A 72,089-nucleotide genomic window follows, 5' to 3' on the forward strand; every position below is an offset into this window, starting at 1 on the left:
TAAAACTTTCTTATACAAATTTACTTTCTTCTTCCGATACATAAATATTGTTTCCTTATAAATAAAAGAGATCCAACTTTTTATGCATTCGTTGCACTTCAGTTTTGCTTATTTTGTTGAATGTTTCAAAGGATGGATACCAGTGGAAGGAATCACGAGTACGTTCACGATTTCAATCGGGATTTTACGTTCGAAATTAGCGCCTTTGAGTATGCAATGAACTCCCGGACAGTAGACAATACGCATAACAACAACTTGCTTAAAAGTATAGTGCGCAAAACAAACGCGCACGAATCAGCAATATTAAGTCTGTTCAATTGAACCTAGTCGAAACGGGTCGAAACAAGTAGAAATGGATTGACAGTTTATCGCCTGTCTCTTTCCAATTGACTTCGACCGATTTCTACCAGGTCGAAACGAATCCTGCTGCCGAGCTGGATTGGTTTCGACTGATTTCAACTTGCTCCATTGAACAACGACCTGGCTAGTTTCGACCAAAACATTGGCTCGTTTAACATCTATCAGTTGACAGAAACCAGTTGAAACCGATTATTACCAACGGTTGAACGAAGCTATTGTTTTCAAAGAATAAAAAAAAATATGCCTCTATAAAAAAAACTATTTGCAGTTGCAGTGCAAATGCAGTTTTTATCAACTTTGGTGTGCTTTCTCAGCATATAATCGAATACTTTGAATAGTCCAACTTAAAATTCTGAGCATTTGTCATGTAAGTCATGTATCTTGCAACAAATTGACTGAATCAATTTCAACCATCATTCAACCAAGTAGGCTCACAACACAACAGAGTGAACAAATTGACGGTTTTTGAATAACCAGAAATAGGTATCATGGTTTTTGATTAAATGGTGTTTTCTTTAAAATTTTTGTTTTTTTCGCTCTGTACTCTTTTTGGCGTTGCAGGATATGGTAACCCAATACTATACTATACTATACTATACTTGTTTTTTGATTATCATTAAAATCATTTTAGGAAATAAAAATCGAATAGTTAGAACTTAATGAAACAGCTTTCTCTCATTTTGACAATACTAACCCATTCGAAAATGGCTTCAAGCGTTTACGCATTTATTTGAACTGACTGGGGGCAATGATGCAAGAACTACTCTACGTAGCCAGGAACCAACCATCAAGGTATGCATTCTCGCTAAAATACCGTCCATATTCCAACATTTTCCATAAAAGGAACATATGCGTAGACCTGCACGTTTGCACTCCAACAACATGCGCCATGTTTCACCCAAGCGAGCAATCATCGAACTAAAGGACTGTCTAGTAGCGGTACACTGGACCATATAGAGAACCCGGTAGCCGACAAACATAACATCCCCAACATAATAAAACCATCGGATTTGCTCTCCACAACGACGACGACGACGATGACGCCGGATCAGTTCCTCATACGCTACAGCAGCATCGCCATCATCATCATCACCGAAAAAGGGTGGGGGAGGATCGGAAAGATGCAATAGTCAGGCGGCGGCTCACCTTTTTATTCCTGTGTCGGCATAAATTCAATTGCATTAGCACTTTGCATTTTCGCACCCATGTTGTCTGGTACGGAACATCGGTCGTCGTTGTTGTTGCCATATCCATATCTTTTCATATCTCCCGATCGGAATTGGTAAGTGTGTGTGGGCTCTCCATTTGGCGATCCAAGCTCTGTTACTTTAAAGAGTTATTAATAATGAATTTATTAGGTATTACATAATTAGAAATTATGACCATTACGCCACATTTCTGGCTTCAGGGGGACCTTCTATGTTTTCTGCCAGCTGGACAGATAGTCAACCAGAAAGATATTCCTCGGTACGTAACCTACCCTCTGATGGGGGGAAAATGCTTCGAGTACGGAACCATTTAGAGAGGCAACAATTTCCGTTTATTTCGGATGCACATTTGTACAACGACGCATGGTGTTGAATGGCGATGATGTACAACATTGCATTTGGAATTGCGATATGTTGAACACATACATTCATTCATTGGGAGCTAACTGGGGGGACATTGGCCAATTTACAAAACACGATAAGAAAATTTACATATCACAAGCAGGGCCGTTCGTTTGGAAATTTTGCAACGGATCGCAGTTTTGGAATAACATTCCATAGCATCTATTCAGAAGAATCTAAATTATATCGTCTAGACTGGAGATAAATGCAATTTAGTGCGCGTGAATGAGCCAAATTAACACTCTTTAATCATGATTTTTCCTTTCAAACGAGACATCTTTTTAGATATCGATTTGAATGAACCTTACTTTTGACCAGACTTGTTTTTTCAATGTGGTATGATTCAGTCTGTTTCATCAGTAAAAGATATTTAAATTTTTTCTTCATTTAATTTATATATTTTGGCTCAAAGGCTATAAATACTATTATTTTATAAATTTTCTGAAAAATTCACAAAAGAATACGATTCTCAATACCTGATACTTAATACACATTGATCCCCAATCATCTACCAGAACGGACCATATGGTCCTGAATCAGTCATTCATTACCCATTTAACTGGGTTCCATTGGAAAAAGAAAAGAATCAACTCTTTGATCCTAACGAGTTGTAAATTGATCTTGGCTACCAACAAACTAAACCATCTTTCATTTCCTCGGAACCGAAAACTCGTCGACAGCCGTTCAAAGAAAGGTTTGGCCAAAGAAGCTCGAAAAAAAAATCCAATCCAATTTTCAAAATTAATAGATTCCGAGAAAACTGGGCGACACACTGCTCGAGAGACTGGTTAGAAAGGAAACATTTGTCCCAGGTTCCAATTCCCTGGGACAAGCAACAGTCCGCGAACAAAACAGAAATCGAAAATCGAAAAACACTCTCCTCCCGGACCAAAACCCAGAACCGAGAACCAGTTCATTTGTTAGTCGACGTTGAAGTTTGATGGAAGAAAGAAAGCATATCGAAAAGCAGTTATCGGTCCATCCGAATCTATCGATGAACAGATGACAGGGCGAATGATGGAAGGACGCTCAATGTCCGAGAAGTAAAAAAAAGGATGGATTTTGGGCTGTGTCGAAAGTTTTTAGGGTTTTTCGCATATACAAGGGAACCCAATTGTCTGGTCCCTATGATCCATATGTCAATGCATTTGTCGGGACTTCGAAACTCTTTGATTAACTGAAAAGGTTCAAATGGGTTTGTCACACCCACTTGTAAGCAAAAAAATTTAACCCTTAAGTTCTGAATAATAGCAGTTGATGAGGAAAATGATTTTACAAATGTCACAGTTTTATTTCACCGTCTGGGAATTTTTTTTAATTACCTACTTGTTCATAGAGTTTTTTGTTTTCTTTTATGTACGTTTGGAATATTTCTAAAATAGGCATTCGCTCCAAATAAAACATGGATCTGATTTGCCTGTGACGTCTTTCAAAATTACGTTTCTAAATTGATATTCAAGAGAACTTCACGTGCGTACTATTCAGAAGATTTTTCAAAGATTAAAAATTGAATAAGTTTTGTGAAAAAATATTATCTTCGTAGATTCAGATACAGGACTATTTAAAAAAAAATCAAAGTCGCGTTGATACTAATAATTGAAATCCCCAGTCACAGGTTTAGAGAACTTTTATTTTATTTTAAATATCGAATAATAAATTTGGAATGCAGATATGTAGAAGAAAGTTCTAAATTGTTGATTTAAATTCCATAAAATTAACGAAAAAAAATCAATAACGAATAAAAAAATTATCAATTTTCAACTTAAAAAAAAACGGCTATCAGTACACAAAAATCACTAGTTTCTGATTTTGTTATTGATTTTGTTATTCAATTCAAATGTAAAAAAAACAAATAAAAACCGAAAAGATTCCTGATACAATGACGGATAGTTTAAAAACCGATTCTGATCCAAAATTCAATAGAAAAAATAAAATTCATTTTTTGAAAAAGTCTTGAAAAAAATGAGAAAAAGCTAAATGTATCGTGTTCATTTATTTCATCTGATAATTTAAATAAATAAGAATAAGATGGCATAATTTATTCAAGATTTTCATGATTTTAGCATAATTGCTGTAAGTACCTATGTAATTATTTGTTTATAATTTATTTTTAAATCTTTTATATAGACTGTGTGTTATCTTGAATGAGGAAATCTACATTTCACTCGACACTTAAACTCTGCCTGGACCAAAATTTTAAACATCCTTGAAGTAAACACTTATTTGCCGAACGTTTGAGAAAAAAAGGTTTAAAAAATCATTGTTTCTTGAATTCAAGAATGAAAGTGTATTTATAATTTTCGGAACAGTCTATATTTTATTTTTTGTAATGAAAACTAAGCTTTTGACAGATATTATATTTTTGTGACCAGAAGTATCACTTAATTATTTGGATCGAAACGTAAGAGCCAAAATGCAACCTAAACTTTTGTTTGCCATAATTATTCCATCGTCCATTTGTTTCGCCACAGGAAAAAAAAAAGGTTGTGTCTTTGAAAATCAAATTATCACTTCAACTAACTACGCCAAACCTACAATAAATGGAATTAATTTTAACCCTATTGTGCCCAACCGCACTTTTAGATGGGGCTACATAAAACCAAAGCCAATCAGTATTTCACTTTACTTTTTGCTCAGAATCGTTCAAAATATGGAAAACTAACAATCCATACTTATCAAAACTGTTTGACAATCAGTTGTCAAAAACTTCAGCTTAGAGAAGCTTAAAAACTTTAGAAAACTGGAAATCGATCTTTTATTTAAAAAAAATCATAATTGTGAAAGCCAAAAAAATCCTTGGTCAATGATTTTTTTTATCATTTAAAAAAATATTGCCAGTGAGGCTAGAGAGTTAAGATTTGAGAGTTGTATTGATTTTTTGAGAAAAAATAACAGTCTAAGTTAGGAAGGAGAGTTGAAACACGACAGCAAATTGCAAAATATGCATAATATTTACTTTTCGTGTAGGTGAAAATATCTTGGTTATTTGTGGAAAAATTTAAGCTTAAACTACATAAAAATAAAGCTATGGGATAGTGTTGAAATTTTTTTCAAAATGTATTTAAAAAAACTGGTTAAAGTTTGTTAAATCTAATCCAAAAAAATATTAAGTCAAGTTCCTTGTGAAAAAATTAATGATTATCGTAGAACAAAAGTTGTTTTCAATCATAAAATTAAGCTTCGTGACTATTTTCAGCAAAATATTATTGATTTGTAGAGGTTTAAAAAACAATTCTTATTCTTACCGCGATTCTAAATCTACCCTGACCTTGACTTTGACAAGTTCTCAAACATGGATTCTCGTCCTGGACTTTGACTTTGCTGATGTTGCATTTAAAATTACATAGTGATCCTTCTTCTGGATATGGACTCTGACCTGATTCTTGATTCTGGGTCCATATCCTGGATCTTATATCATGATTCTGGTTTTTGGTACCAGATTCTTATTTTGAATTTTGAACAAGACCCTGAATTCTGACCTTGACTTCTACGGCAACATTATAATCATAGCCGCTAATAATAGACTTTTTTCCATGTGTATTTTATTAATTTAATAGTTGAAAATAATAATTGGTGGAAAAGTCAAAGGTGGATTGACTCCTGATTTCAAACCTTGATTCTCTCTCATGGATTCAAATCCCAATTCTTTATCCAGGATTTTTTAAGCTTATTCCGGAATCTTATTCCGGAGCATGATTTTGGTAAGCGTATCCTTATCAAGGTGGCGAAAAAAATTCTGTGTTTTGACGAAAAAAATATATGATTTTCTGTGATTTTACCCAAAAATTCTGTGACGGATTTCTGTGAAGCTTTTTCCATACATTTCATTCAAAAGTCATGTCAACATCCGTCTTTTTTACTTTTTACTAAAGAATAATCAATAAATATTACCATTTTAATCAAATTTTTCCAATTCAAAGATAAATATACAAAATTTATATTTACACGAAAAACTTAGTTTTGAAAAAACGTCTAGAATTTCAAAATTCTGTGAAATGTGTGAATATTCCAAAATTCTGTGTTCTGTGACACAGATTCTGTGACAAAAAATGACTCAAAATTCTATGAAATTATAAATTTTTCTGTGATTTTTGAAACCTTGATCCTTATGCCAGACTTGAGATCCATATCCAGAACGGCTATGTGATCTTTCTAGATTTTTTCACATTTTTGACATTATTCCAGACTTTTTATTAGGTTCCCAAATCTTCACGATTTTGGGAATTTCTGCCAAATGGTTCTAGATAATAAAATAAAGGGGGTGAACGTTTATTGAACGATTATTTAAAAAAAATGCTCATCAGAAAATGTAAGTAAATTATAGAAATTGATCATTAAATCGGACACAACCATAACTATGCAAGCTCAACGGGGCATATGATCTTATTTAGTAAAATGGTTTCAGACCATTGCCGAAGAAACAAGTGAGATATTTTCTCTTCACTCATAATTTTAAATTCTTAAAAAAAATTTGATGACGAGGCTGAATAATCTTAGGATTTTTGGGTGCCCAGCGTTTGCAAAGATTCCGAAGGAAAAGCGGCAAAAGCTCGATGCTAAATCCAAACGACTCGTTTTCGTGGGCTATGCTAACAACGGGTTCAGGCTTTAGAACGGGTCGAGTACATCCATTGAAATCCATCGAAACGTAGTCTTCGATGAAACCAGCATGATGGAGCCTGAACAAAACCACGTGGAGCCACTCCCATCATCCATCGAGAAGCCCGAGGTTTCAACAGAGCCAGAATCAACATTTGAGCGGTTAGCCAATGTTACAGAACAACAAAACACTGTCGAGCGGTTAGCCGAAGTGTCATCACCCGAACCCACATCCGAGCGGTTAGCCAATGTACCTGTTAATCCCATTCAAACTGTGAGCAACAGTGCAATTGAGGATGAACCCGGCGAAAGCGACTATGAAAGTAGTGCAGAATTCCCAGACGATGAGGACGACGATGATGTACAAAATTCCGTCGATCCGGAACCGGCGCTGAGACGAAGTCAGCGAACTCGAGGAGCTACTCAACGGTACATGGCCAACGTAGCCGCTGTTATTGATGAGGAGCTACCTCAAAACATCTACGATTTGAAGCGCCGAGACGACTGGGAATCCTGGAAGACCGCCATTGACGAGGAGATGGCTGCCTTAGCAGAAAACAAGACTTGGGAAGCGGTCAGCTTACCCACAGGTCATAGAAAACCCATTCTATCGAAGTGGGTGTTCACCATAAAAGATGACGGTCGCTACAAGGCACGATTGGTTGCAAAGGGTGTTCTCAGAGACCAGGACTGGACTACTGGGAAACCTTCGCTCCGGTGGCCAAGATGGAGAGTGTTCGCACAGTCTTGGCGTTGGCAAACGAACTCCACATGGTCGTTCATCAGATGGACGTCAAAACTGCATTTCTTAACGGAAATTTAGAAGTGGTTATCTTCATGCAGTGGCCAAATGACTAATCGGCAAATCGAAGGTGGTACGGATGCAGAAAAGCCTGTACGGCTTGAAACAAGCGGGTCGTGCTTGGAATCAGCGATTCGACGACGAGATACGAAAACTTGGTTTCGTTCCGTTGAAGAGTGACTGCTGCGTTTACCGATCCTGCAAGCGAGGACTCATTCTCATCCTGTACGTGGATGACATCCTGATTTCCGGCAAAGATTTATCAGAGGTTATCTGGATAAAAACCGAGCTTGGAAGGTTATTCCAAATGAAGGATCTGCTGGAGGTCAAGACTTTCTTGGGAATGACCATCAAGTGAGATTTCAGCAAGAGCATCACCGAGATTTCACAATCAGGATACGTCGAGAAGGTTTTGCAGCGATTTGGTATGGCCGATTGTAAACCCGTAGGCACGCCACTTGACACCAACGTTCGGTGGACAAAGCTGGACGATGGTGAAGTTATCACCGAACAGCCGTTCAAGGAATTGATCGGTTGTCTCCAATATCTGGCGACATCTTCAAGGCCAGATATCTGTGCAGCGGTTAGCGCACTGAGCAAATAGCAGGCCAGCCCGGCGGATAGGCACTGGCAAGGCCTGAAGCGTGTTCTGCGATACCTTCGAGGTACGACCGATACGGCGTTGGTATACCGCAGAAACGCGAAACCGGAAATACTCATCGGATATGCAGACGTAGATTTCGCTAACGATTCCGATGATCGAAGATCTGTATCGGGCTATGCGTACATGATCTTCGGGAATTTGATTTCGTGGTCAACGAAACGTCAGCAGATGGTCAGTCTCTCATCGACCGAAGCTGAGATTGGAGCGCTGTGCCATGCGGTGAAGGAAGGTTTGTGGCTAACAAACCTCTTGGATGAATTGGGTGTGGTTAGCACTCCTTTCACATTGATGGAGGACAACATCCCATGCATCCAGTACCTGCAGGAGGCGAGGACCCATCAGCGGATGAAACACTTGGATGTCAAGTACGCGTTCATCAGAGAGATCATAAGGAGCGGTCAGCTTTCTTTGCGATATATCTCAACTGAGGATCAGCCAGCTGATGCGTTCACGAAGGCGTTACCAAGGGCGAGGCATGCGAAGCTGTTCAGCACTCTCAATTTGCGAATTGAGGGGAGGTGTTGATACTTACGTTTTTCCGGACTCAAAATCCTGGCGGCCACGTTCGGACGAAACCAAAACCGATTATTTTGGTTTCGTCCTCTTTCGTCAATTCGCATATTGAGAACAATAGCGGTTGACAGTTAATGATGGTCAATGATGATGACAACAATATAAATGTTGTCATCATGCACGCTAAACTCAGCCAACACAGCAAGTGGTTATGAGTTACCCTGCAGTGTTGGAAGTTTATTCTGGGTGGTTAGCCCAGAATACGATGGTATTTAAGGAATGATTCTGAGTTGAGAATCACCTAGGTTAAGCGACAAGATTGTTATCGCTATAGGTCAAAGTTAGCTTATAAGGACTTGACGAACAGAAATGAATAAATGGTATCTCATTTCCAAACCGATTCCCTGTTGCTAAATCATTGAATTCAACAATATAAAATAGACTTTTTCAATGAGGAATTCAAGAGATCACAACTGACTGCTAATCTATTCAATAAAAAAATTTCAGTTTTTAATCAAAATAATTTGTACATACAATTCAGCTGAAAATCACAAAATTTTGTTTTATAAAAAAAAAATATTTTTTTTATATTTAAAACAAATTTTCATAGTATTTTGTAATGATTTTTTTTTTGAAAAATGATTGCTGATAAAGCAGTTCGTAGGTAACTGTTCTTCATCTTAAAAATCTGCACAAAATTCTACATTACTAATATTGCAGTTTTTCAAAATATTATGATAGCAACAACCGGATTTGAATCGAAAGATTTAATTTGTGTTCCTTGATGGTTAAAATCTTTGAATTTGCTCAAATTTTTAGAAGATTAAGCTTATCTGATTAGAGCCTAGAAAAAGTGGAGCATTCCAGAAATATTCTGGTGCGAATTCGAGCCGGAAAATTATAAACATTTTTTTTCAACACGGATAAACTGATCATTTGATTTCAAATTTCCATTTCATTAACCGGGAAACATTCGGGAAAATTTGGGCACAATCTGTGTATCATTAAAGGAAATGACAAGGAAATCATAAAAAAAATCACTATAAATTAAAATCAGTACAAATTTTTTACTAAATATCTGAGTAGGGTTCAGGTAAAACGGTGCAATCTTGAATGCTTTGAATGGGACCGTGTTAGGAAAGACTTTATAAAAGTTTCAGCAAAATCCAACAATTTCGAAGAGAAAGATATTTTAAACTTTTAAAGGGTATAACTCCGTAATCAGACCACTAATCTATTTGACACTCCTTGCTTAATACGCTTTATTTCTCAACCGATTTTAACAATATTTATAGTTTTGTAAAGTATCACAGTGTTCATGCAATAAAACTACTGGAATCAGTATGAAAAAAACCATTCCTGTGAATATAATTTTATTACGAAAATCTCGTGTTAATATACTCAAAACCCAGTGCAAAATTGAATCAAAATCTTTGAAAATCTACGAAATGGTAAATTGACAAACAAGTTAAATAAAAAACAGCTAATTTTGGAAATTTTTCAAAAATTCTGTGTTTCGTATTTTGACAATTTAAAAATGCTGTAATGTGATAAACTTACGTCAACTTTTCAATCCTCTTTTTTAAATTTATCTGGTGTGACATAAACAATTAAGACGGATCATGGATTGAAAAGTACAAGTTTTACACCACTTTTTTACATTTCTTGTGGTCAGCATCTTAAACTTTATTAAATAAAATATATCCTTATGTGCAACGTATAGCTTCAGACTGTAGCTTTCTTGGACCCTGAGTTAAATTTTTTTTTTGAGCATTACGTAGCTGACCTGCAGTCTTTTTTTCGGGTTATTTTTCTTTGACTTTGAATAACGGAAAACTGAAGTGTTACAGCAGTATATTGTTTGGAAAACATATCTGAGTCACATCACGAGGTTTCCAAAACTATGAATTTTGTAAAAATTGGTGGAGATCGAGAATGATATAGCGGTTTTAAGAAAGGAGTGTCGGATTGATACTCAAGGTTTGATTAAGTTTTTTTTCCTGGGCCTTAAGGATGCGTCCATGAAAAAGTAAAGAAGCAAAGTTAAAAATTCCAAGAATACAATGAGGATCCCCGATGATTTTTTTTTTTTTTTTTGATGTATCCGAATGTAGTTACAAGCCATCAAACTGCTAATAGTTTTATTTTGACACTCAAGAGAAGAATAGGGTTCATGCTAGAGCAAATAATACTCACAAACCGTTTTCTAAACTATTGAGGGATACCAAAATCTATATAGGATACAAATTTAGCAAAACCCTTGAACTCGATTGGCAAACTCTCCCAAGGATGAAGTGTCAAATGGCCTACGTATCCGGGGCACAAATGTGACAACGATATGCAAGAAACCATCTGGATGGAACAACCAGACGAATATTAGAAGAATTAAAAAAAAAAAGATAGATTGAACAACGGCGCGGCGTGAATTATCTTTTTCGTCTGCACCATGTGTTGAATGATTCGAACCTTTCGGCGCAGAGCGAATCAAAAATCAGGTTCCATTTAATGAAAATAAGAGTTGTGGTAAAAATATTGGCTAAAAAGTGCGTGTTGAGATGTTCCGATCAATAGAATTGCGTCAGAATCATCCTAAAAAAGATTTTTTTTAATTGAAAAAAGTTCATATTTTTTGTTGAAATAATTTTCTTATCCACTATGTCTCATTAACAGTGAATGTCTCACAAAAAAGCTTGTCACACTCCCTTTCGTTTGAATTGAGGAAGTAAGGGAAACCTCATAAAGTTATAACGGACGTCTAAAACTGCAATACCATCCGATAAACGAAAGGGGGGATGAAAGATAGCCATCGGTGTTGACGTTCGGTTTTCAACTCATTCACCAGCAGCAGTGCGCAAGTAGGTATCTCTTCATTCAAAGCTATATTCATCTTGAGTAGGAAGAATAACGTCCATCGAAGCAAATTTTGATGTTTCGCTCGGCCATTTGGTGGCCAGTTGCGAAAAACACCCCTCCCAAAGGAAATATAATTGATGCTTTCAATTAATTTACGAACTGGAAGTTATGATGCATTGTAAAAGGCTCTTTCTCCTCGATTTGTGTAGGTTTTCGTTGTTTCGTATAAACCATTTTGGGGGACTGCACTATATCCTTTACTAGACCGGGTTTCAGGATGTTTTAATTTTTTTTAAATAATTGTTTTTTAAGGTTTGAATCAATTTTTATATTTTAATTTTATAATTTCATTGAAAAACTTATTAATTATTCATTCTTATAGTCAAATTATCAGCAAAAATCAGTCAAATATAATGTCGATCTAATGAAAAAATCCACAATAACCCTGTTGGTGATGAGCATCGGAAAAATATGGACCCATATCCTCTCACAAACACTCAGGCCAGCGACTTTCCCATACGCACGGAGCCACGATTCTCTCGGTAGCCAGCTGGCTACGAAACCGAAAACCCTGCCCATTACTTCGGGCCACGGGTACGGTTTGCTGAATTTATGCCATCAATATATTGCAATTAGAGCACCTTGTTATTGAAAGGTTCCGTCGTCTCGGTCGTCTTTGGCTATAGGATTCGATGTTTACCTTCCCCGGTGGAGCATTTCTAGCGTTCACGCGCAAAGGTTCAACCCAGTCAGTCAGCGACTAGCTCAAAAAGACTCACACAACAGCTATCGAACCTTCTTTTATGAGTCCACTGCCAATATGTTGCAATTTGGCCGTAAAATTCGAGTGCTCTATTGTTGGTTTATCACGGGACTTACTAGTTTGAGGCAGAGATGTAAGTTTGCCTAAATGATATCTACTGTCAAATGAACGTTAGACAAATAAAGGCAAATGCGTTCCTTAATTGAAATGATGCTTGCAGGCTTGAAACAAACGATATTAGAATGCTCAAAAAAGGTGAAATTTGGTTAGAATAATGTTTAATAATATGTACATTGAAAATATCGGCACAATTCAATTCTTGCTTCCTAAAAATGGTGGGTTTAAAATTTATTTAATTAAAGACTGAATAACCATTCAAGGGAAATATTTTAAGTTTTCTATAAATACAAGCCTATTTGTTTTTAATAGAACGATAACGATAAACGCGGTAAATAATCTCAATCAAAACTTTTAAAAGTCTAACCAAAATTATGAAGCTCACATGGCCAAATTTCTAATAATGATGAAGACAAAGCTTTCAAAATTTCGAAAAATCAAAAGACTCATTTTGATTTATATTTAACACGTTCGTCGCCCAAAAAAAATCTCAGAGCATGAAAGTAAAGCGAGAGAGCTTCAGATTTACAACGCGTGGCAGAACTGAGCGGCAACCTTGCTTAAGAGTGCCGTCACCCATATATGGGTGACGTGGCGACGAACGTGTTAATGTGAATTCGAGAAAGGCCGAGTAAAATCAGCTAGTTTAATTTATTTGTTGAATGGTTGTCGTTTCTAAAAAACCCGCTTAAATTTTCTCATGTTTCGATTTCCTTTGATGTAGCTTTTGACAACTGCTTGCAAAACTGTTGTTATTAGAATGGATTGTTCGATTAACATATTTTAAATCATTCTGCGCATAAAGTACGTTGAATAATGATAGTCTTGGTTTTGAAGCCGATTGTAGTAAACTCCGTCCAAAAGAGGGTGTAAGAGGGTTAATAAAATTCAATTTTATATTTTTACCTGTGAAACATGACTTGAATAAAAAATCAAAACATTGAAATTAAGGGTATCAACTTTTTTTTCTTGTGATTACCTTTAAAAAAAATTCAAATTTCAAGATTTTGATACTATTTTGATTGCAAGTCTCGAACTTGACAGAAAGCATAATCAAGACAATCAAACTACCGAGATAATTTCAATTAAGAGAATGGATTCAAATTTTTGAATCACACAGGAAGTTTAAAGATGTCTACATCAGAAAAAATCTTTGCTCACACTTTTCATAACTATTCGATTTCGTTCCATTTCCATTTATACTATGCGAGGAAATGTATTATTTAACTAAATTGACTTACAATATGAATCTCAATGGAAAATAATTTCCTTTGAAGAGATTCATTATTCGATATTTACTATAACACTATTTTTTTATTGCTAATTATATTATGTTATGTTCAAAAATTAAATAATATAAAATACAAACTACAAAATTTTTAAGAATTTATATATATAAAAATGAATTTCTGTCTGTCTGTCTGTCTGTCTGTCTGTCTGTCTGTCTTTCTGTCTGTTCCCTATAGACTCAGAAACTACTGAACCGATTTGCGTGAAACTTGGCAGGTGGGGGTATTGGAGGCTGGGGAAGGTTCCTATTATGGTTTAGGACCCCTCCCTCTAACAAGAAGGGGGGAAGGGGCCTCCCAAACAAAAGACAATTTTTTGCATAACTCGAGAACCAATCAAGTAAATGGTATCAAATTTGGCATGGGGTGGTATTTGGGAACGGAAAATATTTCAATGAATATAAGGTACCCCTCCCTCCTCTCAGTTGGATGATAGGAAGGGGGGAGGGGGGCTACCTTACAATTTTTCATATAACTCGAAAACTAATCAAGATATTGGAACCAAATTTGGCATGGGAAGGTATTTTGATACGAGTAATATTTCAATGATTATTTTAGACCCCTCCCTTTTTGCAGTTGAAGGGGGGAGGGGGCCTCTTTCATATTTTTTTACATAACTCAAAAACTAATAAAGCAAATGGAACCAAATTTTTCATGGGAATTTGGTATTTGGATACGATAAATATTTCTATGATTATTTGAGACCCCTCCCACTTTCCAGTAGGAAGATATAAAGGGGGAGGGGCCCTTTTTTAATTTTTTTCATAACTCAAAAACGAATCAAGCAAATGGAACCGAATTTGGCATGGGCGGATATTTGGGAACGTGACATGTTCTAATGATTGTTTGAGACCCCTTCCTTCTTCCAGCGGGGAGAAAGGAAAGAGGGAGGGAAGTTTCATAAATTTTTTATTGCATAACTTAAGAACGACAACAGCAAATGGAACCAAATTTGGCATGGAACTACATTTGGGTACGAGAAATGCTTCTATGATTATTTGGTATCCCTCACTCCTTCAAAAAGGTGGATGAAAAGGGGGAGAAGAGGTCTCCCTTAAAATTTTCAGTATAACTGGTGAGCTTATCGAGCAAATTGAACCAAATTTGGCACGTGAGGGTATTTGGAAACGAAAAATGTTTCTATTTTAAATTGAAGCCCCACTTTTTTCAGCGGAAAGATATAAGGCGGAAAGGGGGGCTTCCATACAATTTTTTTGCATAACTCGAGAATTAATAGAGCCAATGAAATAAAATTTGGTATCAAAAAGTATTTGAGTAAAAAAACTACTTTTGTGAATATTAAGTTCTCACCCCCAACCAAATTTGGCATGGAATGGTAGATCAATACGAGTATTTTTTTTATGTCAAACAATTCCTTTCTTGCAGTGGGATGATAGAATTTGGAATAAAGGAAGGGAAGAGGAAAGCTTACATTTATCTTTTTTTTACAACAAAATCCGAGAAATGGGCAAAACTTAACATGGAAAATCATTTTTGTATGATTCTATGATTATCTGACTCTTTTCAGTGAGTAGGTACATGGGAGGAGGGAGTTGAGCCCAATACAATTTTGTTAGCATAAGTTCTTAATTTATGCTAACGAAGCCAACAAATATAGCATGGAAAGGAATTTGGATACGAGATATGTTTCTACGATTGTTATAGATCCTTACGCTTTACAGTGTAGAGAGGAGAAGAAATTTTGTTGTAAAGCTTAAAAATTTATCAACAAATGGCACTGTATTTGATATGAGAGGATTTGAGGGCTCGAAAAAAAATGTTTATGATTATTCAAGACCACGATTTCCATTCAGCAGGGAAGGACAGGGGGGCTCTCTTATCAGATTTTTAGCATAAATCCAGAACATAGAAAGCAAAACAACCTTATGTTATAAATTGGATTGTTTGCGTACGATTAATTTGAGCCCCTTCTTTTTCAGGGCGACGCTTAAAGAAACAGATTAAAATTATCAGATCTTTAACACAAATTTATTGATTAAGATTCAGAAAATAAGTTTAAGACATCTTTGTGTTACAATTCGAAACTCCAGCTGCGGCTCGCATTTTATAGCGGTTGCTTATGAATTATGTTATAACTTGATTTTAAATAATGCCAACAAGACAAAAATTTGAATAATTTCTGAAAATAGCATTTGTTTTTGAAAGGTGTAGCAAAGCACACCGGGTCAGCTAGTAATAATATAAAATATTAACGCAACAAAGTACAAAAGGTAAACAAAACAAAGACTGGATGATCGACTGTTTCAATGGTTCAATTTTTCTTTCAAAAGCTGTATCATTTTGGTGTTAAACATGGAACGATTGGCTATGTTTTTAATTTCAGTTGGTAAAGTTGGTCCCATTCCATAGAGACGTCACAAAATTTTTTCAGAAATTTTTCAAATATGTTATGATCACATTTTCATATGTGATGAAAGAAATTAGAGAAACATGAACTATCAAAGAACGAAAGAACATAAGCCGTAAATATCATGAAAATTTTGAAAAAGATACAACGGCTCACCGACAGGACTTGAACCTGCAATCTCCGCTTCGGTACAACGGCGCGTTAGCCAATTCCACCACGGTGAACGTGATGGAACCGGCGAACACGAGCAATCGAGCTCTGCCGATCAACTGCTGGACCTTCTATCGAAACACCATGTATATCCCGCATGTGATCTTTCCCTCTATTGATCTCTCTTGTTTCTCTAACCCCACCCATCGACTCGGGATTTTAGCCGAGCGAGCACATGGTCGATTGCTTCGGGTTTGCCGCAACTTACGGTCAGATGAAGAAGCAATCAGTGCCGCTCAAGGTTCCGAGCAGACCAGTTACACAGGGAGGTGTTGCTCTGTTGAAATCAATACTGATGTTATGAAATCGCTTGGTACATCTTTGTACCTGAAAATGATCACATTTTCATATGTGATGAAAAAAATTAGAGAAACATGAACTATCAAAGAACGAAAGAACATAAGCCGTAAATATCATGAAAATTTCGAAAAAGATACAACGGCTCACCGACAGGACTTGAACCTGCAATCTCCGCTTCGGTACAACGGCGCGTTAGCCAATTCCACCACCGAGTCGATGGGTGGGGTTAGAGAAACAAGAGAGATCAATAGAGGGAAAGATCACATGCGGGATATACATGGTGTTTCGATAGAAGGTCCAGCAGTTGATCGGCAGAGCTCGATTGCTCGTGTTCGCCGGTTCCATCACGTTCACCGTGGTGGAATTGGCTAACGCGCCGTTGTACCGAAGCGGAGATTGCAGGTTCAAGTCCTGTCGGTGAGCCGTTGTATCTTTTTCGAAATTTTCATGATATTTACGGCTTATGTTCTTTCGTTCTTTGATAGTTCATGTTTCTCTAATTTCTTTCATCACATATGAAAATGTGATCATTTTCAGGTACAAAGATGTACCAAGCGATTTCATAACATCAGTATTGAAATATGTTATGATTAAAAGCTAAATTTGAAAAAAAAAAATACTCTTGAAACAATGTGGAACTGCAGAAATGCTGGTTTCTCGCATGGAAATGGTCCTAATTAGGATTGTTTGATCTTTAGGAAAAGATCGATCTCCAAAATCGATTTAGATGGACGATCGTAGGATCGATCCACCTACAAATCGAAGCTTGAGGATCGATCTCTGATATATAGATCTTATCCATTTCAAATCAAAAAAGATATTTTATTCATATAACGGTACTCATTGTTTTGTAAAATTGCAGGCGAAAATTCCAAAACAGCCAATCCAATTTAAATTATCAAAATCGAGTAAATACCCAAAATATTTCACTTTTTGTCATTGAATCCGTAATAAAAATATAGAACTAAATAACTCAACTACGCGAAAAAAAAATCCAAAAGATCAATTTTTTCATCCCAAATAATCGAACTAAGAAATCAAAAATCTGTTTTGAAAAAATCGATCTTTCATAAATCAATCCAAGATCCACAAATTCATTTCATACCTATTCTTATTGGAATATTATAATACACAGAAATGCCAAAAAAGAGAACATGAAAAAATAATTTATCGTTCGATAAATTCACTCGAATGAATAAAAAATTATCAATTTCAAATCAATCAATTAATAAAAAAAAATGATAAGTTCAAAATTGATAAAAGATACAGCGGGCAACGTTCAACATTTTTGAATGATATAAATATTTTGTAACATTTTTATGGAGGATAAGAGCTTTGCTCTGGTGTACTCTAACCTCATAAATTTTTACACTATCGTAGGAAAATCATGAATCCAATATCAAAATCAAAATGTTGTAAGTTGAGGTATAAAAAAACACTTAACTTTCAAGTTCATAATAAATTGTACAGTTGAAAAAAATGCACAAATTTTCAACACTCCTTCAGTCAAAATCAGCTCTAAAAGTTTTTGCATCATTGTGATTTTTGTTGGTGAATGCTATCAGAAATTGAGCCTTAATTTATTTTTTTTTTCAATTAGAAATTAAAATATTTCTTTATTTTATTTCAGAGTTAATTTTTGATTGAAATGAAATTGTAGAACGACAATTAAAAATGAAAAATGAATTTAATAGATAATAGATGAAAAATAATTTCGAATCACTATTTTGAAATATTTAACCGAATCATAAATGAATATAAGTGTCCTAAAATCAGTTTTAAGTTAATCGTAAATATATTCAAAACTTTATCTCAAATATTTATTTCTCGAACTTAAAGTTGCAAAATGCGAGTCATTTATATTTTGATTGTGTTTACCTTTTACTGATATGATCATGATCATATCATGATGAGATAGATCATGAATAATAAATAATTGAAGAGTTTCTTGTTTTTTTCTATTCAACAACAAGTGAATTATAATCATTTGTAAAATGAAAGTTATAACGACAGATTACTTAATGAGTTGATCTTTTCTTTTCTATTTTTATAGGAATTTAAGCCATTTATGTCATTCTTCCTCGCGATTTTTTTTAACTTGCTGGACGGGTATTCAAAAAAAAAAATTAATAAAAGTTTCTGGCACGACAAATTAAAGATCCGTTGATTGGAGTTGTATCAAATAAAATAAAAAAAAAGTGTTAAAATAGAAAATGGGTTAAAATAGATAACATTTCTTCTCCAACTTTGAATTTTTTCAAAAAACAACCTCAAGTATAGCTTAATCAGATCAAATTGGAGCAAAAAGAGCAGTGTGCACCTTCCTTTGCTACCTCCCCCACCCCTTCCATTAATATTTCAAAATGAATGTTTATTCACTAGATACTAAATTTTTTTTTGATCGATTTTTGAAAATTTGCAAATCCCCATTGTTAATGAGTCTTCAGCGCCTATAAATTTTTTGGGAGAAAACTCAATGGATTATGTGGAAGAGTATCAAGTCAAGTTTCACTCAATTTCAGCCTAATTTTAAATATTTAGACAAATTAACTTTGGACCATAAAGACAAAAGAGAGTTTTTTAAATCAGTTTTTGTTATTTTCAAAAATTTGAAGACTTTTCGTAATATCAAATAGTAGGAAAAGTCAAATTCAGTATGGGAGCATGGGGAAACTTGAATCTTCTTTATATATTTTAACATATCATTTTATAACACAAAAAAAATGCAACTCACCCTAATTTGTATTTTCCGACAGCGTGTAATTTCAAGTTTATATGCTCCCAAAGTAAGAACGATCCCTGAACTTGTAGATAAGCTAAATGTAAAAATTGTGATATTTTTTGAGTAAAAGGAGACTTGATGCTTTATCAAAGAAGACATAATTCATTATTCAAGGTGCCTCAAGCGTTGGAAAAATCAAGCGTAATCTAAAGAGAACAGATCCTTTAACTGTTTTTGGTCCTATTATTTTCACAGTTTAAAAGTGTCAGACACAGAAAAAGACAAAGAGTGTTCTAAAAGCTTGTTTACTATCCTTTAGTCATTGCATGCTTCAAGATGCTATTATTTATTGTTTTGATACAAACATTTTTTTGTTAGACAAATTATTGGATAAATATTAGTTATTGGGCAAATATTTGTAATTTTTTATAAGTAATTTGATGTAAATAACTAACTGACCTGGTGTGCTTTGCTACACTTTCCAAAACTATATTAAATTTTTAAAATAAAATTTATAGTTTTATTTCTATGGCAGCATTCCAAACAATATTTCAACCTAATATAGAAGCAAACAACTGTAGTTTCGAATTTATAGAGCAAACATGATTTAATTTTTTTTTAAATTGATATCTTAGTTTTTTTTTTCAAGATTTAAAACTTTTACTCTGTTTTATAAGCTTTATAGAATTTAAAATGATGTTAAAATGTATATTTTGATGATATAGACTTCCAACCCCTTCCCTCTTCAAATGCAAGAAGTTCTCACGAACTCACGAATCATCTAAACGGCGTGAAATTTTGCTTCATTTTTTAAGAATGGGCTGGGGATTTTCAAATTGGGCCAAATATAATATAAATATAGACTTGCCTCTTTCTTTCCGACTCCACCCAGAAATAAGGGAGGGTCTCAAATTATTCGTACGAAAACAACGAATTCCATAAAATATGATTCCTTGTTCTTGATAAGTTTCCGATTTATGCCTACCAACTTGTATGGAAGCCCTGATTGGTTAATAGCACTTGTCATGATATGAAATCTGGCGACTTTTTATACTGTAAATTACTTTATTTTTATTTGTTTAAGCAAAAGTACAAATTAAAATCATACTTTTAAGCTGTAACCCAATGAGTCAAGAAAAATAATGGGTTTTTAAAGAGAAAAAAAAGGTTAATTTTTTATATTCGATTTAATCACAACAATTTTGTCTTTTTTGTGCTCAAGGTCCTTTTTAAGACATTTCAAGGTTTAAACTTACTGACCTTATCTGTTCATAAACAATTGATTGAGAAACAGATTTTCAAAAATTTAATGAATAAAAAAAAACGTTAATGCTTCGATGGTGGTATGCATAATTTCTAAAATTTGTCATGTATATAACATCACACAAAATCTTAAAATAAGTCATCAAAGTTTCTTTCGCTTCTATTTTATAATTTCAATCTTAATTTCAATTCAGATACACCGGGGCATTCATTCATGCGTAATATAGCTTTGAAATTAATTTAATGCGTGTTCTTTGCATTTGGCCTTAAAATGCATTTATTTTATATAATCTGTTTTAAAGGATTGGCTCTTGTTCAAGCCATGTGTCTGTTCATTTTCATTGGATTTTGTTGTTGTTCTAGAAATTTAATGCTGCTTGACATATCTTCAGTTAAATTCATTTGTACATGTTTAAAAAACGTTTTTGATCTATTTTTGTCGAGAACATCTTATTTTTTAAAATCAAAACTGGTCTTCCTGGCTTATTGGATTATACAATTGTAAGTGAATCGACCAATATTTTTTTAAACCTCCGCAAAAAGTCATACCATTATTTCATTTGCATCAGTATTAAATTTAAATTTGTTAAGGTAACTATTATTAACACGATTTAAAAATGGTTTAAATTTTTAAAATCGTTTGAATGATTTTGATTTGAATGACAAAATTTCAATGTGAGCGTCATTCGTTGATATGTGCTGTACAAATGAGCTAGAAATCAAAAAGAAAAAAATCACATCTAGGCTTCAAAGCGCCATCACGTACATTGAAAATATTCTTTGTTGAAAAATACGCGCCCAAATGTTCCCACTAATCAGTATGCCATGTCATGGTTACTATCATCTCTCGACGTTTGCTCGCGACGCCTTGACCATAGAGACGAAAAAATAACCGTCCAAAGGAAAGAAAATCTTGAAAAAATTGAAGTCATGACTTCAATTTGTTTCAAATAACTACAAATTTTATTATTACGGACAATGTACCTATCTGACTTTGAGTTTTTTTTAATCGATACAAACCGATTCGCATGCCTACAGAATATTCTAAAAATAATTTTATATGAATCGTTTGGTTCATTTTGGAGGAGTAGTGGTACTAACACCGTAACAAGAGAATTTTATATTATCGATAATCATGGTCTAATCAGAAGAAAAATATGTCTTCTTGGACATTAGAGGTCAGTTGAACGCATAGCAAACATTTGGAAAAAAAACTGGTGGGAAACTTTTTAAAGTGATAAATAAATCTTCAAGTCACATTTTGTAGGTTTTTTTCAAACAAAATTGAATAATAAAACTTTTTTTTAAATTCTTTGAGATAACCGCATTATTGTTTTGCTCTGTTTCGAACATTTTTAACAGCATGTGATCTTTGTAAGAAATTCCAGTTCCGATGTAAAGCAAAGCAATCAAGTAACTTCAAAGATCAAGAATCTTTATTCTTCCCTACCTTTTGAGCCACCGGTCAAAAACTGCTTTTAGTGTATTTCTACCAATATTCTTTTTATCGTCTAGTGACACTTCTAGTGACTTGTTTGTAGTTTACCACAATAACATCGACTAACCAAAAGTGAAACCCTTTTCTCACTTTCATCGACCCTTGCTAGAGAAAACAGACCCCCAGCATTCGCCGAAAGAGGCTGGGTCCAGAATGTGAGCAACAATTTGTTCACACACCGGTCCACCATCATTTCATTCATGGTTGGGTTGGTATCCTTTCATTGTTCCCACGAAGCTGTTGTTGTTGTTGTTGTTTATGAATGAACGCTGCTTCGGTGTGGTGCTTTTCGGTATATTTCTCATAATTTCTGCCTCCCGTAATGGGCTGAGGCGTAATAATATTTGCAATAACGCGGGCGGCTCAGAATGCAAATGATAAAATGTGAGTATGGCGACGCTGTAGACTTTGCTTACCTTGCTTGGAGGCTCGTTAGGAATAAAAAAAACTCAAATCACTGAAGTTACCCTGGGCTGCATTTGTTGAGTAACCTGTTGGTAGTACCTAATAGCATCTAATGCAACGTTCCCCAGACTATGCAATGTTGCCAATGGCTGGAGCGAAACTTCGCCAATGGTCAGCCAATATGGCGGTGTAGTGCGTATAATGGAACGATATTTTATGCTTATGTTTACATTTATGCTGCGGCATGTCGTGGTCTAAGTTTTTATTGATCAATGTTGGCTGCACGCATGGAAAAATTTGTTCAATTATGGAAAACAGCTTCTCAAGCGTACTGAACTTTACAAAAAGTTTTCAAAATAATTTTTATGAAAATCAGTGACAAACGATTATTTAAGTTAGAAAAAAAAACATAATTTTACACAGACATCAACAAAACAGTATGTGGTTTGTCACTAAAGTAATAAAAAATAATAAAACTGTCTTCGAGAATGATATGTATATATTGAATAAAATTTATTTTAATAAAAATGCAAATTTTTTCTATTTTCTTTTTTTTTCCCACTTTTAATAACTGTGTCTTTGGTATTCAATGCGAATAAAGTGGAATAGTAACGTTTCGTTGGTGGGTTTTTCGCACAGCTGTTTGCCTTCGCCAATAACATAAGAGAGCTTTGCGTTCATGTGGTAATTTGCTCCAGCGACCGACGCGACGCGACGGTTGGCGGTAATAAATGCATGATGGCTTGTACTTTGGGTTCACTTGTAGATATATCAATTATTACTAATTCAATTTATGGATGTGTTAATGGTTCAAGTTTAACGCATATATGAGTTAGGACCAATAATCATACAGTCATTCAATAGCAGTTTGCGAAAATCGTGGACATACTTAACTTATGAATATTTTCGAAAAGGAGTTACAGTCAAAGTAAAAAAAATCTCTTGAAAAAACAGTTTTTCTAACCTAACACGTTGTAGATTGGATAAAATGGTTCGCTGTGCTTGAAACAAAGTTGTAACAAGCCACGATCTACAATTATTTCATACATTAGGATGCGTTTAGAAGTTCCTGAAGCTCTATAGAAAGCATTTAGTGTATTTTATTGCCAATTTTGGAAGGTTCGTCCATCGAAAAGTGCACATTTTCGCAACACTCCCTTTTTTGTGATTAATTTTTAAGATAAGCTGAATCAAATCCTCACATTATTTTATCCGCAGCATGAATAATTGAATACAGTGAGATAATGTATTGTTACCCAATAGCAAAATAAATTGAAACACAAAAGAGTCATTAAATTTTTAAATTATCATATCTTTACAAAGAAATTTTGCTCATAAAAAGTTAACTTCAATACATATGCTGATTTTTTATTTATTTCGTCTTAAAAATTGGGAATTAGAGTATAACAAATTTAAAAACTACTGTAAGAAAATGATTGATGGACAACAAAACTTGAATCTTTCAATTCTCTAAAACAAGAACTGTGTTTTGACCTTTCAAACTTAATTTTTTAGAAAATGAAAAAGATTTTAACAAAATCTGCACAACGCATATTATGTCATTTTGGAATGATGTTCAGTCCGGAGATTTTACATTTTAAATATGCTGAATTTTTCAAAAACATGAAAAAATAAGAAAGGGTCTTGGAACGAGGAGTAGGCAGATCATACTCAAAAATTAAAGATTTGGTTTGTAGGCCTCAGTCAGTCTTTCGGCCAAGTTTGGCAAATTTTTAAAAAGATTTTTCATCTATTTGTTTCAACTTTAAGTGAGACGAAATATGAAGAATTTCACAATTGTTATAAACAAGTTAGTATACCTAGTAACCAGATATGTTGAGGTAAGCATTTAGATATCTATAGGGGAGAATGAGGATACTTGATCCCTGGGGATACTTGATTCCTTAGCTATATCTCGAAACTGGAATGTCTTACAAAGATCAAATGTTCTAGAAAAATCTGCCAAAATGAGCAAAATAACAATACTTGTAGTTTAAAAAATTTTAGCAAAATAATTGTTTGAGTAATTGAACTTTGTTTGAAAAATTTCACAAAATGTTACTTGAAGATCTTTTTTCATCACTTTAAAATGTTCCTTACATGGGAAAATTATGAAAAATGTTTTCGTTCCAATGTATCAATCGTTCGAGCGTAAAATGAACTTCATAATGCCATATTTTCAAAGCAATGGAAAACTCTCCACTTTAATCAGAAAAAGTTTTCTAAAATGTTGATTATGGGTACAATTGATCCCCTAGAGTTGGGTACAATTGATCCAAACGGCATATTCTTCTTCTGAATTGATCGTTATGATTGCTGATTACGAAACTTCTAATATTTATCCAAAAACTAATATTTACCAAACAATTTTCTGAAGAAAAGAGCAAAAATAATTAATTTTCTCTTAATCATAAAAAATAGCGCCTTTAAGTATGCAATGTTATTAGCGTTGAGACAAAGTTATAGAATTTTCTTTTTATGTCAGCTATAAATTGGGAAATGAGAACAAACATGACCAAAATAGTCAATTAACATTCTATCTTGGGGTTTTGTTTGATTTTTATACAAGGATTAGGGCTTCCTGAATAAAAGATCAAGTCTCCTTCAATAGGGGATCAAGTCTCCCCTAACTTCAGAAAAATCGCAATTTTTTTACTCCAACGAAAATGCTTCTAGTTCATCAACGAGTTCAAGTATCGTTCTAATTTTTGGAGCATAGAAACTTGAAGTTAAAAGCTGTCAGAAAATGTCAAAGACGGCGAGTTGCTAAATTTTTCCAAAAAGATATGGTGAAAATAAGAAAAGGGGATCAAGTATCCCCACTCTCCCCTATATATAAAAATGAATTTCTGTCTGTCTGTCTGTCTGTCTGTCTGTCTGTCTGTTCCCTATAGACTCGGAAACTACAGAACCGATTCACGTGAAACTTAGCAGGTGGGGGTATTGGAGGCAGGGGAAGGTTCCTATTGTGGTTTGAGACCTCTCCCCCTAACAGGAAGGGGGGAGGGGCCTCCCAAATAAAAGACAATTTTTTGCATAACTCAAGAACCCATCAAGCAAATGATATAAAATTTGGCATGAGGTGGTATTTGGGAACGGGGAATATTTTAATGAATATTAGGTACCCCTCCCTCCTCTCAGTGGGGTGATAGGAAGGGGCGAGTGGGGCTACCTTACAATTTTTCATATAACTCGAAAACTAATCAAGATATTGGAACCAAATTTGGCATGGGAAGGTATTTTGATATGAAAAATATTTCAATGATTATTTGAGGCCCCTCCCACCCTGCAGTTGAAAGGGGAGGGGTCTCTTTCATATTTTTTTACATAACTCAAAAACTAATAAAGCAAATGGAACCAAATTTGGCATGGGAAGGTATTTAGATACGAATAATATTTCAATGATTATTTGAGACCCTCCCTCTTTAGAGTAGGGAGATATAAAGGGGGGAGAGGCCCTCTTTTGAATTTTTAACATAACTCCATACAATTTTTTTTGCATAACTCGAGAATTAATAGAGCAAATGAAATAAAATTTGGTATCAAAAGTATTTGAGAACAAAAAATACTTTTATGAATATTATGTTCTCACCCCTCCATTCAATGGGGAGAACGGAAGGGGGATGGTACTTCCTTTCATGTTTATGCATAACTCAAGAATTTACAAGGAAATTAAACCAAATTTGGTATGGGATGGTATTTTAATGCGAGAATTTTTTTTACGTCAAACAATTCCTTTCTTGCAGTGGGATGATAGAATTGGAAATAAAGGAAGGGAAGAGGAGAGAAATGGACAAAACTTAACATGGAAAATCATTTTGGTATGATTCTATGATTATCTGACACACCATGCTCTATTCAGTGAGTAGGTACATGGGAGGAGGGAGGTTAGCCCAATACAATTTTGTTAGCATTAGTTCTCAATTTATGCTAACGAAGCCAACAAATGGAAACAAATATGGCATGGAAAGGTACTTGGTTTTGAGATATGTTTCTACGATTGTTATAGACCCTTTCGCTTTACAGTGTAGAGAGGAGAAAAAAGGAGGGGTTCCATATAAATTTTGTTGTAAAGCTTAAAAACTTATAAATCAATTTATCAATATTTGATACAAAAAGATTTTTGGGAATGAATAAAATGGGTATGATAATTAAAAATCACCCCCCATTCAGCAGGGTGGGAGGGAAGGACAGAGGTGGCTCTCTTATCAGTTTTCTAGCTTAAATCTAGAATATATCAAGCAAAACCAACCATATTTTATCAGTTGGATTATTTGCGTACGATTTATTTGAGACCCTCTTTTTACAGGGCGAAGCTTAAAGAAACAGATTAAAATTATCAGATCTTTAACACAAATTTATGGATCAAGATTCAGAATATAAGTTTAAGTTATTTTTGGATTGCCATCCGAAACTCCAGCTGCAGCTCTCATTTTATAGCGGTTGCTTATGAATTATGTTATAATTTGACTTAAAATAAAGCCAACAAAACAGTAAAAATTTGAGTAAATTCAGAAAATATCATTCGATTTTGAAAGGTGTAGCAAAGCACACCGGGTCAGCTAGTTAAATATAAAAAAGCACCAAAAATCTTTCGTCTTAAACATTGAACGTTAACTATCCTATCAAATGGCTCCAAGCTCACAGTATAAATGTTGAACTTCTTTACAAAATTTTGTACCGTGAAAATTTTTGGCCTTTGAGGCTTTAAGGAGCCAAACTCGTTATGTATGTTTACAATTATTCACTTAGGTCTAGAAAATCACTTTTTGAAGAGAACAGGAAATAGATAGGAAAATATGAAAATTAAAAGAATTAGAGATGAAGATCAAAAGCTTTTCACAAAGCGTTTGAACTAAAAAAAACATAAATTTTGATGTGTTAAAACCTGAATATCTTTAATTTTTACACTACCCGAGCTCATTTTTTTTAAGTGAAACTGCTAAATTTTTGTTGCTTGAAACCTGAAACTTTTTCTCAACTCAATTTTATTTGCCATTCATCCTTATCCTGTCAGAACACCGAAGGGCACAGTTAAATTTTTACAGTTTTTATTGCAGATACCGTTATTTAAGAAATTAAACGTTATCAATAAGTTAATATTTATGTTATAAATAGAGCTTTTGATATTTTTGCATGTTTATCAACATTATTAATTTCCCAATCTGTTGCTAGAAGTTTCAATCAAGATTCTAGGAGCAGAAAAAACGATATTGCTTTAAGCATCCGGAGCAAAAATCTCTATTGAGAATAAATTTTGAGATTAAAAATTTTTTGCATTTAAATAACAACTATTTGTAAATTACTTCAGAAAAGTAACAAAGTTAACCCTCCAAAGCTGTTCGGGTAAATATGACCCGAATCGCGCGTTTCAAACATCTTTATCATCATTCTAATATACTCAAGAACTGAGTTTTTTTAAAGACCGAGTATGTTCTTTGAAAATGATTATCAAAATAACGACAAAATACTAAAACTTGAGTTAAGAAAATCGGTTCATTGAGAAATGCAATAAAGCTTAGCAAAGCCCAAATTCGTTGTATTTTTTTCAAAGTAACATTTTTTCTACCGGTAGATCCGAGATAGCTGTCAAATTTATTATTGGACTCCAACGTATCTATTCATTGTCAGATGAGGTATTCTTGACAATTCATTAAAACACCTGAATAATGCAAAGCTATCAGAAGTTATTATTATTTGAAAAACGTAATTGTTTATTCGGTGATTTTCTTTCTGAACCAGTTCCTGATAACCTGATATTGACCTTATTTTGGAATATTGTATAGCTAGAATATTTTACCTGCATAATTGATATGTAACCATTAAAATCGATTAACATTTATAGCCACGGGAACGCCTTCAAACTACAACTCTAATTTCCTCGAAACGGATATTTGGCAAACAGATTTGGAAGGTTTAAATAAAACTAAATAAAAGATTTCTACTAAGAATGCGAAGTCTAGCTGAATGTTCAGGACTCAGGATTCTATACACAAAATATGTCTGCTTGAGTATAAGAATAATCTTCGTCTATATTTTCAAGAAAAATCTGAAGTTGCTATCGAACGTTATCAAACTTAAGTTGTAAGTTTAAGCTACATTTTGCACACATTGATCTGAATTTTGTAGAAGTTGTTCAGGTTACTAGGTGGGAATAAAAGAAAAGAAAGAGAAATCAAATTTCTTCACTCTGATCTGATTATTCAGTAATCGATAAAATAAAATGTAATAGATTTTTTTTATATCAACTATCAAATTAACAATTTCAATTACAAAAATTAAAAAAAAAAAGTTTTCATACTGTAGAATTTGATCACGTGGACATCTGAGGAGAGGGCTAGGGATTTGCTCCGGCATTTTCTGTCCACTTGGTATCTTAACAGCCGGTAATGTGTACATAAATATTTGTAGCGAAACATATCTTGGAATGATTTCTACTAGAACATATTGTGCCCTGGTAATGGGTGATATACTTGAATATCATGGAGTATAGCTATTTATTCTATTGGATCACTGAGATAATTTTCTGGCAGCATAAGGAAAGTTAAAAAGTCGAATTATTTTAAAAACTTTTCGAAATGAATTGGTGAGATGTGATAATTTTGAGTGACTAGTGGATTTCTACCATAGTGATAATTTAGTTTTCATACTTTCTTCAAAAAGGTACCTAGTATTTTTTTTATCGATCAAATCTAATCAAACACACGATTGCAACATTCCTAGGAATCTTGGCTCCACTTTTAACCAAAAAATAGCCTTAATTAAGATGAGACGTGAGACATGAGACATAAGACATATGAGACATAAATATGATAAATAAACGTTAAAATTTTGGCCTTTAAAAACTGGCAAAAAATTGTATAAACCGCTAAGAAATTCAATATGTTTCCTTCAACACAAACAAAATCAATGAAAAAAACTTATATGAGGTGAAATTTTCCGAAGAGCCGATTAGTTAGCTTTTTGGTGGATTTTTTTTTTTTTAATATTGATGAGTTTGGGGTTTAAAAGGTATTATATGTCCGTTCTTGAACTCGTGCGGCATTAAAAACTAAGTCCAATCATTTCTTCGGACATTTTCACTTCAGGAACGTATGTATTTTTATTGAATTTGTTGGTGTTGGAGGAAAGATATTGAATTTCTTAGCGGTTAATACATTTTTGCCCATTGGTGTTGCTATCAACTAAAGACATTGTAAATGATGATTATCTGTAAATTTTTCGTCTTAATAAAAGATAACCTGGCGATCAAAGTAACTCCAGTTTACTGTAGGGGAGAGTAGAGGATCATGGATCATGGGTTAACGTGAACATTAGACCGCTGCAAAAAATGACTTTTCACTCCCATATGTTTTATCGATGCCTATTGAATCACCAAGCATCAGTGTTAAATTCGAGATGATTTGGATGATTCCTAAGTTAGCGCAACGCGATCCAGTTTTGTATGGAAATTGGTATGGAAGAAGAAATTTTACACATTAAATCATCCAAAAAATTCAATCAAGCTTGAGAGTTGGTCTTTGATTTTTGGTTTTGACTATTCTTAAGCATAGTTTTTTGCTAACATGACAAGCAACTAAGCATTTCATGAAAAAAGTTATAACCATTATAAAATCAAAATTTGAATCCATTGAAAAATGTTTAGTACTTTTGAAAATGGCAGACTTTGCTTGCTAGAGCTTTAAATAATTTAATGAAATATTTTTGCAAATTTTTATAAGTCAATAATTTCCTAGCTATGCCGATTATTTTGAGATTTTTTTTTCTCATTCTACGATAACACAGCTTTAAAAAAAACAGTCAACAACGCTTAAATTTAAAAAACTAATTTTGAAAAAATTAGTTTTTTAAATTTAGTAGCTTTGTACACATGATTTGTACAACAATAATCAAAGTTTTTTTTTATCCAAAGCTATATTTTTTAGAATTTCCAGCACATCTCTAGCGATTTTTGAACGAAAAATTTTGTTTTCTTATACAAATTTCCATGCAAAATTAAAACTCTTTGAACCTGTTTGAATTGCTTCAAATTTTTTTATTGCTTTCTCTGGCAGCAAAAACAATCGAAAAAACCATGCAGCGGTTTAGTGAACATTGTGTGACAAGTTTAAAAAGCTGTAATAATTTTGTTCCTTTAATAAATATAGGCCAACTTCCAAATTATTGCTATTTTTTTTTTAAATTAACTCTTCTTTCATTTTGCTAGGTAGAATTTAAGGTTGGTGAATTCTTACAACATTTGGTTTGTACCATGTTTTTACAAAGTTTGTGCTGTACAAAAAGGTGAAAATGAAATACAAAAAACTTTGTTAATTGGATTAAATCATATCCTTTGCGGGTTGAAAAGATACAAGACCATTGTTATGGCTGATAGAAGCAAAACAATAACTCTGAGCCATGGAGCTAATTTTTCTGATCCGTATCAGAAAATGCAATCCTTGATCCTCAACCTTTGGATTTTCGTACAACTCTTTGACTGAATTTTCTTCGAAGTTTTGCAAAACGTTTTGAACCATTCATTCATACCCACTGTCCCGATCTTGAAGCGAAATTGACGAAAACTTTCGCCAGATCCAAATTTAACACCCCAAACGGGATTAGAACTAAATCGATGAACGGTTTCTTTCTTTTGCTTCCTCAGCAATTCTTAGGCCCTTGCCTGATTTAAACGGATTTGTCAGCCCACACCCGTAAAGGACACCAGAAGAAAGTGAAAAACAATTCCCCGAATAGGTTTTTGATGATTTGTTGAGCTGTTTTGTCCCATCAGGAAATGGAAAATCCCTACAATGCGGAATAAATTGATTAGACTGCTAAATGGATTAACACACATTCAACTCTTTGCTGCTTCTGTACTGTTTTTTTTATTTTGGTTAAAAGAGAAATTTCTTCCACCTCCATTCTGCAGTACAAAAATCGATGCCCTTTCTCGAGGAGCGCTTGGAAGCGATAATCCAGACGACAACAAGGACGGAGGAAGGAGAATCCATTTAAATGTGCTTCCGACGGTAATAAATAATTCCATCGGGATGGTTTCGAGTAATTGATTCCGCAGAGATTGTCTCGTGTACAGACTGACTTAAGGTACCACTATTCCCTGGGACACTGTTTGTTGTTAGTTCACATTTCCGGTACATAAATTGAATAGTTTCTAGTCTGGGGAGCAAATCAATGCTGACTTATTTTTTACTTTTTCTTTTTGCATTGATTTTCAAAAGTAGAAAAAATTTTACTTTTTGAATCTCTAAAAAGTTTTTTTCAAAACATTAAAATTTTTATTATATTTTTTTTAACAAAAACAAAATTTTGGTTCGCTTTGCAAATTGTAAAAACTATCAAACAAACAAACGATGAGCTTTCAGTTTCAGATACCAAAACTCCTTCCTCTTACTGTTCTAACCTGTACGTTCAACTTTGAGGCGAGCATTAAAAATTTATTCAACATGATTGATTCTGATTCCCAAAGCGCAAACAAAACAGTTTTGCAGTTTACCGGAAGTTATGCTGATGGCAGTACATCTTTTGGTTGAGGAAAAGCTTATGGATTGGACATGCTTTTGAGGTTTACTTCTACCTGTTTTTTTTATTTGTTGGACTCATAGTATCTTTGAATTTATTTTAAATAAGAAATCGGTTCAATAAATTGATAGAATAAACTAGTTCTTTCTAAGAATCAAGCTAATGATTCCATTCAACCATATACAAATGTGTGAGATATTTAATGTGTATCTACGTTTACTGACTTTTAATCAATATTCATATGTTAAACTGAGGATTTCGTGAATGAAAATGGTTTCAATTGAAATCCAAAATTTAAAGTAACAACAATGTTTTTAAACTTCCAGTGCCAAATGTTATTTTATAATAGAAACAGTTTCAAATTTTGTTTTCTTTTATGTAACAGATTTCACATGTTCGTCATAACTTTATAAATAGTCAGTGCTCAGATGTTCCATTTGTTCCAAATCTAAGCGTTTTAGAAACATGTTGACACTTTTTAATAATCTATTTGTACTAACTGATTGAAGACAATTATGTTCAATATTCGTATAGCTTTCAATCAAAAATGTTTTATCATGATCACGTCAGTCCGCCAAAATTACATGTCGAAAATTTTATTCCTTAATTTGAAAAGTTGTGCGATTGGATTTTTTTTTTATTATCTGACAATTGGCACCGGCGGTCTTCAAATCTTCCCCAAAATTGAAAATTTTGTTCATTTTTAAAAACCTAGAACACATGAATTTTTTCAGATTCTTAAAAATTCGAAGTTTCAAGTTAGATTTGGTTAATTTTTTGTAAAAAAAGTTAAACACCTTTGTTAATTTTTAATATCATAAATAAGTACATCAAAACACATTAAAAATTTTATCAGACTTGTGTTTTTATAACTGGCGTTAACTTTACTTTACAATGATCTTTCATCGAAAAGATATAAGTTTCAGTATAAGACCAGGTATTCGTACGGTTTCTACGATTCTAACGGATCCCTACAGTTTAAACGATTCCAAAAATTCCTACGGTTCATAGGGTGCTTAAGGTTTTCTAAAGTTAGTACGGTTCGTTACAATTCGTTCAGTTCATACGGTTTGCTACGGTTCCTACGGTTCCTACGGTTCCTACAATTCCTACGGTTCGTACGGTTCCTTCGGTTCGTACGGTACCTACGGTTCCTACGGTTTGCTACGGTTCTCTACGGTTCGTTCGGTTCGTACGGTTCGCTACTATTCCAAAGAATGCTACGGTTCGCTACGGTTCCTACGGTTCGATACGCTTCCTACAGTTCCTACGGATCGTACGGTTCATACAGCTCGTACGGTTCCTACGATTCGTACGGTTCTAACGGTTCGAACAGTTCCTACGGTTCGCTGCGGTTGCTACGGTTCACGACGGATCACACGGTTCGTACGTTTCCCGCGTTTCATAGGGTTATTACGGTTCGCTACGGTTCCTACGGTTCGTACGGTTCCTACGGTTTGCTACGATTCAAACGGTTCGTACGGTTCCTACGGTTTGTACTGTTCCTACGGTTTGCTTCGATTCGTACGGTTCGTACGGTTCCTACGGTCCCTACGGTTCCTACGGTTCCTACGGTTCATACAGTTCTTACAGTTCTGACGGTTCGAACGGTTCCTACGGTTCGTATGGTTCGTACGGTTCGTACGGTTCCTACGGTTCGCTACGGTTCGTTCGGTTCATTCGATTCCTACGGTTCGTACGGATCTTAAAGTTCCTACGGTTCGAACGGTTCCTACGGTTCCTACGGTTTGCTACGGTTCGTACGGATCCTACGGTTCGTACGGTTCCTACGGTTCGAACGGTTCCTACGGTTCGCTACGGTTCGCTACGGTTCGCTACGGTTCGTACGGTTCCTACGGTTCCTACGGTTCCTACGGTTCCTACGGTTCATACGGTTCTTACGGTTCTAACTTATCGAACGGTTCCTACGGTTCGTTACGGTTCGTATTGTTCCTACGGTTCCTACGGTTCGTACGGTTCCTAAGGTTCCTACGGTTCGTACGGTTCCTATGGTTCGCTACGGTTCTTACGGTTCCTACGGTTCGTACGGTTCCTACGGTTCGTACGGTTCCTACGGTTTGAACGGTTCGTACTGTTCCTACGGTTCGAACGGTTCCTACGGTTCATACGGTTCTTACGTTCCTTACTGTTCGAATGGTTCCTACGGTTCGTTACGGTTCGTTTTGTTCCTACGGTTTCTACGGTTCGTACGGTTCCTAATGTTTCTACGGTTAGTACGGTTCGTACGGATCCTACGGTTCGTACGGTTCCTACGGTTCGAACGGTTCCTACGGTTCGCTACGGTTCGCTACGGTTCGCTACGGTTCGTACGGTTCCTACGGTTCCTACGGTTCCTACGGTTCCTACGGTTCGTACTGTTCCTACGATTTGAACGGTTCCTACGGTTCGTTACGGTACGTACGGTTCCTACGATTCCTACGTTTCATTACGGTTCGTACGGTTCCTACGATTTGCTACGGTTCCTATGGTTTGTATGGTTCCTACGGTTCCTACGGTTCCGACGGTTCCCACGGTTCCTACGGTTCCTACGGTTCTAACGGTTCGTACGGTTCATTACGGTTCGTTTCGGTTCCTACAGTTCGTACGGTTTGCTACGGTTCCTACGGTTCGTACTGTTCCTACGGTTTGCTACGGTTCTTACGGTTCGCTACGGTTCGTATGGTTCGTACGGTTCGTACGGTTCGTACGGTTCCTACGGTTCGTACGGTTCCTTAGGTTCGAACGGTTCCTACGGTTCATACGGTTCGCTACGGTTTTTACGGTTCGCTACGGTTCGTACGGTTCGTACGGTTCGTTACGGTTCGTACGGTTCGTTACGGTTCGTACGGTTCCTATGGTTTGCTTCGGTTCCTACGATTCCTACGGTTCCTATGGTTCGTACAGTTCCTACGGTTCGTATGGTTCGAACGGTTCCCACGGTTCCTGCGGTTCATACGGTTCGCACGGTTCCTACGGTTCGTACGGTTCCAACGGTTCGAACGGTTTCTACGGTTCAAACAGTTCCTACCGTTCGATACGGCTCGTACGGTTCCTACGGTTTGCTACGGTTACTATAGTTCCTACGGCTCCTACGGTTCCTACGGTTCCTACGGTTCGAACGGTTCCTACGGTTCGAACGGTTCCTACGGCTCGATACGGTTCTTACGGTTCTTACGGTTCCTACGGTTCCTACGTTTCGTTACGGTTCGTACTGTTCCAACGGTTTGTTATGGTTCCTACGGTTCGTATGGTTCCTACGGATCCTACGGTTCATACGGTTCCTACGGTTCATACGGTTCGTACGAATCCAACGGTTCGTACGGTTTACTACGGTTCGTACGTTAACTACGGTTCGCTACGGTTTTTACGGTTCCTACGGTTCGCTACGGTTCTTACGGTTCGCTACGGTTCGTACGGTTCCTACGGTTCCTACGGTTCGTACGGTTCCTACGGTTCGTACGGTTCCTACGGTTCGTCCGGTTCCTACGGTTCGCTACGGTTCGTACGGTTCCTACGGTTCCTACGGTTCCTACGGTTCCTACGGTTCGAACGGGTCCTACGGTTCGAACGGTTCCTACGGTTCGTTACGTTTCGTATTGTTCCTACGGTTCCTTCGGTTCGTACGGTTCCTAAGGATCCTGCGGTTCGTACGGTTCCTACGGCTCGCTACGGGTCTTACGTTTCGCTACGGTTCGTACGGTTCCTACGGTTCCTACGGTTTGTACGGTTCCTACGGTTCCTAAAGTTCCTACGGTTCGAACGGTTTCTACGGTTCGCTACGGTTCTTCCGTTTCGCTACGGTTCCTACGGTTCGTACGGTTCAAACGGTTCGTAGGGTTCCTACAGTTTCTAAGGTTGCTACGGTCCATACGGTTCTTTCGGTTCTTACGGTTCGAACGGTTCCTACGGTTCGCTACGGTTCCTACGGTTTGCTACGGTTCGTACGGTTTCTACGGTTCGTACGGTTTGTACGGTTCGCTACGGTTCGTACGGTTTGTCAGTTCCTACGGGTCCTGCGGTTACTACGGTTCGAACGGTTCCTACGGTTCGTACGGTTCCTACGGTTCGTACGGTTCCTACGGTTCCTACGGTTCGTACGGTTCCTAAGGTTCCTACAGTTCGTACGGTTCCTACGGTTTGCTATGGTTCGTACGGATCCTACGGTTCGTACGGTTCGTACGGTTCGAATGGTTCCTACGGTTCGCTACGGTTCGTACGGTTCCTACGGTTCGTACGGTTCGTACGGTTTCTACGGTTCGTACGATTCGTACGGTTCGCTACGGTTCGCTACGGTTCCTACGGTTCGTTACGGTTCGTATTGTTCCTACGATTCCTACGGTTCGTACGGTTCTTAAGGTTCCTACGGTTCGTACGGTTCCTACGGTTCGTACGGTTCCTACGGTTCGCTAAAGTTCGTACGGTTCGTTACGGTTCGTACGGTTCGTACAGTTCCTACGGTTCGAACGGTTCCTACGGTTCGCTACGGTTCCTACGGGTCGCTACGGTTCGCTACGGTTCGTACGGTTCCTACGGTTCTTACGGTTCGTACGGTTCGTACGGTTCGTACGGTTAGTACGGTTCGTACGGTTCGCTAAAGTTCGTACAGTTCGCTATGGTTCGTACGGTTCGTACGGTTCGTACGATTCCTACGGTTCGAACGGTTCCTACGGTTCGTACGGTTCCTACGGTTCGCTACGGTTCGTACGGTTAGTACGGTTCGTACGGTTCCTACGGTTCCTACGGTGTCTACGGTTCCTACGGTTCGAACGGTTCCTACGGTTCGAACGGTTTCTACGGTTCCTACGGTTCCTAGGGTTCGTACGGTTCCTACGGTTCCTACGGTTCGGAACCGTTCCTACGGTTCGTACGGTTCGTACGGTTCCTACGTTTCCTACGGTTCGTACGGTTCGAACGGTTCCTACGGTTCGTACGGTTCCTACGGTTCGCTACGGTTCGTACGGTTCCTACGGTTCCTACGGTTCATACGGTTCCTACGGTTTCTACGGTTCCTACGGTCCCTACGGTTCCTACGGTTCCTAGGGTTCCTACGGTTCAATACGGTTCGTACGGTTCCTACGGTTCCTACGGTTCGTACAGTTTCTACGGTTCCTACGGTTCCTACGGTTCCTACGGTTCGCTACGGTTCACACGCTTCCTACGGTTCCTACGGTTCCTACGGTTCGTACGGTTCCTACGGTTCACTACGGTTCGTACGGTTCCTACGGTTCCTACGGTTCGTACGGTTCCTACGGTTCCTACGGTTCCTACGGTTCCTACGGTTCGCACCGGTTCGCTACGGTTCCTACGGTTCGTACGGTTCCTACGTTTCCTACGGTTCCTACGGTTCGAACGGTTCCTACGGTTCGTACGGTTCCAACGGTTCGCTACGGTTCGTACGGTTCCTACGGTTCCTACGGTTCGTACGGTTCCTACGGTTCCTACGGTTCCTACGGTTCGCTACGGTTCCAACGGTTCGCTACGGTTCGTACGTTTCCTATGGTTTGTACGGTTCGTACGGTTCGTACGGTTCCAACGGTTCGAACGGTTCGTACGGTTCCTACGGTTCAAACGGTTCGTACGATTCCTTCGGTTCTTACTGTTCGTACGGTTCCTTCGGTTCCTACGGTTCGTACGGTTCCTACGGTTCGTACGGTTCTTACGGTTTCTATGGTTCTTTCGGTTCCTACGGTTTTCTACGGTTCGAACGGTTCCTACGGTTTCTACGGTTCTTTCGGTTCCTACGGTTTTCTACGGTTCGAACGGTTCGAACGGTTCGTACGGTTCCTACGGTTCGTACGGTTCGTACGGTTTCTACGGTTTGTACGGTTCCTACGGTTCATACGGTTCTTACGGTTTTAACGGTTCGAACGGTTCCTACGGTTCGTACGGTTCCTACGGTTTGCTACGGTTCCTAAGGTTCGTATGGTTCCTACGGTTCCTACGGTTTCTACGGTTCCTACGGTTCCTACGGTTCGAACGGTTCCTACGGTTCGAACGGTTCCTACGGTTCTAACGATTCGTATAGTTCCTACGGTTCCTACGGTTCCTTCGGTTCCTACTGTTCCTACGGTTCGAACGGTTCCTACGGTTCGAACGGTTCCTACGGTTCGTTACGGTTCGTATTGTTCCTACGGTTCTTTCGGTTCGTACGGTTCCTAAGGTTCCTATGGTTCCTACGGTTCGTACGGTTCGTACGGTTCGTACGGTTCCTACAGTTCGCTACGGTTCGTACGGTTCCTACGGTTCGCAACGGTTCTTACGGTTCGCAACGGTTCATACGGTTCGTACGGTTCCTACGGTTCGAACGGTTCCTACGGTTTCTACGGTTCGCTACGGTTCGTACGGTTCGTACGGTTCGAACGGTTCCTACGGTTTAATACGGTTCGTACGGTTCCTACGGTTCGTACGGATCCTACGGTTCGTACAGTTCCTACGGTTCCTACGGTTCCTACGGTTCATACGGTTCTTTCGGTTCTTACGGTTCGAACGGTTCCTACGGTTCGTTACGGTTCTTAAGGTTCCTACGGTTCGTACGTTTCCTACGGTTCCTACGGTTCTTACGGTTCGCTACGGTTCGTACGGTTCGTACGGTTCCTACGGTTCGTACGGTTCTTACGGTTCGAACGGTTCCTACGGTTCGCTACGGTTCCAACGGTTCGCTACGGTTCGTACGGTTCCTATGGTTCCTATGGTTCGTATGGTTCGTACGGTTCGTACGGTTCGTCAGTTCCTATGGTTCCTACGGTTCGTACGGTTCCTACGGTTCGAACGGTTCCTACGGTTCGTACGGTTCCTACGGTTCACTACGGTTCGAGCGGTTCCTACGGCCCGTACGGTTCCTACGGTTCCTACGGTTTCTACGGTTCCTACGGTTCGCTACGATTCGTACGGTTCCTACGGTTCTTACGGTTCCTACTTTTCGTACGGTTCCTACGGTTCGTACGGTTCCTACGGTTCTTACGGTTCGCTACGGTTCGTACTGTTCGTACGGTTCGAATAGTTCCTACGGTTCGTACGGTTCCTACGGTTTGAACGGTTCGTACGGTTCCTACGGTTCTTACGGTTCTCTACGGTTTATACGGTTCTTACGGTTCCTACGGTTCGAACGGTTCCTACGGTTCCTACGGTTCCTACGGTTTGCTACGATTCGTACAGTTCCTACGGTTCGTACGGTTCCTACGGTTTGAACGGTTCCTGCGGTTTGCTACGGTTCGTACGGTTTCTACGGTTCCTACGGTTCCTACGGTTCGTAAGGTTCCTACGGTTTGCTACGGTTCGTACGGTTCATTACGGTTCTTACGGTTCCTATGGTGCGCTACGGTTCGTACGGTCCTACGGTTCGTACGGTTCCTACGGTTCGAACGGTTCCTACGATTCGCTACGGTTCGTACGGTTCCTACGGTTCGTACGGTTTCTACGGTTCGTACGGTTTCTTCGGTTCCTACGGTTCGCTACGGTTCGTACGGTTCCTACGGTTTGTACGGTTCGTACGGTTCGCTACGGTTCGTACGGTTCGTACGGTTCGTACGGTTCCTACGGTTCATACGTTTTATACGGTTTATACGGTTCGTACGGTTTGCTACGGTTCCTTCGGTTCGTACGTTTCCTACGGTTCCTATGGTTCGTACGGCTTCTACAGTTTGCTACGGTTCCTACGGTTCTTATGGTTCGTACGGTTCCTACGGTTCCTACGGTTCATACAGTTTATCCGGTGAATACGGTTCGTACGGTTCGTACGGATCCTGCGGTTCCTATGGTTCGTACGGTTCTTACGGTTCTTACGGTTCCTACGGTTTGCTACGGTTCGTACGGTTCGTACGGTTCCTACGGTTCATACGGTTCCTACGGTTCGAACGGTTTCTACGGTTCGTTACGGTTCGTACGGTTCCTACGGTTTGCTACGGTTCCTACAGTTCGTACGGTTCCTACAGTTCGTACGGTTCCCATGTTTCATACTGTTCGTACGGTTCATACGGTTTTTACGGTTTATATGGTTCGTTCGGTTCTTACGGTTCGTACGGTTCCTACGATTCATACGTTTTATACGGTTTTTACGGTTCGTACGGTTTGCTACGGTTCCTTCGGTTCGTACGTTTCCTAAGGTTCCTACGGTTCGTACGGATCGAACGGTTCATACGGTTCATTCGGTTTATACGGTTTATACGGTTCCTACGGTTCCTACGGTTCGTACGGTTCCTCCGGTTCCTACGGTTCCTACGGTTCGTACGGTTCCTACGGTTCGTACGGTTCCTACGGTTCATACGTTTCATACGGTTTATACGGTTCGTACGGTTTGCTACGGTTCGTTCAGTTCGTACGGTTCTGTCGGTTCGTACGGTTCTTACGGTTCGTTCGGTTCGAACGGTTTCTACGGTTGCTACGTTCATACGGTTCATACGGTTTATACTGTTTATTCGGTTCGTACGGTTTCTACGGTTCGCTTCGGTTCGTACGGTTCCAACGGTTCGTACGGTTCCTACGGTTCGCTACGGTTCGTACGGTCCCTACGGTTTGTACGGTTCGTACGGTTCGCTACGGATCGAACGGTTCCTACGGTTCGTACGATTCCTACGGTTCGTACGGTTCCTACGGTTCGCTACGGTTCGTGCGGTTCCAACGGTTCGTACGGTTCCTACGGTTCGAACCGTTCCTACGGTTCGCTACGGTTCGTACGGTTTCTACGGTTCGCTACGGTTCGTACGGTTTCTACGGTTCGCTTCGGTTCGTTCGGTTCCTACGGTTCGCTATGGTTCTTACGGTTCGCTACGGTTCGTACGGTTCCTGCGGTTCCCGGGGGATGGTTCCCTAACCGTATGAACTGTGGGAACCGTAGGATCCGTATTAACCGCAGGAACCGTACGAACCATAGGGAACCAATCAATCCGTGCAAACCGTAGGAACCGTACGAACCGTTCGATCCGTAAGAGTCGTAAGATTTGTAGCAACCGTAGAAACCGTATGAACTGTTAAAGTGTACACTTTATCGAGATTTCTGAGAATATTTTGAAATAAAATTTACCTTTCACGAAACTAGTATTGGAATATACCGAAAAAATATTTCGAGTAATGAAACTAACAGTAAATCATTGCCCTTGGATGTCCTTTCACTAATGTTCTTTTATCAAAATAATATTTTTCTATATGAAAAGTTTCAAACGGAATTAAAATTCACACTAACAAGAAAGGTTAAAACATATCTATTAGGAGGTATACCAATGTAAGAAGAAGTAGAAAGCTTCTTCTATGAAAATTTGCTTAGCAACATAACATGCTCCAAAGTGTGGAAAGGTAAAACTCAACTATAGGAAAAAGTAATCTTCATAATGAAATGAATCTTAATGTTAATTATATCCTTCTTGAGACAATACCAGAAGTATTCAAAGCTTTTAACTTTTTACAAAAATTGGTAAAGATCTAGCATCAACCCTTCATAACGATCCTGAATCTGATATGTTTTCCTTTACTAATCGTGTCTCTAACTTCATTTTTCTATATCCGGAAACACAAAACGAAGTGGTTTTAATTATTTATTCTCTTAAAAACAATAAATGCTGTGACCACGATCAAATCCCTTCTTTCTAGAGTGGTCTAACCGGTTTTACCGAAACCGGTAAAACCGGTTAAACCGTCCATTTTCCAATACCGGAAATACCGACTTTTGGGACGGTAAAAAACCGAGATTTCCGGTAAATTTTTCATCAACTTTTCATCATCTTTTCATCAACGGCACTGTAATAAAATTGACACAGCTAAATGTTTTTTTTAACAAATATGTATGAGTACTAATACTTATATTTTATTCAATCAGTTTCAAACTCTAAGCTTAATAAACCTCGCTACAAGGTTTAAGTATGTGAGATATGATTGTTGCTAAAACTTGCCGATGTACTTTTTGAATGAAAGATAGAGTGGCGTTTAAAAAAGCATTGACAAGCTGCCATCTCTCACTCAGATGAAATATTTTCATGAAACTTTACACACTTCAGTTCAGCTATCGAATTAACGCTTCACAACATTTTAAGACTGTACACATGAACAATGACTGAAAAAAGAAACAGCTACAAGAAATTTAAGATTGGTTGATTATTATATCACAGTAGTTTTCATTGAAAAACTGGAATTTAGTCAAAAGATGCGAACATGTTTTATCTATAAACAGGCCAAGTTTTTCAAAATTGTTCTAAACGGTGAAGGGCTTTCAAAAATTAAAAACCAAAAATGTTGATTACAAAATTCCTGCTTTGTTTTAAAAATTAAAAATTTTAATAGAGCCAGCATTTAAACACATGTTGAAACATTTGTATAAAATTTCTCTATCAATATTTCCAGGTTAATTGATGAAACTCTGTTGTTTTATTTTTAATGCTGTTGAAGCATTTTCTTTTTCCGACAAAGCAGTAAAAAGTTGTTATAAATTTGCAACAGTTTTATAGCAACAATGAGCGTATGGATAAGATCCAAACAACTTTATTTATTGCTGAATTTTGACTGATTTTTTAAAAGATTTTCTTTTTTATTTGTTTGTTTTAATTTAGGAAAGGCAAACATAATGCTATCACGACCTAGGTTGCGAGGAAAACATCCGTATTTAAGACAACAATAATCTATAATTTTGTGAGTCAACCAAACACTTTGTGACAGTGTTTGAGTTTTGTTTGGTAATTGATTAAGTAATTTTTTAACGGAAAATCTTTTTGTATATCAAATTTCGTATCATTTTCATGAAAGACTATTAAAACTTTTACTAAATCTGTAAAATCTATTCTTCAATACTGTTTTACAGAGTTTAGGACAAAAATTGGTCGCAAAATATATGATACTTCTATTATTTCTGCATCCTCAATGTGAAATTAAAATAATAATAAAATGACGATGATAAATATCATGATTATCATGAGGGTGATGATAGATTTATTACAAAGTGATAATTTAAAGGCTTAATTCAATATTTTTCAATTGAAAATGTTGCAAATTCTATTGTGTTATAACTTCTGCGCATTTTATGCCATTACTACTGCAATTAGACGAAACCTTTTCATGAATTCGATATACTATGAAAAATACCGGTTTTACCGGTTTTATCGGTTTTTAAAATTCCAAATACCGAAATACCGGATTTTAAAAAAAAACCGGTAAATCCAACCACCCTACTTCTTTCTTGTGAAAAGAAAACTGCGATGATTTCTCTCGAATTCTTTGTCAATGCTTAACAAAATCATAGACTGGAATGTATCCTGACTTTCTCAAAAAATTTAAAATTGTACCAATTTTCAAGTCAGGAGACAGTCTTGATAGTATTTTCAGGTTGTACTCCATTCTCCCGAAAACCATTGCCCAGAATGAAAAATCACCAGAATTTCAATCACCAGAAATCCACTTCCCCGGAATTTTTTTTCCCAGGATGCACCATTTGCAATTTAAATAGATTTATTCCACAAAAATTAGGATCCCATAATTGAGATGATACGGATTTTTTTATCCAGGGAAATGGCCTAGGCTTATTGTTAAGCAAATATTAGAAGATCTTACAGTTCTTTTGAGATATTTCAATGCAAATCTTCTCACTTTAAATTTTCCGAAAACTTCTTCTTCTTCTTCTTCTATTTTCCAGGATTTCCAGGTTTTATGTGACCATTCCCCGTAATTTGATTTGGTTATATATTTGTCTGTTTTAAATCATTTGAATCAGTTTGATTCTATTTAGAAGTTTTGCCTTATTTAGAGATGATTGATTCATAAATTTAAAAAAGAAGCCAACTAGCTGGAAAATGTTACTTAAACTTCCATTAAAAAAGTTTGATTCCCATTGCCATCACTTGAAATAATTTGGAATTGTTGTATTAAAGCCACACCATTACGTAACCAACACCTCCAACTAATTAGCGACCAATGAGAGAGTTGTTGCTTGCTGCACGTTTGAGGTTTCCGAGCATTCTGGATCGATCCTCCCCCTGCTTTATGACCATGGTTGGCTGATTTTTACGTTTTACAGTCAAGTCAAAACGAAACTAACGCCCGCCCAAAATTGACCAACCATATCCAACAACTGCTGAGTTGAGTGTGTGGAATGAATTGGCCAAATGGCGGCGGCGTTTTTCCCCTCGGCCACAAGTCAAAACGTTTCCGGTGTTTTTAATTTAACTCCGCCTGGAGAGGATCATTTGGAATTTGACTCATATAACCATTTCCATTTTCTACTATTTATAAGAAAAACTAATATGCAAATAATCACAGATTTTTAAAATGAGCAATTCTTACGAATTAAATGAAACATGAAAAGCTCATATGAAATAATATCAAAAGAAAGCTCACAAAACCAAAATGAGCAATAAGATTATCTATTAATGATTAAAATTCACCATTTGTCCTATGCAAATCCTCTAATAATGAGCTAATTAGCATGGCATTTTCATTTCCTGTGCCAAGCAACAGTAAGTAAATTTTGGCGACAAGTCCCTGTGACTGTGGAGAATTACCTATTCCTAGTTAGCTTCCTTTTCCTAAAACCTGAAGGATATAATACTAGAAAAGAAACCTAGCCACAAAACCGAAAACATAGAATAAGTAACGTTTTGTTTGGCGGAATTAATTCCTAAAAACCTCATTTGCCTGCCCAAAATTCTTCAGCTGAGAAGCGGAAGGGGCAGATTCGAATATGGAAAACAATACTCGAGCTAACTTCCTGATAATGAGCAGTGAAATTCAGCTACGGTACCCGAGGGCATCGAAAAATAACAATTAGGATAATTTTTCGGTTGACCTTCCTAGCCCACAAAATGCATGAGAAGCAAACTTTTTTACCTGTTCCTGATAATGGGCACCATCTGGACGGGTTCGGGATCATTGTCCCTGGAACCGCATTATTTTTTGTACTGGTTAAGCGGATTAAGCTTGTAGTTTTCTTCGAACATCCGGTCACAAAACATAATTCGGAAATAATCCTTTCGTAACGAACTGGCTACCTGAATTTGCAAACCCTTGCTAAATTACGAGCAAAACCGTATGGTGTTTCAATGTAAAAAGCGTGTTTCCGCTCCGTTTTGATTCCAAAAAATAGTTTTTTAGTTTCAATAAAACACTGGCAGTAGAAAAATTTTGGATTTAGCATTGTTTTCTGAAAATTGGACAATAAAAGAATCATGCAACAATGTTTAAAATTAATTTGGAATTTCAGATTTGAAGAAGATAATTGGAAATATGATTCGAACAAATACACCTTTGAAACCAAAATAAAAGTTATAACAACGTTTACAGAAAGTAAGAGGAAAACGTGGTCTGCCTGGATATGAAAATATGAATAAAACGTCCAAATTCAGAATTGCGATGATCATTTCACAGATCAACTTTTTGTTTGTTTGTAAAGTGTCATTTCTAAGAGGGATAAATTACTAAATTTTCTCAAATTCAATTTAATTTCCATTCCAAAGTGATGCAAAGTGAAACTAAATTTTGCCAAATTATCATAGGTATGTTTACATCTTGTTGCCTACAAAAAAGAAAAATGTCGGAGAACCATTCAACCCTCATCCACTCTTGATTGTCAATATGACACTTTCATAAGTTTGGCGGCTTGTAACTTTATTCGCTTGCATCCAAATAAAACAATTTCATCTGGGACCCTTAATGAGTTCTTGATATCCATAATTTTGCATCATTACTTTTTTATGGACGCAGCCTGAAAACGCAGGAAAAAAACTCTCTGGAGTGTCAAAATGGAAACTCTTCACTTAAAACCGCTATATGTTTATCAGACATTTTTCACCTACAACAATTAAATTGTCTGTTTTTCAAAGTCTTAGAAAAAAATCCATACTTCGGAGAAAGGCTGTATATCTGCTACAAAATACTCAACAAAAATTCCACTTAGTGTCAAATCATCAATTTTCAAGAACATCATAATGTAAAAAAGTGGTATGAAAACCGTACTTTTCATTTTATGAACCGTTAAAATTGTTAAAGTCACACCTGATAAATTTTTAAAAGAGGATTGGAAAGTAGAAATAATTTGGCACATTTTTACAACTTTGGGTTGTCAAAATACGTAACACAGAATTTTTGACCGGTAGCTGGTTTTGGAACTTATTATCGATTTGCAATTTTTTCAGTTTTTCTTGCACTAAAATACCACTTTCCACTTCATTGATTGAAAGTGCCGTTTTACACTACTTTTTAACGTTATTTGTGGTCATGATCTTAATAAATCAAAAAACAATATATTCTTATGTGCAACGTATAGCTTCGAACTTCAGCTCTCTTGGACACAAAGCGAATTTGGACCATTTCGTCCAGTTTTTTGGAAGCATGTTTTTAGGACTTTTTTTCTAAAACTTTGAATAATGGAAAACTAAAGTGTCGTAGCTGATTTTTGACTGAAAAACAAAGTTGTGTTCCATCACGAGGTTTCCAATCCTACATATTTCGTAAAAATCGGTTAAGAAACAAAAGAGATATAGTGGTTTTGAGCGAAGAGTGTTAACTTAACACTTAAGTTCTGATTAGGGAGTTTTTGTTTCAAGAATTTTACAAGAATTCTTTGAGACCCTCCCAAGATTTTTTTTTTATTTGAATGCACCTGAATAAAGTAACAAGCTGCCAAACATCCAATTCTGTGGATTTACACTCAAGAGCAGATTAAGGTTAATGAATTTTATGCTTGGAAAATTTTGATGCTTGAAAAATTGAACTTAAGCTTTCCAGATAATAGCTGAACACGTCTCCTTTTCACCATGACCTATGGCAGAATCGATGGTTTTAAAAACACCAGCGTATCTAAATAAAAAAAACTCCTAACTTTTAAAAATAAGCATTTCACCAGGTGAACTAACTGAAAATGGTTAAAATGTTTTAATCAGTGAACTTACAATATTTAGACTTATACCTATTTTACGCGCTTATAATTTGAACTAGAGAATATGTCGTACGGAGAAATGCATATACAGTAAGCGAAATAAAAATAGAACCACTATGTGTTTTGCGTGTTAAAATATGAATGATTGAAAATTTCGAAAATTTTCATCCACAGTTTGTTCTGAATTACTTAACGGATAAACCAAGCATAAGTTTACTTTTTTTGGACGTAGCAATTGGCATTGGGGATCAAAAATGTGAAGAAAGGGTGCGAAATAAGAATAGCACCACTTGAGTTTTTCAACAAAAACAAGATTATTTTTAAAAATTTACTGTGTAAAAGTGAATAATAACGCGTCTACGATTTATTTGAACAGATAACTGCATTTTAAGACGTTTTCTAGAGTTCCAAAGGTTTTCAAAGGTTTTAAAAGGGGGTTTTAAGAGATGCTCCTCTAGCGTTAAGGAATTTTATATTTGAGCTGTAATTATTAACCAAACTACTTTTTTCTTCATTAAAATGACGTGAAATGATGAAACAAACATTCGGGATTATTTTTGGATCAGAAAAAATAGGTTGGAAATCAAAAACCTTGATTTAATTCAGTAAATCACTCTTTTTCCAGTTTCAAGTCGTAGATGGCAGCACTATCTTGCAGTTAAAACCAAATGTAGTCTCAATATTGATTTTCCAGGTTTATTCAGACCCATATTCATCATTTTCAGATATTTTCCCATTACAGTTTTTTGGAAGTTCACGCTGCAGAAAGTTTTTCCGGATTTGCAAAAGAACCACCAGCACAAAAATGTACAATCGCCAAAATTCCTGCTCATCTCAACTTCCGATTCAATTTCAAATCATACCAATAATACTGCTAGCGTAGGGTTACCATACGTACTCTTTTAAGAGTACATGTACTCTTTTTCGATCGAGAAATGAGCGTACTCTTCTTTTTGTGAAATCTTGCGGTTTGTACTCTTTTTTTTCTGTTGAAAGGAATTTTATCAAAGAAACGAACTTATTTCTTCCAGTTCTTAAGTTTGTGTTTCTATATGTACCAGAAGTCCGAAAGAAATGCAACACTTTATGCATTCATGGCTCGGTACTTCAGGTTTCTCTATTTTGTTGAGTTTTCCAAACAATATATTAAAATAAGAAGCATAACAAATCGATTAAAATCTGAATTTTTCGTTACAAACAAGTTTTCTGTTTCATTAGCAAAACTTTTCTATAAGTAAAACACAACAATTTCGAAAGTTTCAAACCCACTTTTGACAAAAGCTTCTCCCAGTCGTCGAAAAAAACTGTGCAGGCAATCAGCGCCTTTGAATATGCAATTAGCGCCCAAACAGTTGGCAGAGAGCACAACAGCAATTTGAACTCTTTTTGAAATGCAACGTGTTCTCATGTTAACGATGTTCTGATCTCTATCTTTTCGAATAATCCGACGACCCTTTTATTTTTCACTAAAAATCTGCAAGAAAATGAACAAATACTAAAAACGACAACTTTCAATTTGTAAAACTATGTTTTGCCGTTATTGCCAGGTAAGTTTTATAACTAGCAACTAATTGTCACCTTTTTCCTGTTTTTTTCCCGTTTCTCCTAAATATTTTGAAAAATGATTTCAACGTACTCTTTTTGGCGTTGAAGGATATGGTAACCCTATGCTAGCGGTCTGGTCCATCAAGCTCCATCAAGCTTCATCGCAAAATATAACTTTATTCTTATAATCGGTCCAAAAAATCACTTTTAGTGATCTTGATGCAATTTATTTTTTTTTGGATTTAGTGATCTTAGAATTTCCAAAGCGTTTACACGGTACATGTATTTATTTCTTGACCAAAATCATCCAGCGCTCCCTAATTAATCGCGGTATATTCGAAAATTTGCATGAATTTGGTTAAATGGCAGAAAGTGCTGCCATCTATGACTTAAAACTAGAGAAATAGTGTTTGTCTATTACAAAACATTAGTATTTTTGAATTCCTACCTACTTTTTGGATTCAAACTCAGCGTCAAATCTATGTTTCATTATTTTGCATCATACTTATGAATGTTAATGAAAAAATCAAGCAGTTTGATAAAGTTTTATAGCTTAAATATCAAATCTCTTAAAACCTCCTTTTAATACCTTTGAAAACCTTTGGAATTCTGGAAAACTCCTAAAATGCAGAAGTTATCTATTCAAATAACTCGTGGAAGCATTATTATTTACTTTTACACAGTAAATTTTTAAAAATAATCTTGTTTTTATTGAAAAACTCAAGTGGTGCTATCCTTATTTCGCACCCTTTTTTCACATTTTTGATCCTCAACGCCAATTGCTACGTCCAAAAAAAGTAAACTTATGCTTGGTTTATCCGTTAAGTAATTCAGAACAAACTATGGAAGAGAATTTTTGAAATTTTCAATCATTCATATTCAAACAAGCAAAACACATAGTGGTGCCATTCTTATTTTGCTCACTGTATTTATTCTGCTTTTTGTATGCCAAATACACTAGACCAAAGTCATGAAAAGTTAAACATTTTGATGTTGAATTTAAAAAAAATATATATATATGTTTATGGCTAATGCATTTGAACTTTCAATTAATTTGCTTCTCTGTCTTTTTTCACTATCTTCAACATAAAGCAGCAAAAATTACGAAAAATCAAAAGATCGATCTTTCAGATATGAATCCTTTGATTCGATTTTTGAGGTGAACCGATCCTGAAACAATTCAGCTGAATCGATCTAGGGAATCTATATTTTAAGAATATTGAACTATCCTAATAGAGAGCCGAATATCGGTGTTTCTAAGCTAACATTTCATCACGGTTCTTAATGTGGGAATTTAATTAGAAAAATCAACATCTTTAGTGTTAAAAATAATTTATTGCATTTTCTTCCCATTCCACCATATTAACGAGTCTTTAGCTGTGACATATTCAAAACGAAATAGTTTGAATTTCTGTCTCTGTAAGTCCCAATCACAGACATATTTTTTTTTATATTGTGACAGATTTCGTATACGGTCTGTACCTTGATCTGGTTTTGTAAGTTTAATTTGAGTTTGTTTGGTCATGGCTTTTTGGAACGAAAAAAAGGAATACCTCTTTCTAAAGCAACCTCGATATAACGTAACCCAATATAAAGCAACTTTTGCCTCTATATAACGTAACTTTTAAAAATGTTTCTAATTGGAATAAATATGTTTAATTTCAATACTTTTTTGTCATAAAAATATAATAATATTGTTCATGAGCCATGCGGTAAATTCTCAGAGGCATAAAGAGCGAATAAGCGCAGGCGTTGAAAATGTTACTCCAGTATGTACTTCAGTATTGTGATAGTCGCTTTTGTGCTTTTGAAAATCCAGACCAAGAGCATGTCCATGTCTACATTTCAAAACTTATTGACTATATTTGCACCTACAGATAAGTTGCTTGAGCTGAAGTGAGGTTAGGGCATGTAGTCTTTTATTCAAATAAGTTTTTGTAATTTTTGTCATTTTTGTCATTTTTGTCATTTTTTCCATTTTTGTCATTTTTGTGATTTTTGTCATTTTTGTAACTTTTGTCATTTTTACCCCTTAAGTCACTTTTGTAACTTTTTGTCATTTTTGTCATTTTCATATTTTGTTCCTTTCATACATTTTTCAATTTTGTTATATGATTTAAATCACCGTAATTTTTTATTATTATAATTTTAATGGCATGTGCGGCGGAATGAAAACTAGAGAGAATTTATTTTATAGAAATTTGAAAGAAAAATGGATAGACAGGCATAAATGCGCCAATAAGAGAAAGCTTGATAGGTGTTGAAATTTTAAGCTAGAGGGCATGTTGATGAAAAGCTCCCATGAATTGCTCCCGCCTTTGCTCTACGCTAGCTAACTATACATGAGAAACTCAGAAAGAGCTTAGTGGTTTGAGAGCGTGTTTTTACGCACACTTCAAACGAGCAAAAACGTGACAACCCAAGAATTCGGTATCCATCTATTTAAACTAAGCGGAGAAAAATTGTCCAGTAATATAGAAATTATAGACGAATATATCGCCAAATTTACAAAAGAAGTCCAAAATTAACATTAACGATCACTATCGATGTTCCAAAGGACCATTTTAGTAGTGTTTCGATATAACGTAACGTAACTTCGATATAAAGTAACGAAATAAAAAATTTCGTTGCTTTATATCGAGGTATTACTGTACTCACAAGCCAAAGGGACTTTAATTTTGGGTTCTGATTTGTTGATTTTTAATTAAATCGATCAAAAAATTAAATTCGGAATTTTTCATGGTCAAACATGGGACAGCTCTTCTTTTATTTTATACGCATTTTACTTATTGATTTTTTTCGGTGAATGAGTCAATTTTTTTTTTAAATTAACGTTATTCGAAACGGATTACGGATGTCTTCCAGAGTAGTCCGAAACTTTACGTAAATTTAAAAATGAAAACAAAGCTTTTACTCACCGAGATACGTCAATAAGTAAAAACGGTTTAAAAAGTAACGATGATAGACTATTATTCATTTCTTTATTTTTGCACTACTGAGGTAGTCGAAATAACTGACAGTTTACTATAAGTTTCTGCACTTCTAACCGTTTATATCGTCAGAGGACGAATCGGCTACACCCAGTAAATTAGAAATAATCATGACGATCAATCTTACCCTTCAGAACTGATTCTAGACATCTCAAAGCGGGTAAATTTAAAACAGTCGTTTGCCTTCCACTTTGATTTCAAAACAAATTGAAATTAAAATGACAGCACTTTGTAAGTTCAAATATGAAGAATACCTAATTAAACGCTTACTTTCAGCTTGATTCAAGATTCATTATCAAAAAAGCTTCAAATATAAATCTTCAGGAAGCTCTGATAATATAAAAAAATATTGTTTGCTAAAATACACAAGAAAGAGATATCAGAGAAAATCTGTAATTTGAATTTTGGGAGATTTTTTTTCATGAAAAATACAGGTTTTGTAGATTAGTATTTCAGAAGGAAAAAAATTATCCATTTTCCATACAGTTTGGGGAAGTTACAGTATTTTTTTCAATCAAAAACATATGAAGTTTAAAACATCCAGAGAAGCTTAAGATATGAAGAATCTTTAGGCATTTTTAACTTTAAATTCATTAGTTTAACAATTATAACAACTGATTTTAGAAGATTTTGGCTTCCTGAATTTTATCCATCACCTCTAGTTTAGTGACATCTCGTGTGGAAGTTTTAAAATTGATCAGTTTTGGGTAAAATTGACCTTGTATTAAATACTGGTAAACTAATAAAACTACATGCAACAAAATGTCAATGAAAATTCAGGTCTAGATATTCCTGTTTTAGGGATACAACGCTTTAAAAAAACAAAATTCTATAATTTTAAGAAATGCTGAAAAATAAGTTTACAACTTTTTCTGATACTATAAAACACTATTCCATAAAGTCATTGAGTGTTTGATTTTAAAGATTTTAACTCATTTCATCACTTTGTTGATGGCTATAGAACGATTTGACTTATAGTTTTCAAAATATCAAGGATTCAATTTAGTTAAAATTTTTATTGAAATTTTATAAAAATTCTCATTTTTTTTCTCATTTATTCTTAGAAGTCAAAATTACTCGCGGTCTTCGGGAAAGTTGATCATTGAGTTTAAACCTTGATTATAAAAATATCGATAATGTCCTTAAGCAGTTCCTAAAAAGTGCACAAATTTGTTTAGTGAATTTATACCTATTTCCAAAAGTTATCTCGAAAACAAAAACTGATAAAAAAAACCAAATGCATAATTGGAATCAGTGCTCCAATATTATTCAAATATAGCTCTTATATTCTTTGTACCTCGGAAAATGTGAGTTTTGTTGCTTCGTGTTATTAATAGAATAACAGAAAATCATGCTTAAATGTTTTATTATTATTTCAGACCTAATATTCGAACCAGGATTAAATTGCTAGGTTGTACAGAAATTTGAGCTCAAATTTAATAACTTTTGTTTATGAATGAAAATGAAAGCTTGGCAATACGACTCAATGTAACAAAATAACATTTTATTCAAATTTTGTTAAAATTTTAAAAAAGTTTTCGATAGATTAATTTAAGCAAATCTTCAATTTATTTGAAGGTATTTTAAACGAACAAAAAGTAAATTGAAGACTTTTATATTTTGCGAATAACAACAAGATGTATAACTCGAATATCATTGAAATCATAAGTATAATAATATGAATTCAAGTGAATGTTGAGCCTTGTTCCATACATAAATGTTTACGATATTTTCTTCAAACGTAAATATTTTTCCGACAATTTCAACTGATAGAGTCTAATATTTAAAAAAATGCTAAGGGGATCAGTGAGCCCGGAAATCCAGCAAAAAGGAGTGGTGAGTGAAAAAAGTTTGAAAATCACTGCTTTAATGTATTACTTTTGCATCCCATTATCCAATATTTAGCACTAGCGATTTCAGATATTTTTCAGTTATGCCATCGGACTAAAGTGCTACGAAAAAGAAACTTTAACAGTATTTTTTTTGAAACATGTCAAACAGTTTATACGACCTGTTCAAAACAGAACAAAATTAATTTTTTTTTTCTCAGTTTGGTTTTGATGGTTCCCTTTGGTGTATTTGGAGACATCTGGTGGCCAGCCAAAAAAAAAAAATTGATTCAAAACGATCGTTGGTAATTTTATACCAGTATCGTGGGCTAGCTTGTACGTCTGTTCTCTGTGGATGAGTTTTTTGCTTTTATTCGGTTCTATTCTGTTCTGTTTAGTTCTGAAAAATTTGTTATTTAAGAATTTCAGTCTTGGGGCTTGATGCAATTTGATTGAATGAGTTTTGGTTTTGAGTTTTTTCTAGCTACATTTAATGGTTATGCGTTGGTTCTTCCAGTCTTCTCAAGTCAATTAAAACAATTTTTAAATGTGCTTCGTTGAATGTTTCAAATTATACAATAATAGAATTTCAAAAGCTTATGGTTTTGCAACGATGCCAATTAGCACTCTTTTCAAAGGGTTTTCAAAAAGTCGCTCAGGGGGCGTTAAGCACGAAAATTTAGCAAAAGTGGGCGGTGAAAGAAAAAAGTTAAAAAAAAACCACTGCTTTAAAGTATGGAATATTGATATAAGCCGTTTCAATCTCCAAAAATTAAAAATCATCCAGTCGAAAAACAATACCAAAATAAAAAATGGCGTTTAAAGAAGGAAGGTTCTTCCACTGTATGGATACAACATATGGAAAACCTACAACAAATTTATTTAAAATCTACGCAAGTAACACCAGAAAGCTATGTAAAATGACAGTGAGAAAAGATTTCCTTATAATCTGCAGAAAACGAGGAATCTTTCCAGCTCATATTGACTACTCACTAAAATGCATATACCCTCTCAACAGTCCATTCCAAAACAAATTGCAAAGCATAACAGAAAGATTCAAAAAAGCAATACTCAATATTGAAATTAAGCATACATTCTTCCGAATCAAACAACTGCAACATGAGTTAAAACATCAGCAACAAATGATGATGTCTGCAACCAGCAACAGTCTAGCTCAACAATTCATTACATCACAAAATAATTCTTTTCTCAACACTAAAAGCAAAGAATCTAAAAAAGTCCAAGCTAAAATCAACAGACGGCTCTTGAAATATAGCACACCAGACACAGAATCACCTACATTAAATTGTGGCGCCATACTCAACAAAAGCGATAAAATCATCCCACCGGAAGTACAAACCCTGATAAGCCTAGGACCCAAGTTTGCACTACCCATTGTAGGCGATATTCAAACACCAATTTTCCATATGATAGCAGAAATAGAAACAATATTAAACACCAAGTCCGATAAAACAATCCAGGATAAAAATCGTTGTGTCATCGTTAATAAAATCCAAAACTTCCTAAACAGCAGGCCAAAAACAAATTTCAAACAGCCTACTTCCTCTTTCTACGAAAATGCCATCAAGTGCACTAAGAAATTCATTTCTGAAAACAACGACCTCCTCATACTTCAATCAGATAAAGGAAAACGGATGGTCGTGATGAAAAAAGAGGATTACAACAACAAAATGCTAAAACTACTGGATGATCCCACTTATGAGGTTTTGAAAAAAGACCCAACCAGCAAAATAACCAAACAAACAAACGACATTATCAACAGGCTATACAAACTGAAACTCATAGACAAGAAAACCGCAACGACACTGGAAGCAAAAAACTCAATTCGCCCATGCATCTACGGTCAACCCAAGGCCCATAAACCCGACCTACCGTTACGCCCAGTTGTCCCCAACATAACAGCCCCAACATACAAACTAGCGAAATATGTATGCCAAATATTACAGTCATCTTTCAACAGCCAGTACAACATCAAAGACTCATTCCAGCTAATAAGAGTACTTCAACAGGTCAAATTACCGCCCGATTACATACTCGTATCCTTCGACGTAGTGTCACTGTTTACAAACACTCCAAAGCGATTAATAATTCATGATATCATTATGAATTGGGACACGATCGGGAAAGCAACAAACATAAACCTGGATATTTTTATCGAAATGATAGAGCTCTGCTTGGAGAGCTGCTATTTCATTTTTGGTCAAAAATTCTACCGGCAAAAAGAAGGCACAGCGATGGGTAGCCCTACTTCACCAATCTTATGCGATTTGGTGATGGAAGGCCTTCTGCGAAATTGCACCAAAAAACTCGATTTCCCAGTACCCCTGCTGATCAAATATGTTGATGACTTATTACTAGCTTTGCCCAACAACCAACTAACCCACGTACTCCAGACGTTCAACTCCTATCATCCAAAAATGCAATTTACGATGGAAACAGCCAAAAACAACAGTATCGCTTTTCTAGATACTTTCATCACCATTAATGAAGACAGGACGTTGAGCACTGAATGGTACAGCAAAGACATTTCATCAGGCCGCCTATTGAACTACCACTCATTTCACCCGATTAGCGTCAAACTAAACGTAGCCCGAAACTTCGTCAAACGAGTGATAAAGTTCGATTCAAGAAACCAAAAATCAAAACAGCATACAACCATCCATAGAATCCTGCGCCAGAACAACTATCCAAAACAACTCATCAACCGCATAATAAACCGGGAAAATCATATCCATCAACACGAACAGTCAACAACTCCAAACATCACCATCGCACAACATCCAACCGACCAGCATCCCACTGAACAGCATCCAATCGAACAGCATCCAACCCAACAGCAACCAGCCATCATACCACCCACCCAACAACAGCATAAACCAAACAACGAAGATCACCAATCAACTGCCGTATAACAACAAACACAACACCACTCCGAAAGCAATCTCCAAACCGAGCAAACAGCAACAGAATCCAGCATCAATCCTCCGCAAATCCGATATTTTCCGCTCACTTTCATCCCGAACCTATCAAGCCACATCACCAAAATCCTGAAAACCGATTACGCTGAAATTCACATCGCTAATTGCATTCCAAAGCCGCTTGGAATGTTATTGCCACGAGCCAAAGACCCGATTGCTTCATCTGAAACACCAAACATCATCTATTCCATCCCGTGTAGCAGCTGCCCAAAACAGTACATCGGTATGAGTCGTAACAACTTGAAAACAAGACTCGTTGGACACAAGTCAAGAAGTATGAACAGCTATCTACACGGGATTTCACACAAACGAACACCGAGAAAGCGAGCATGAGAGAGAACTGTACCGCTCTTCTGGCTCATATCATTGATGAAGGCCACACGATGGATCTCGAGAAAGCCAGAGTCATTGATAGAACCAGAAGATCAAGCGCTCTCCCAATCCTGGAAATGTGTCACATCTACACCAACACGAACACATTAAACTTTAGAACCGACGTAAACAACCTCAGTTCCACATATGCAAACATCCTACAATGTACAACCACACGAAAACAAAAAACAAATGTTAGTAACATAGCAATAACCAATCACGATCAAAACACTAACACACAAAATCCGAGTAGCCATTAGTAAACAAAGCGCTGCCGCACAGTTTATCTAATGGTGAAGCGTTGCGGTTCAATTTTCGACGCAGTGAGTTTAAAAAAAATAGGAAACGTTCAATTTTTCAAACTAACATATTTGATACAGTATTCACAGACAAAATTCGAACTACAATATTTAATTACCACAAAAATTAGACTAAAAACGAACCTGACAATTAGTGAGTACAAAATATGTTCACATAACACAAATTTAGACAATGTTACAAAATTACAATAAATTTACAGTTACCCACTGAAGAAGGCCACAATAAATGGCCGAAACGTTTGGACAATAATAAAAATAACTCGTTTTTATTTCCACAAATGACTGAATAAGCCGTTTCAATCTCCAAAAATTAAAAATCATGAAGTCGAAAAACAATACCATTGATATGTTATTCATCAGAAAAAAACATTTATTGGAGACAAAAAGTAGTTTTACAATTATGGTTAAATAATTGGTAAAATAGTAAATCAGAGCCTTTTGTTACGGCTTCCCATGTCATTGATCGAGCTAAATTTTGACATTGTAGAGTGTGTACCCCTCCTTTGGACCTTGAGCCCACTTTAGTCCTGAAATGCTGAAATGATTCATTGTAAATGATTCATTTTGCAACTATAGAATAAAGATACTCCTGTGCATTAGACTAGTTCACTTTTCGGTTTTTTTCGCTGATCACAACGCCACTTACAGGGTTTGATCCTCATTCATTTTCAAGTACTCTGGCCAAATTTGAGCTCATTTGAGTAAGTTTCCAGCGTGCGCTAGTAGTATTATTGAAAAAAGTCAATTTTTCTGGAAAATTTTTGTAGATGTGTTCTAGCAAGCTGTTGTTAATATAAAATGATGGTTTTATAGTGCATGGTTAGTGATATGAACACCATCCTGTATCGACCTGTTTTAGATAATTGACTAAATCAAACCGAAAATTTCAAATTTCATAAACTACCAACTTGTACAGAAAATTTACTTACAAGTTGAGAGCTTTAAAACATCCATAAATAGAAAAAATATATTTTCGATATAAACTTTACATAAAAAGATAGCCTTATTTATAACCTTTAATTTGATGTATTACACTTCATTATCGCAACAGTACGAGCAAAGATATTCAAACATTCATATAACATTCTTTGAATCATTATGTTGTTTCCATTCAAGTTTTAACATTATGCAACCTGCAAAACGTGGCATCTGAATTGATTGCCTGCTACTCTATAAAAGCGCGCGCAAGCAGGGAGACTTGTATACAAGTAAGTGGGGAGAAAACTTGAATGTATAATCTTTTATCAAATCAAATTTGTTGCACAGATATTTTAATATCTTTGCTAGCACTGTTGCTATAGTTAAGTGAAATACATCAAATTGAAGGTTATAAATGAGGCTATCTTTTTATGTAAAGTTTATACCGAAAATATTTTTTTTTATTTACTGCTGATTTTAAGCTCTTAACTTGTGGTAAATTTTCTGTACAAGTTGGTAGTTTATGAATTTTTAAATTTTTTCGGTTTGATTTAGACAATTATCTAAAACAGGTCTATACAGATGCTTGTCATACCAATCATCATACACTAAAGAACTATCATTTTATATTAACAACAGCTTGCTAGAACACATCTACGAAAATTTTCCAGAAAAATGCGACTTTTTTCAATAATACTCCTAGCGCACGCTGGAAACTTACTCAAATGAGCTCAAATTTGGCCAGAGTACTTGAAAATGAATGAGGATCAAACCCTGTAAGTGGCGTTGTGATCAGTGGAATAAGCCGAAAAGTGAACTAGTCTATTGTGCATACAATGAACTCGCATTCTTGCTGAATCCTACCATACCGCTTTTTTCTTATAAATAACATGAGTTTTTTCTTCTTAGTTATTGAGTGTCTGCAATAAAAGTGTATCCGTTTTAAATTCGCTATCACACCGGTGGAGAGCACGTGTTTTAGCCGATTCCAAAATTTGAAATTGTGCTAAAACTGGTATACTTAAAACCAATATTAATGTCTGTACCGTTCCAGGTGCTTTAACGAATTTAAAAATGTACCTCATTAACCCTCCAAAGCTGTTCGGGTCAATATGACCCGGACACACATTTCCAACATCTTTATCATCTTTCCAATGTACTGAAGAACTGGGAATTTAGACAACCCAAGAATGTTCTATGAAAATAATGATCAAATTAACGACAGAAAAAATTAAAATTATAGTTTTGAAAATCGGTTAATTGGGAAATGAAATAAAGCTTAGCAAACAAAAATGGGATGTCATTTTTTAAAAGTAAGATTTTTTTCTACCGGAAAATCTGAGATAGCCGCCAAAACATTTATTGGACTCCAACATATCCATACATTTTTGAATAGATGGATTCTAGACAATTTCATACATCAATGAAACACTTAAATACAGAAAAGCTGTCAGAAGTTATGAGTATTTTAAAAATAAAATTGATTTTTCGAACTTTTTACTTTCTCAACCAGTTCCTGATAACCTGGTTATTCATATCGGCTTTATTTTCAAATGTTGATTAATAAGAATTAATTACCTACACAATGAATGTAACATGATCAAAATCGGTTAACATTAACAGCCAGGAGAACGCCATCAAACTACAACTCATATTTCCCCGAAACGGATATTTTGCGAACGGCTTTGGAAGGTTAATTAAGCTTAATTAACTGATAATTAACAGTGGTAAATCAAACAGATCAATTAGTGTAGTGCTGATAGAGCTGACGGGAGTTAAAATATCAAAATATATTCATAACAGAAATTAAAGTGTTTTCAATCATCATAAGCTGTTATAATTTTTTATGGTAGTATTTGATTGAAAATTAAACTTGCAATAAATTTGTTTTAAATCTTTCGAAAAATCTTGCTGTTAATAGGAGTTTTAATTCAAAGACTAATAACAAAGATAGAAGTTCAGTACGAAAATAGGAACAGTAAGTTCAAAGTTGGAAATTTTTATTTGAATTTGAATTAAGTTCCCGATGGGAATTAACTTCATTAACATATTTATGTATTTGGGGAAATTAAGGTTATCCAACAGTTAAAAAACAAAGTGAGTTCAACCACTCGATTCTACGCGAAATTTGGCTGTTCTACCCGCGCTTTTTTTATGGAAAAAAACTAATCATATCGGTATCAAATTTTGAATACGGCAAATGCGCTAACATCTCTGTTTCGAGGAATACGTGTTCGAAGTTTTACAGCTCGAAATTTATTTTGATTTTTTCATTTTTCTAAAACCAAATATCCTGCAGTTATCGTTATACACTTAAAATGTAGGCCTCCGAACATATCGTAAACTGGTGGAACATTGATCACTTTTTAATTCATTTTTGAATATTTTGGAATATTTTTGTAACACATAAAAGTTTTCAAATACTTACTGAGGTAAGGAGTATAAAGCATGATCATTGATAGCAGAATATGTAAACGAAATTATTGGCTATAACTAAATGTTTTGTACAATACCATACCTCATTTTTCGGGGTAACACTGAAGGTTTATCAGTGCTGAATGCTTAATACATCAATATCAGTATTTTTTTGTTTGGACTCAATTGAATTTTTCTACGTTTTCTTTCAAAATCAAATATGCTCAAAAGATGGAAAATGTTGCTGCATACCTTGAGCGGCAAAAATTATTAACATTTCTCAATATTTTTTAGGTGATTCCAATATTTTCTGGTCTCAAAAACAAATGAAATTTTACCTTCATGCAATTCCCTAGGTCCTCTCATTGTTCCAATGTTCTATTTTTGATTCAACCTAATTGTTTGATAGTTTTTTTTTCTTTTTTTTTAAGCAGCAATTTGTTCTTTTCAGGCTATCTCATAACAAATGTCCGTTTTCTTTAATATACAAAAATTATCATCGAATGACCATAAAAATAACTCTAAAACTATATCTTAGTTTTATGTTTAGTTAATGATGCTATCATTTTATCAGGGAGGAATGAATGACTTTTAGAAGTTAAAATCCATCCAAATAAAAAAAATTATCAGGAGAGGTGTTTGTGAAAAACAGATATTTTGAAACTTCAAGACTTGATTATAAGTTATATAAAAAAGTTATACATACAAACGAAATTTAGCCTGTTTGAAACGCAGTTTATAGGATTTTAAACGTAGAAAACAGTTTTCAGATATTTTAATTTCAGACTTAGTTAATGATGATGATGATGGCAGATTATCTGCAAAAATTTCACGTTGATAAAAGTTACCCCGGTGATCGAAATATTAGTCAGCTTATCATCCATGCGATAACACCATTGGTTTGCATTTGCATATTTGTCTTATTCAAAACTCAATAGCGATATGTTTTAGAGAGTCGCTTTTTGTCATAAGTTTAATTTAAACTAAATTTTAAAGATTTAGCAGTTTTTCATGTCCGTTGTTATTTATTAACTTTATTCGACTTTTTGTTTAGCATTTGTTTTAAAATGCACATTTTGGTTTAAATTTGTTACTCTTATGTATATTTACACAGTTGATGTGAATCTTCCTGTATTACAAACGAAACGTTTGAAAGTAATTCGGCAGAAATTAATTTAGTTCATCCATCACCCACAGCGTTACGATTTCTGTAGTGCTGATAAGAAAGAATTATCCATCGCTTTATCCAAAGGTTCTTGTCTTTTACACAGCATTGAGCCGATCCGACACGCTCTCTTAACGATGTCCAATTCATCTCCCGGACCGTTTACATCATCTGGCAACGAAAAAGAAAAGTTCTTCTGAAGTGTTTAAATTTTATTGTGTGTTTTTTGTTGTTCGGGAGACGCGTTGGCTCCAGGCCGCCATAGATAGGCTTGTTTGTTCAAGAGATCAACCTTTTGTATTGGGATCCAACGCATTCCCAGCTCCGATTCTTAAGTAGCCACTCTTGGGCTGTGTTTTTGAAAATGCATTTCTCTCAACAGATCGCCGCTGGTTAGTTCCCAGACTCAGACCTCCCAGAATAATCCACTCGATCGGCTCAACATCGTTCGTTCATTCATTCATTCATCCAAGGTTTTGTCCGTGTGATTCTTGGCTGCTGGCCGGCTGTCTGGATCTCTTTCATATGCGTAAGTGAATAAAAACGACGTCGACGACGCGCTAGTTAATGACCACACGCACCACGCAACGATCCGGTCGAGTTCCGATGAGAGATTAGGAATAAATGAGATTCTCCAAACAATGGTAACGGCAGGGAATATGTTTATGAACAAGACCTGTTTGTTAGCTTTTCCCTTCCCATGCAGCTTCTGTGATCCGTTGGAACACATTTTAACCAATGGAAAAAATAGTTAAAAAAAATTCATTGAAAATTTTTTTTTTTTGAGTGAAGCGCTTAAACATTAAAAAATATAGTAGGTTTGTTCAACGAAAAGGTAGGTCTTATGTGCTAAATGATGATTTTATCTTCCAGGAAGGGTGATGTGACATAAAACAATTTTTTTTATTGGTTTTTTTTTTAATTAATTTAAGAAACTATAGATTTGAACATTGTTTTTGAAAATTGATCAACTTATCATTTAAGCATTGATTTATTTAATTTGGTAGTTTTTTTTTAATATTTCTTTCACTGTGCGTATGCTTTTATTGCTGCACAGTTACACGAATCAAAAAGCCATACACTCAGGGGACGCCGAAAGTGTTTGGTCTCTAGAGCGCGAGAAAAGAATTTCCTGGCGTTCACCTTCTCTAGGCGGCGGCCTATTACAAGCACCAAATTGAATAATTTTAATATTAAAGTTTTGTTCAACTCCCGGTTTTATTTTCTCGCACGGCGTTTTTTCCTACCTTTACTTTTTCTTTCATTCGCGGCGCGCGGTGGATCCTTTTCAACAAACACGAGAAGTCTAAAGCTGCCGCCTTACCTCCATCATCGGACTCTCTCTCTAGCCGTACCACCCAGTCTAACGCAGGTCATAAATATGAAATTATGGTCTGAAACAAATTTGAGAAATTATTCAAACCGTGGGTCCAATTTTTCTTCCCAAATGCATTCACCGGGGAGCTGGTCTTGGGTTATGTTTTTTTTCTTCCACCACCTTATTACTACCAACCAGAAGAAGCTCATTTTTCGACGTCTCGTTCTCATAAAGAACTTAACGACATCAACGGTGTGGGATCAGGGTCTGTGTGTTATTTTTTCTTGCGTCCATAAGCCGTCATGCGTTCTCCCATTCACCTCACTTACGTCAACCGCGTGAAATGGAGAATGTTAAGGATGTGGCTACCAGATTTCCGAGCGACAACCACCAAACACAACGTCTTCACACCTCACGTTGGGGTTTCCTTTTGTAAGCGATACGTGGCTACCGTGTTCTGAACGAAAAAGCTTATTTTTCAAACTGTGACTAGAAATCCGAACAAATCCGTGCTTCATGGAAAAAAGTGATGATGGAAATTCGTTGTGGTTATGTTTTGTTGATATCATAAAACACTGAAAAAGGGGCACTCTAAAATTTGGAATGAAATCAGATTTAAAACTTTAGACATATAAGCAATGCACAGAAATTTACATAAAATAAAAACCAGATTTGAAAAGAAATTAAACGCAAATTCTCGCATCAGGTCAGAAATAAACAATGACTAAGATTGCCAGAATTTGTTCAGCATTTAACCTGGTCGGGAAAATCTCGGTAGTTTTATTAGAAAACCTGGCAAAATGCGAACATATGTTTTCAAAATTGATGATCAAAAATCCGGGCAATATACGAGCAATATACGGGCAATTTTGTCGAAACCCAAAAATACTCAACAAAAATCAAGAAACAAAATTGAAAAATATTTTTTTTTCATCAACATTTATCGACTGATTTTCAATCGTATTTAAAGCTTCTTCTTCTGATTTTGTTCGTCGATGCTATTTTTAGCGCGACATGGAACTGCTTTATCGACAAGCTATTATAATGGTCTAGTTACAGAGACTATATGACCAACGTTTCTGTTTATACTCAGTAGAGTTTACAAACTTTTATACTCCGTAGAGATATTTTGCATTCTTGTTTACTTAGTAGAGTTTAAAATTTTATTTTTGCTTCGTGTATTACATTTTACTTCGTGTATTTGTTCATTTTAACGTCCGTGAACTTACAAAATTTCCTTAACCTAGTTGGAGGCGGCGTGATTCGATCCCCGATCATCTGATTTCAAACCAGACACGTTATCCATTAGGCTAAACGACTGCCCCATTTAAGGCTTAAAAAAACTTATTATGATTATCCTTGTATAACTTTCTAAAAATAATTTCGTTTCGGACGCATAGGGTCAAGTGGGGTAATTATGAACACGGGGTAATTCCGAACAAGTGCCATACGCGCTGGTGTGGAGGATGAATGAACACAAAAAGTTCCAAAAGTGGTAGTTTAACATCCGGTTGATAGCTATAAGCTGTTTCCGACCTCTTTTCAAATCTTAATGATATCATTTCAGATGTTTTAAAAAACCATGACCCCGTGAACGGAAATCGTTTTGGACAGTGTTCATTGTTTTGAATATCATAGGAAATCCAGCTAGAATGTCGTTATCAACTGTTTTACATCCGGTTAATGATGCTTTGACTGGATTTTGAAAAAATTTTGAAAAATTTTATTCGCACAGATTTACAGAAGAGTGTTCATATTTACCCCATAGTTTTCGTTCTATGGGGTAATTATGAACACATGTTCTTATTCATTTCCTGACATTTCTTTGGCTTTTTCATGGTCAAATGTTTTATTCATCAACTTAGGGGGCCATTCACTTATTACCCAAGCATTTCCAGACCTCCTCCCCCCTCCTCCCCTTGTAAGAAATTTCTCACAAAACTACTCCCCCCCCCCTCTTCTCTGTAAGATCATAACACAGGAACGTGAAGAAATCTTAGCCAAGAAACATCAACAGTCGGAATTCTAACTATATCCCAGGATCCTACTGGACCAAATTTAATAAATTTCATATTCAAATTAGGTCCGCAATGTGTGAGGTTTTGAATTTTTGAGAAATTGATTTTTTTCTTCTTAAAATTAGATTTGGATTTTGAAAAAAAAGCTATGCCAGAACTTTTCAGTATTTTAAAAAAAGTTTTGAACACAATTTTATCAAAACTAAATAAAGACTTCAAGAGTGAAAAAAGTTTTTAAAACAGAAATTTTGAAAGAAAGGCTGAATCCGCATTTAAACGAGTCTTAATTTCGTTTAAAAAAATAGCTTGCTTTTTGTTGATAGAAAAAAATGTAGTCAAATGTTTTCTTAGGTTTCGTGAGTGGTGCGTACGGATAGTTTAACCGGTAATACCGGTTAACCGAAAACCTGTATCCCAGGAATAGTTTTCTAACACCGAATAAAGGTTTTACGTCTTTCCAAAACCAGTTTTTTTTTGTATTGATAAATGTTGAAACTCACTCGCGACGAATCGACGAACGACCGACTGTTTACCGCGGCGATTATACGGTACTGACCGCGTGGCGAATATACACTGAACCTCGAAAATACCCAAACTTGAGAACTTTCCCCGCCAACCCGAATGAAACTCCCTCCCTACAGGTTTGGCTATTGGAGTCATAACCCAAAGTTAAGCACTTAAAGGAGAACTCATCCCCCAAAATCTGATACCGCTATAAAATGGAAATCAAAATAAAAAAAATTACGGCAGACACGGGAATCACACCCATACCTGCAATGGCTCTGTGATTACCATCTCAGGATGCTAACCGCTCGACCACCGGAGAGTTGTTGAGAGAGGCAGCTACATCATTGTATATGCGAGATTTTCTGCGAGTGAAGCGGGAATAAAAGTTATCCCCAAAAAAAAACAGTTCTTCGCTTTGAACTTACCCCCCAAACCTAAATCTGCCACGATGGAGGTAACAGAATCAGATGCGCTTACAGCAAAACCCCCCCCAAAAAACAGTTCTCTGCTTGAAGGACAAGTTTGGCGTATTGGCAAGCTGTGACTTTTTCACAAACTTAAGTTGTCAATCTTGAACTTAGGTTTGGCGGGTGGCAGTTCTCAAGTTTGGGTATTTTCGATTTTCAGTGTAAACAACAACAGAGAGTCTCAAGTGAGAACGTCAATTCGCTATTGTTTCAACAATCGATGAAGAGTGAATTCGTAGTGTTCACTGGAATTGTTGCCAACACTACGGAAACCAATAGGGAAGTGTTGCCAATATGGCGGATAATCCAATTATCAATATCAATCACTATTGTAACCTGACCTTTTAACATCACTTGACGTGAATAAATATGATTACGATATCATTTTTCCGATACAAATTCTGCGTTCATTATTTTGATATTACAACAATAAATAACAAGGTAATCACCATTTTTTAAACAAAAGGTTTGCTGCTCGAGCTTTTATTCATTACCGCGTGAAACATTATTATAAACATTAAATCACTGTGGTCAACAGTAAAATATATGAAAAACCATGATAAATTTAATAGGTGAATAAGTCCACAAAAAAAAAAGATAAATTTTATTGTATGTTTGGAGAACGTGCTGCTATTCAGAGCATTAGAATTACAGCAAAGAATAATTGTTTATGAGTTACATTCAGATAACAAAGATTCAAAATCTATTTTCTTGCTGTCTCATTTTATACTTAGTTACTTTTTTTTAATCATTATTTGTTCAAATACATTTTTTTAAATTTAGTACAAAATGAAAATCTTTTGGTTTAAGATTTTCTTTTTCAGTTAGATGAGGAAAACTTCTGCAGTAATAAATTTTTTTTAAGAAAATAGAGCTACTAATGTGAAATTTCGTACAGGTGATAAAAAATGAATTAGTGTAAATATTTTTCAAAACAGTCGATCATATAGAACTGACAAGCCTTGCAAAAAACGACTGTTCACTGATCTTTTACTGAAACTTTAATGAGTGTTTTTGTGAAACAACCATCTTTTAAAAAACAATTAGAATTATCTGTATATGTATAGGTTTAAATTTCATGATATCTCGCACGTACGTGAAAAGCCTAACGCACGAAATTTAGGTGAAAACTTGATGTTTGCTGCGCAGGACATTTGAAACGGATGTAATAACTATCAAGTAGCCTAACTCGCCTAAATTTTCACACGTATGGAGAGAAGATGCAACAAAAAATTGAACTACCGAAACCAAAAATAAAAAAAAAATATACAAAAGAATACTAAATAGCTATTTTATGTGTTGCTTCACATCTAAATTTTGATTACATCTGTTTATTTTACAAGTTTTATACATGAATTGAATTGAGTTTTTATAAAACATCCTGTTTTCTTATTACTGTTAATTATTTTCATTATTTGGTGTTGAATTGAGATTTTCTGACATCATATGAATCATATTGGACCTGGGGGTAAATCATATTGGATCTCGGGGTAAATATGAACAGCGTTCGGGGAAATTATGAACATAATTTTTTAAGTAAAAAGTCATCATACACTGCTTACTATGGGTAAATGTAGCGTATAAATACTGTTTCTTTTCAAAAAATTTATACCAAGTCCGCAATCCGTGTTCATAACTACCCCCTATACAGGAGAGTAAATATGAACAGACGGGGTAATTATGAACATACGTCTCAAGGACGTGGGTTGCGACCAAAAATAAAAAGTTGCTCTACAGAATTATGAAGAGCACGGAAACATTAATTGTTGGCAGCTTTTCAAAATTTATGTTAAGAAATAAACATATGGTGGCTGTGAGTGTGCCAAATGAAGACATTTTGTTCATAATTACCCCACCTAGTCATACATTTTACTTATTTCGTTTAACAGTACAATTTGCGACCAAACTACAATCTTTGAACAGTCAAAACTTTTTTGTTTAAGTCCAATTGAGTTGCAGTCCTCAGGTGAAATGTTAGTCTTGATTGAAATTTTAATAAAATTAACAAAATTAAACAATCGATTGGTAAAGAGAATTTTTTTTATTTTATCTAAACTTAACATCTACAGTTGGGTTCACTGCCTGTTTTATATAACTAAAGCTAATTTTAATTATAACCATTAAAATAAAAGTCATTTAAATCTAAAAACTAGAACTGATCGATATTTACTGATTTCCATTTAACAATACAATTATTCAAATTGCCAACATACAATTATCTTATCTACTTCACATTACTCCAAACTACTGAGTGTAGGGAATATAGTAGGAATAAATATCTCTGATGGAATGAATAAACGAAACATGAACAGCTAGAAGATTGGCAACACTTGTTCATGAGAGTGTAAGCTCCTTTCAATGTACTCGGAAATTTTAAGAGCATTCATTTGAATCAGAGAGGACCAACTGTGTAGAGTTTTGGTTTAAGAGAGTTGACAGATTGAACAGGAGTGTAGAAAGCGTCAGTTTACAGACTAATTTCATGGACGGTGGTTCGGTACGCGGTTGATGTGAAAACGGATTTCACCAAATTCACTCGGTCGGTTTCGACAATGGCGTGGTCGGTTCGATTGAACGATTCGTGTGTTTAAAATTGATGGATAACATTTGGAAAGCTGAAATCGAGATTATAGCTGGAAGTGGTACCGGTATTGTGGATGATGTTAATAGATGGTGAGTAGAATGGTGGAAATTGTGAAAAAAATATTGGAATAAGATAAAAAAGAAAAGTTATGGAAAGTAAAACGGTGAGAATCGGTGTACCGCTTCAACGAGCCTTTTCGATTTTGTATCATTATGTGGATTTGTTCGAATTCAGTTATTTACGTGCATGTAAAATTGGAATGTGATGTGATTTTTTTGTGATGCGACGGATCTCATTTGTAAGTGCTTGTTCACCGTTCGGATAGATGTAAATTTTTTACGGCTGCTTGATTGGTTGCGCTAGGCTGTGGTGCGGAGTAAATAAACTTTTGAGCTTTATTTCTGAACTTTTTGCTATTTGAGTTAGACAATGGAATAACTTTTTTTGTGATCAGAAGTGCGATTAAATGGGAGGTACAAACCCCTGAGAGGGGCAGTACCAAATTGGAGGTACAAACCCTCGAGAGGGGCAGTACCAGATTAGAGGTACAAACCCTCGAGAGGGGCAGTACCAGATGGGAAGTACAAACCCCTGAGAGGGGCAGTACCAGATTGGAGGTACAAACCCCTGAGAGGGGCAGTGCCAGATTGGAGGTACAAACCCTCGAGAGGGGCAGTACCAGATGGGAAGTACAAACCCTCGAGAGGGGCAGTACCAGATGGGAAGTACAAACCCCTGAGAGGGGCAGTACCAGATTGGAGGTACAAACCCCTGAGAGGGGCAGTACCAGATTGGAGGTACAAACCCCTGAGAGGGGCAGTACCAGATTGGAGGTATAAACCCTCGAGAGGGGCAGTACCAGATGGAAAGTACAAACCCCTGAGAGGGGCAGTACCAGATTGGAGGTACAAACCCTCGAGAGGGGCAGTACCAGATGGAAATTACAAACCCCTGAGAGGGGCAGCACCAGACTGGAGGTACAAACAGTACCAGATGGAAGGTACAACCCCCTGAGAGGAGCAGTACCGAATGGGAGAGAAGTACAAACCCCTGAGAGGGTCACTCCCTTTTTGAAATAAGTGAACGGCAAATGGATAATTTAAAAAAAAATGAGTAAGATCAAATTATATACGTGAAAAGAGAAGCAAAACATAAAAGAACGAGAAAATTTGGAAAAGTTTGGATTAAAAGGATTAGAATAAGAAAGAGTTAAAAAAAGGTAAATGAAGATTAAAAAAAATTGAAAAATAAATTGAATGAAGATTTTTTTTCAATAATGGGAGTTTCCCACAGGTAAAGATCTAAAAACGAAGAATTCAAGTATAGAAGCAAATAATCAAATGAAATTTGTTGAATGGAGAACAGAGCAGAAAAAAGGAGGAAGAAAAATTGGGTAGTAAAAATCATGAAAGGAACTTAAAAAAAACAAACAATGGAGAAAAAAAATCAGAACGAAGAATGAAGGAAACTTGAAATATCGAAACTATACAGATTAAAAATTCGTAGATCTAAAGTGGATAATAAAGTGAAAAAATAAAAATAATTGGAATTGAGATTCAAGAATGAATAATGTACAACAGAGGATGAAAAAAAAACGGAAGGAGATTCATGGAGAGTGGAACATGGAAGATATATGGAGGAAAATGAAGAAAGAAAATAAAGGCATCTTCGATAATGGTAAATAAATGATTGGAATATGAAGATCAAGATTCCATAAAATGACATTTGGAATGTAATGAGAAATATGAAATGAAAAATATTGTAGAGAAAAAAGATTGAAAAAAGGAAAAAAACTTAATTAGATGAAAAAAAAAGAATAACAAATGAAGGATGGCATTATAAAGTATGATGAAATTAAAAAAAAATTGATTATGTAAACGAAGAAAAAAAATGGAGTTTTGAAAAGCGAATAAGAAAAACATTAAAATAGAAATAATATATGAAAAGAAAAAAAAAATGCAGGACAAGAAAGAAAAAAAAAAGATTAAAATGAACATTGGAAGTTAGAGAATCTAAGAAACAAATTCACAAACGAAATATGAAGTTTGAAATTTTTATTGAACAGTGTAAAATAGAAAACGAGGCTTGAAATACGAAAGTATTTATTGGAAAAGGAGATAATAAGTGTAACATATCAGGAAATAGAGAGAGATAAATGGATTATCATTAAAGGGAGAATGGAAAAATGCAAAATAGAGATGAAGATACTCATAAAGTGTAACATAATGGAATGGGAAACAGTGCCTGAACTAAAGAGCTGAACTAAAAAGGAAGATCTAAACTTGAGCTCAGATTTTTTTTATCTTTGAGAATGGTAAATTAAGATAAAAAAAAAATAGAAAAATAAATAGAATGAAGATTTTTTCAATAAGTTGAGTTTCCCACAGATTAAGATCTAAAAACGAAGAATTCAAGTATAAAAGCAAAAAATTAAAAAGAAATTTGTTCAATGGAGAACAGAGCAGAAAAAAAGAGAATGAAAAATTGGGTAATATAAATTATGAAAGGAAAGCAGTAAAAGAAAATGAAGGACACAATAACTAAGAAAAATTAAGAAGAAATATCAGAAAAAAGATTGAGATAGAAAAAAAGTGAAGAATAAAGTGAAAACATAACAAAAATACCACTGAAGTTTAGAATCAAGAATTACTAATGTACAATAGATGATGAAAAAAGGAAGGAGATTAATTAAGAGGGGAATATGGAAAATATATGGCGAAATGAAGAAAGAAAAAATGTGTCATGGATAAAGGCTAAATGGATAAATGGAAAATGAAGATCATTTTTTTAACGACTGATGTCATTGAGAATGTTAATAAGATACATATAATCAAAAATAGTACAGAAAAAGACATTGAACAGAAGTAAGAAAAGTAAATGGAGTTTAAAATAAGGAAAATGAAGAAAAAAAGTACTACTAAAGGATAAGAAAAAAAACTGGAAAAGGGAGTATTGAAAAACAATGGAAAAGAAAAAAAAAGTCTTGTATAATTTAAAAGAATAGAAATTCTTGAATAAGGTAGATTTAGAAAAGTGAACATAAAAAAATGGAGATTTAAAAATTCATAGAACTAAAGTGGGTAATAAAGTGAAAAAATAAAAATAATTGGAATTGAAATTCAAGAATGTATAATGTACAACAGAGGATGAAAAAACGGAAGGAGATTCATGGAGAGTGGAACATGGAAGATATATGGCGGAAAATGGAGAAAGAAAATAAAAGCATCCTCGATAATGGTAAATGGACGATTGGAATATGAAGATCAAGATTCCATAAAATGACATTTGGAATGTAATGAGAAATATGAAATGAAAAATATTGTAGAGAAAAAAGATTGAAAAAGGAAGAAAAATTAATTAGATGAAAAAAAATTAAAAAAAAAAAGAAAAGCAAATGAAAGATGACATGATAAAGTATGATGAAATAAATATTAAATGTACTGAAAATGGAAGTATTGAAATCCAAAAATTGGAGAAAAAACGCAAGTATCATTTAAGAGAAAAGAAATTTTTGAATAGAGGAGATTCACAAAAGTGGAGATTAAAAATAGGAAGATTTAAAGCAGAAAAAAATTAATAAAGGAAAGTAAGGAGGGAAAATGGAGGACAAGAAAACCCTTAGAAAGAAGAAGAAAGGAAAGATAAAAAATTGGAAATAGATTGAGAATTAATATGACAAGAGAGGGAGAATAAAGAGAAAATAAAAAAAAAACAGTTAAGTTGAGAATCAAGAATAAATAATATACAAGAGAAGATAAAAAGGAAGGAGATTGATGAAGCGTGAAACATAAGAAATATTGGTAAATTGGGAAAGAAAATAAATGCATAATGGATAAAGGGTAAATGGATTAATGTTAAATGTAGATTACATTTTTTTGGCAACGACTGATGTCATTTGGAATGTTAATAAGAAATATATAAAATGAGAAATAGTGTACA

At 35.5% G+C, this 72,089-nt stretch overlaps 1 protein-coding gene across 1 annotated transcript; it reads left to right on the forward strand.

Moving 5' to 3' along the window:
• The first annotated feature begins 8,323 nt into the window (after positions 1–8,323).
• LOC129742954 (uncharacterized) lies at positions 8,324–56,399 on the forward strand. The gene is made up of 3 exons (XM_055734897.1): positions 8,324–8,432; positions 54,709–55,994; positions 56,043–56,399. The coding sequence occupies exons 1-3, from the start codon at positions 8,324–8,326 to the stop codon at positions 56,397–56,399; spliced, it is 1,752 nt and encodes a 583-aa protein (XP_055590872.1).
• Positions 56,400–72,089: the final 15,690 nt, after the last annotated feature.

Source organism: Uranotaenia lowii, chromosome 2, assembly GCF_029784155.1.
Source record: "Uranotaenia lowii strain MFRU-FL chromosome 2, ASM2978415v1, whole genome shotgun sequence".
Lineage (NCBI taxonomy): Eukaryota > Metazoa > Arthropoda > Insecta > Diptera > Culicidae > Uranotaenia > Uranotaenia lowii.

Bases quoted from the DNA above. Each gene is read 5' to 3' on its own strand.
- LOC129742954 (XM_055734897.1), top strand. From the start codon at position 8,324: ATGGAGGACAACATCCCATGCATCCAGTACCTGCAGGAGGCGAGGACC. The intron at 8,433-54,708 runs GTCAGCTTTCTT...TACTTCAATCAG, and splicing joins CAGAGAGATCATAAGGAGCG to ATAAAGGAAAACGGATGGTC. The intron at 55,995-56,042 runs GTATAACAACAA...CTCCAAACCGAG, and splicing joins AAGATCACCAATCAACTGCC to CAAACAGCAACAGAATCCAG.